The 72,089-nt window shown below is 48.2% G+C and overlaps 1 pseudogene; it reads right to left on the bottom strand.

Annotated features, from left to right (window-relative positions):
* Positions 1-36,046: 36,046 nt before the first annotated feature.
* LOC148139820 (uncharacterized) lies at positions 36,047-41,413 on the bottom strand (annotated as a pseudogene).
* Positions 41,414-72,089: the final 30,676 nt, after the last annotated feature.

Raw genomic sequence — 72,089 nt, 5'->3', positions numbered from 1 at the left:
TCAGGTAGTGAGGGAGCACTTTCTGAGGTACTGAGGGAGCACTATCGAAGTTATTGAGGGAGCACTTTCAGATGTACTGAGGAAGAATTATCTGAGGTATTGAGGGAGCACTTTCAGAGTTATTGAGGGAGAATTATCTGAGGTATTGAGGGAGAACTATCTGAGGTATTTAGGGCGCACTATCTGAGGTATTGAGGAAGAACATTCTGAGGTATTGAGGGAGCACTGAGTTACTGAGGGAGCACTTTCAGAGGTACAGAGGAAGAACTATCTGAGGTATTGAGGGAGCACTATCTGAGGTACTGAGGGAGAGCTATCTGAAAAATTGTGGGAGCACTTTCTGAGATATTGAGGGAGCACTTTCTGAGGTACTCAGGGAGCACTTTCTGAGGTATTGAGGGAGCACTTTCGGAGGTACTGAGGGAGCACTTTCTGAGGTATTGAGCGAGCACTGTCTGAGGTACTGAGAGATCACTTTCTGACATACTGAAGAAGCACTATCTGAGGTATTTAGGGAGCACTATCTGAGGTATTGACGCTGCACTTTCTTAGATATTGAGGGAGCCCTTCCTGAGGTACTGAGGGAGCATTATCTGAGGTACTGAGGGAGCAAATTCTGAGATATTGAGGGAGAACATTTTGAGGTACTGAGGAAGAACTATCTGAGTTATTTGGGAGCACTTCCTGAAGTATTGTGGGAGCACTTTCTGAAGTACTGAGGGAGCAATTTCTGTGGTATTGAGGTAGCACTAGCTGAGGTATTGAGGGAGAAATATCTGAAATATTGCGGGAGTAAATTTCTGAGGTATTGAGGGAGCACGTTCAGAGGCATTGGGGGAGCACATTCTGAGGTACTGAGGGAGCACTTACTGAGGTATTGAGGGAGCACTGTCTGAGGTACTTTGGGAGCACTTTCTGATGTACTGAGGGAAAGCTATCAGAGGTATTGAGGGAGCACTATCTGAGGTATTGAGGGAGAACTGTCTGAAATATTGAGGGAGCACTTTCTGAGGTATTGAGGGAGCAATATCTGAGGTTTAGAGGGAGCACTTTCTGAAATATTGAGGGAGCACTTTCTGAGGTACTGTGGGAGCACTTTATGATGTACTGAGGGAAAACCATCAGAGGTATTGAGGGAGCACTATCTGAGGTATTGAGGGAGAACTATCTGAAATATTGAGGGAGCACTTTCTGAGGTATTGAGGGAGCAATATCTGAGGTATAGAGGGAGCACTTTCTGAAATATTGAGGGAGCACTTTCTGAGGTCCTCTGGGAGCACTTTATGATGTACTGAGGAAGCATAATCTGAGGTACTGAGGGAAACATATCTGAGGTATTGAGGTAGCACATTCTGAGGTATTGAGTGAGCACTTTCTGAGGTATTGAGGGAGCACTTTCTCAGGTACTGAGGCAGCACTTTCTGAAGTATTGAGGTAGCACTGACTTAGGTATTGGGGGAGCATTTTCTGATGTACTCAGGGAGCACTTTCTGAGGTATTTAGGGAGCACTGTCTGAGGTACTGAGGGATCACTTTCTGACATACTGAAGAAGCACTATCTGAGGTATTGAGGGAGCACTATCTTAGATATTGAATGTGCCTTTTCTGAGGTACTGAGGGAGCACTTTATGAGATATTGAGGGAGACTTTCTGAGGTACTGAGGAAGAACTATCTGAGGTATTGAGGGAACACTTTCTGATATATTGAGGGAGCACTTTCTGATATACTGAGGGAGCACTTTCTGAGGTATTGGGGAGCACTATCTGAGGTATTGGGGAAGAACTATCAGAAATATTGAGGGAGCACTTTCTGAGGTATTGAAGGAGCAATATCTGAGGTTTTGAGGGAGCACTTTCTGAAGTATTTAGGGAGAACTATCTGAGGTATTGAGTGAGAAATATCTCAGGTAGTGAGGGAGCACTTTCTGAGATATTGAGGGAGCACTTTCAGAGGCATTGTGGGAGCACTTTCTGAGGTACTGAGGGAGCACTATCGAAGTTATTGAGGGAGCACTTTCAGAGGTACTGAGGAAGAACTATCTGAGGTATTGAGGAGCACTTTCAGAGGTATTGAGGGAGAACTATCTGAGGTATTGAGGGAGAAATATCTGAGGTATTTAGGGCACACTATCTGAGGTATTGAGGGAGAACATTCTGAGGTATTGAGGGAGCACTGAGTTACTGAGGGAGCACTTTCTGAGGTACTGAGGGAGAATTATCTGAGGTACTGATGGAGCACTTTCAGAGGTATTGAGGGATCACTTTCTGAGGTACTGGGGGAGAACTACCTGAGATATTGAGGGAGCACCTTTTGAGGTATTGAGGGAGCGCTTTCTGAGGTACTGAGGGAGCACTTTCTGAGGTACTGAGGGAGCACTTTCTGAGATATTGAGGGAGCACTTTCTGAGGTACTGAGGGAGAACTATCTGAGGTATTGAGGGTGCACTTTCTGATGTATTGAGGGAGTACTTTCTGAGGTACGGAGGGAGCACTTTCTGAGATATTGACGGAGCACTTTCAGAGGTATTGTGGGAGAACTGTCTGAGGTAGTGATGGAGAACTATCTGAAAAATTGCGGGAGCACTTTTTGAGGTATTGGGGAGCACTTTCTGATGAACTCAGGGAGCACTTTCTGAGGTATTGAGGGAGCACTTTCTGAGTTACTGAGGGAGCACTTTCTGAGGTATTGAGGGAGCACTCTCTGAGGAACTGATGTATCACTTTCTGACATAAGGAAGATGAACTATCGGAGGTATTGAGGGAGCACTTTCTTAGATATTTAGAGAGCCCTTTCTGAGTTACTGAGGGAGCATTATCTGATGAACTGAGGGAGCACTTTCTGAGATATGGAAGGAGAACTTTCAGAGGTACTGAGGAAGAACTATCTGAGGTATTGAGGGAGAACTTTCTGAGGTACTGAGGGACCACTTTCTGAGATATTGAGGGAGCATTTTCTGAGGTACTGAGGGAGAACTATCTGAGGCATTGAGGGAGGGATTTCTGAGGTACTGAGGGAGCACTTTCTGAGATATTGAGGGAGCACTTTCAGAGGTATTGAGGGAGCACTATCTGAGGGAGTGAGGGAGATCTATCTGAAAAATTGTGGGAGCACTATCTGAGGTATTGAGGGAGCACTTTCTGAGGTATTGGTGGAGAACTATCTGATGTATTGAGGGAGATATATCTCAGGTATTGAGGGAGCACTTTCTGAGGTATTGAGGGAGCACTTTCAGAGGCATTGAGGGAGTACTTTCTGAGGTAAAATAGGAGTACTTACTGAGGTATTGAGGGAGCACTGTCTGAGGTACTGAGGGAGCAGTTTCTGACGTACTGAGGAAGCACAATCTGAGGTACTGAGGGAGAACTATCTGAGGTATTGAGGTAGCACTTTCTGAGGTATTGAGGGAGCACTTTCTGAGGTATTGAGGGATCACTTTCGGAGGTACTGAGGGTGCACTTTCAGAGGTACTGTGGGAGAACTATCTGTGGTATTGAGGGCACACTATCTGAGGTATTGAGTGAGCACTTTCTGTAGTAATGAGGGAGCACGTTCTGAGGTATTGTGGGAGCACTGAGTTACTGAGGGAGCACTTTCTGAGGTACTGAGGGTGAACTATCTGACATACTGTTTTAAAAAATTCTCAAGGTCAGGTTCGTAGGAGAGTAGTCTGACACAGAACAAACGACCAAGAGGCGAGTCTGCTAGAATATGAGCATTTTATTCCCCGCAGCGTCGCCACAACCAGGTCTCATACTTACAACGGGTCTGGCTTATACTCGCTCTACATGTTACCGGAACTGGGAGCCCTCAGTTCTCGTAGAGCGGTTGCCGACAACCCACGCTCGGCGGTTAAACGTAACCCCGGAGCAGACTCACCGAACTGGAGACTTTTCCAGCTGATATACTCTTTTCCAGATATAAACATTCATGTGAACAGCAGAGCAAGGCTAAAAAACACATTCCATTCTGGTTACATACAGATAAGAAGATTCACACGGGGAGGTGTGTAATAAGATTCACACGGGACTAAGCAACACCTCCATTCCGGTTAGATTCACACATGTATTGGGACATAATTTTTTAACCGTTTCACCACATTCCACTGCTTGGCCCAATACATGTGTTACATTATGATTCACACATGTATTGGGACATAACTTTTAACCGTTTCACCACACATACTGAGGGAGCACTTTCTGAGATATTGAGGGAGCACTTTCTGAGGTACTGAGGGAGAACTACCTGTGGTACTGAGGGAGAACTTTCTGAGGTATTGAGGGAGCACTTTCTGAGGTATTCAGGGAGAACAATCTGATGTATTGAGGGAGGAATATCTCAGGTATTGAGAGAGCACTTTCAGAGGCATTGAGGGAGCACTATCTGAGGTAATGAGGGTGCACTTACTGAGATATTGAGAGAGCCTTGTCTGAGGTACTGAGGGAGCGCTTTCTGACTTACTGAGGACGCACAATCTGAGGTACTGAGGGAGAACTATCTGAGGTATTGAGGTAGCACTTTCTGAGGTATTGAGTGAGCACTTTCTGAGGTATTGAGGGAGCACTATCTGAGGTAGTGAGGCAGAACTATCTGAAACATTGTGGGAGCAATTTCTGAGGTATTGGGGGAGCACTTTCCGATGTAATTGTGGGAGCAATTTCTGAGGTATTGAGGGAGCACTTTCTGAGGTACTGAGGGAGCACTTTCTGAGGTATTGAGGGAGCACACTCTGAGGTATTGAGGGATCACTTTCTCACATAATGCAGATGCACTATCTGAGGTTTTGAGGGAGCACTATCGGAGGTATTAAGGGAGCACTTTCTTAGATATTGAGGGAGCCCTTTCTGAGGTACTGAGGGAGCTTTATCTGAGGTATTGAGGGTGCACTTCCTGAGATATTGAGGGAGATCTTTCTGAGGTACTGTGGAAGAACTATCTGAGGTATTGAGGGAGCACTTTCTGAGGTACTGAGGGAGCACTTTCTGAGGTATTGAGGGAGAACTATCTGATGTATTGAGGGAGAAATATCTCAGGTATTGAGGGAGCACTTTCTGAGGTATTGAGGGAGCACTTTCAGAGGTATTGAGGGAGCACTTTTTAAGGTATTGAGTGAGAACTATCTTAAATATTGAGGGAGCACTATCTGAGGTATTGAGGGAGAAATATCTCAGGTATTGAGGGAGCACTTTCTGGGGTATTGAGGGAGAACTATCTGATGTATTGAGGGATAAATATCTCAGGTATTGAGGGAGCACTTTCTGAGGTATTGAGGGAGAACTATCTTAAATATTGAGGGAGCACTTTCTGAGGTATTGAGGGAGCACTATCTGAGGTATTGAGTGAGAAATATCTCAGGTATTGAGGGAGCACTTTCTGAGGTATTGAGGGAGAACTATCTGATGTATTGAGGGAGAAATATCTCATGTATTGAGGGAGCACGTTCTGATGTATTGAGGGTGCACTTTCAGAGGCATTGAGGGAGCACTTTCTAAGGTACTGAGGGAGCACTCACTGAGGTATTGAGGGAGCACTGCCTGAGATACTGAGGGAGCACTTTCTGACGTACTGATGAAGCACAATCTGAGGTACTGAGGGAGAACTATCTGAGGTATTGAGGTAGCACTTTCTGAGGTATTGAGGGATCACTTTCTGAGGTATTGACTGAGCACTATCTGAGGTATTGAGGAAGCACTTTCAGAGGTACGGAGGGAGAGCTATCTGAGGTGTTGAGGGAGCACTGAGGTGTTGGTCAGGTGAATTGGCCAGGTCAGGTGAATTGGCCATGCTAAATTGCCCGTAGTGTTAGGTAAGGGGTAAATGTAGTGGTATGGGTGGGTTACGCTTCGGCGGGTCGGTGTGGACTTGTTGGGCCAAAGGGCCTGTTTTCACACTGTAAGTAATCTAATCTAATCTAATCTAATCACTCTCTGATGTATTGAGGGAGCACTTTCTGAGGTACTGAGGGAGCACTTTCTGAGGTATTGAGGGAGCACTGTCTGAGGTACTGAGGGAGTGCTTTCTGAGGTATTGTGGGAACATTATCTGAGGTACTGAGGGTGAACTATGTGAGCTATTGAGGGGGCGCTTTCTGAGGTATTGAGGGAGCACTTTCTGAGGTACTGAGGGAGCACTTTCTGAGATATTGAGGGAGCACTTTCAGAGGTATTGAGGGAGCACTATCTGAGGGAGTGAGGGAGAACTATCTGAAAAATTGTGGGAGCACTATCTGAGGTATTGAGGGAGCACTTTCTGAGGTATTGGTGGAGAACTATCTGATGTATTGAGGGAGATATATCTCAGGTATTGAGGGAGCACTTTCTGAGGTATTGAGGGAGCACTTTCAGAGGCATTGAGGGAGCACTTTCTGAGGTAAAATGGGAGTACTTACTGAGGTATTGAGGGAGCACTTTCTGAGGTATTGAGGGAGCAGTTTCTGACGTACTGAGGAAGCACAATCTGAAGTACTGAGGGAGAACTATCTGAGGTATTGAGGTAGCACTTTCTGAGGTATTGAGGGAGCACTTTCTGAGGTATTGAGGGATCACTTTCGGAGGTACTGGGGGTGCACTTTCAGAGGTACTGTGGGAGAACTATCTGTGGTATTTAGGGCACACTATCTGAGGTATTGAGTGAGCACTTTCTGTGGTAATGAGGGAGCACTTTCTGAGGTATTGTGGGAGCACTGGGTTACTGAGGGAGCACTTTCTGAGGTGCTGAGGGTGAACTATCTGACATACTGAGGGAGCACATTCTGAGATATTGAGGGAGCACTTTCTGAGGTACTGAGGGAGAACTACCTGTGGTACTGAGGGAGAACTTTCTGAGGTATTGAGGGAGCACTTTCTGAGGTATTCAGGGAGAACAATCTGATGTATTGAGGGAGGAATATCTCAGGTATTGAGAGAGCACTTTCAGAGGCATTGAGGGAGCACTATCTGAGGTAATGAGGGTGCACTTACTGAGATATTGAGGGAGCCTTGTCTGATGTACTGAGGGAGCGCTTTCTGACTTACTGAGGACGCACAATCTGAGGTACTGAGGGAGAACTATCTGAGGTATTGAGGTAGCACTTTCTGAGGTATTGAGTGAGCACTTTCTGAGGTACTGAGGGAGCACTTTCTGTGATATTGAGGTATCACATTCTGAGGTATTGAGGGAGCACTATCTGAGGTAGTGAGGCAGAACTATCTGAAACATTGTGGGAGCAATTTCTGAGGTATTGGGGGAGCACTTTCCGATGTACTCAGGGAGCACTTTCTGAGGTATTGAGGGAGCACTTTCTGAGGTACTGAGGGAGCACTTTCTGAGGTATTGAGGGAGCACACTTTGAGGTATTGAGGGATCACTTTCTGACATAATGCAGATGCACTATCTGAGGTTTTGAGGGAGCACTATCGGAGGTATTAAGGGAGCACTTTCTTAGATATTGAGGGAGCCCTTTCTGAGGTACTGAGGGAGCTTTATCAGAGGTATTGAGAGAGCACTTCCTGAGATATTGAGGGAGAACTTTCTGAGGTACTGTGGAAGAACTATCTGAGGTATTGAGGGAGCACTTTCTGAGGTACTGAGGGAGCACTTCCTGAGGTATTGAGGGAGAACTATCTGATGTATTGAGGGAGAAATATCTCAGGTATTGAGGGAGCACTTTCAGAGGTATTGAGGGAGCACTTTTTGAGGTATTGAGTGAGAACTATCTTAAATATTGAGGGAGCACTTTCTGAGGTATTGAGGGAGCACTATCTGAGGTATTGAGGGAGAAATATCTCAGGTATTGAGGGAGCACTTTCTGGGGTATTGAAGGAGAACTATCTGATGTATTGAGGGATAAATATCTCAGGTATTGAGGGAGCACTTTCTGAGGTATTGAGGGAGAACTATCTGAAATATTGAGGGAGCACTTTCTGAGGTATTGAGGGAGCACTATCTGAGGTATTGAGTGAGAAATATCTCAGGTATTGAGGGAGCACTTTCTGAGGTATTGAGGGAGAACTATCTGAAGTATTGAGGGAGAAATATCTCATGTATTGAGGGAGCACTATCTGATGTATTGAGGGTGCACTTTCAGAGGCATTGAGGGAGCACTTTCTAAGGTACTGAGGGAGCACTCACTGAGGTATTGAGGGAGCACTGCCTGAGGTACTGAGGGAGCACTTTCTGACGTACTGATGAAGCACAATCTGAGGTACTGAGGGAGAACTATCTGAGGTATTGAGGTAGCACTTTCTGAGGTATTGAGGGATCACTTTCTGAGGTATTGACTGAGCACTATCTGAGGTATTGAGGAAGCACTTTCAGAGGTACGGAGGGAGAGCTATCTGAGGTGTTGAGGGAGCACTGAGGTGTTGGTCAGGTGAATTGGCCAGGTCAGGTGAATTGGCCATGCTAAATTGCCCGTAGTGTTAGGTAAGGGGTAAATGTAGTGGTATGGGTGGGTTACGCTTCGGCGGGTCGGTGTGGACTTGTTGGGCCGAAGGGCCTGTTTTCACACTGTAAGTAATCTAATCTAATCTAATCTAATCACTATCTGATGTATTGAGGGAGCACTTTCTGAGGTACTGAGGGAGCACTTTCTGAGGTATTGAGGGAGCACTGTCTGAGGTACTGAGGGAGTGCTTTCTGAGGAATTGTGGGAACATTATCTGAGGTACTGAGGGTGAACTATGTGAGCTATTGAGGGGCGCTTTCTGAGGTATTGAGGGAGCACTTTCTGAGGTACTGAGGGAGCACTTTCTGAGATATTGAGGGAGCACTTTCTGAGGTACTGAGGGAGCACTTTCTGAGATATTGAGGGAGCACTTTCTGAGGTACTGAGGGAGAACTATCTGAGGTATTGAGGGTGCACTTTCTGATGTATTGAGGGAGTACTTTCTTAGGTACGGAGGGAGCACTTTCTGAGATATTGACGGAGCACTTTCAGAGGTATTGTGGGAGAACTGTCTGAGGTAGTGAGGGAGAACTATCTGAAAAATTGCGGGAGCACTTTTTGAGGTATTGGGGAGCACTTTCTGATGAACTCAGGGAGCACTTTCTGAGGTATTGAGGGAGCACTTTCTGAGTTACTGAGGGAGCACTTTCTGAGGTATTGAGGGAGCACTCTCTGAGGTACTGATGGATCACTTTCTGACATAAGGAAGATGAACTATCGGAGGTATTGAGGGAGCACTTTCTTAGATATTTAGAGAGCCCTTTCTGAGTTACTGAGGGAGCATTATCTGATGTACTGAGGGAGCACTTTCTGAGATATGGAAGGAGAACTTTCAGAAGTTCTGAGGAAGAACTATCTGAGGTATTGAGGGAGCACTTTCTGAGGTACTGAGGGACCACTTTCTGAGATATTGAGGGAGCACTTTCTGAGGTACTGAGGGAGAACTATCTGAGGTATTGAGGGAGGGCTTTCTGAGGTACTGAGGGAGCACTTTCTGAGATATTGAGGGAGCACTTTCAGAGGTATTGAGGGAGCACTATCTGAGGGAGTGAGGGAGAACTATCTGAAAAATTGTGGGAGCACTATCTGAGGTATTGAGGGAGCACTTTCTGAGGTATTGGTGGAGAACGATCTGATGTATTGAGGGAGATATATCTCAGGTATTGAGGGAGCACTTTCTGAGGTATTGAGGGAGCACTTTCAGAGGCATTGAGGGAGCACTTTCTGAGGTAAAATGGGAGTACTTACTGAGGTATTGAGGGAGCACTGTCTGAGGTACTGAGGGAGCACTTTCTGACGCACTGAGGAAGCACAATCTGAGGTACTGAGGGAGAACTATCTGAGGTATTGAGGTAGCACTTTCTGAGGTACTGAGGGAGCACTTTCTGAGGTATGGAGGGATCACTTTCGGAGGTACAGAGGGTGCACTTTCAGAGTACTGTGGGAGAACTATCTGTGGTATTGAGGGCACACTATCTGAGGTATTGAGTGAGCACTTTCTGTGGTAATGAGGGAGCACTTTCTGAGGTATTGTGGGAGCACTGAATTACTGAGGGAGCACTTTCTGAGGTACTGAGGGTGAACTATCTGACATACTGAGGGAGCACTTTCTGAGATATTGAGGGAGCACTTTCTGAGGTACTGAGGGAGAACTACCTGTGGTACTGAGGGAGAACTTTCTGAGGTATTGAGGGAGCACTTTCTGAGGTATTCAGGGAGAACAATCTGATGTATTGAGGGAGGAATATCTCAGGTATTGAGAGAGCACTTTCAGCGGCATTGAGGGAGCACTATCTGAGGTAATGAGGGTGCACTTACTGAGATATTGAGGGAGCCTTGTCTGAGGTACTGAGGGAGCGCTTTCTGACTTACTGAGGACGCACAATCTGAGGTACCGAGGGAGAAATATCTGAGGTATTGAGGTAGCACTTTCTGAGGTATTGAGTGAGCACTTTCTGAGGTACTGAGGGAGCACTTTCTGTGATATTGAGGGATCACATTCTGAGGTATTGAGGGAGCACTATCTGAGGTAGTGAGGCAGAACTATCTGAAAAATTGTGGGAGCAATTTCTGAGGTATTAGGGGAGCACTTTCCGATGTACTCAGGGAGCTCTTTCTGAGGTATTGAGGGAGCACTATTTGAGGTACTGAGGGAGCACCTTCTGAGGAATTGAGGGAGCACACTCTGAGGTATTGAGGGATCACTTTCTGACATAATGCAGATGCACTATCTGAGGTTTTGAGGGAGCACTATCGGAGGTATTAAGGGAGCACTTTCTTAGATATTGAGGGAGCCCTTTCTGAGGTACTGAGGGAGCTTTATCTGAGGTATTGAGGGAGCACTTCCTGAGATATTGAGGGAGAACTTTCTGAGGTACTGTGGAAGAACTATCTGAGGTATTGAGGGAGCACTTTCTGAGGTATTGAGGGAGAACTATCTGAAATATTGAGGGAGCACTTTCTGCGGTATTGAGGGAGCACTTTCTGAGGTATTGAGGGAGCACTGTCTGAGGTACTGAGGGAGTGCTTTCTGAGGAATTGTGGGTACATTATCTGAGGTACTGAGGGTGAACTATATGAGCTATTGAGGGGGCGCTTTCTGAGGTATTGAGGGAGCACTTTCTGAGATACAGAGGGAGCACTCTCTGAGGTATTGAGGAAGCACTTTCAGAGGTATTTAGGGAGCACTATCTGTGGTACTTACTGAGAACTATCTGAGGTACTGAGGGAGCACTATCCGAAGTATTGAGGGAGCACTTTCTGAGCTATTGAGGGACAACTATTTGAGACATTGTGGGAGAACTATCGGAGGTATTGAGGGGGCACTTTCTGAGGTATTGAGGGAGCACTATCTGAGGTACTGACGGAGCACTTTCTGAGTTACTGAGGGAGCATTTTCTGAGGTATTGAGGGAGTACTATCTGAGGTACTGAGGGAGAACTATCAGAGGTACTGAAGGAGCGCTTTCGGAGGAATTGTGGGAACATTATCTGAGGTACTGAGGGTGAACTGTGTGAGCTATTGAGGGGGCGCTTTCTGAGGTATTGAGGGAGAACTATCTGATGTATTGAGGGAGAAATATCTCAGGTATTGAGGGAGCACTTTCTGAGGTATTGAGGGAGCACTCTCTGAGGTATTGAGGAAGCACTTTCAGAGGCATTTAGGGAGCACTATCTGAGGTACTTACTGAGAACTATCTGAGGTACTGAGGGAGCACTATCCGAAGTATTGAGGGAGCACTTTCTGAGCTATTGAGGGACAACTATTTGAGACATTGTGGGAGAACTATCTGAGGTATTGAGGGGGCACCTTCTGAGGTACTGAAAGAACTCTATCTGAGGTATTGAGGGGGCACTTTCTGAGGTATTGAGGGAGCTCTATCTGAGGTACTGACGGAGCACTTTCTGAGTTACTGAGGAAACATTTTCTGAGGTATTGAGGGAGTACTATCTGAGGTACCGAGGGAGAACTATCAGAGGTACTGAGGGAGCACTTTCTGATGTATTGAGCGAGCACTATCTGAGATACTGAGGGAGATCTATTTGACGTATTGAGGGAGAACTATCTGGAGTATTCAGGGAGAACTGTCTGAGGTACTGAGGGAGCACTATCTGGTTGTACAGAGTGCAGAGGATAGAAAGGAACAGATGCAATTTCCTGATCATTTCGTCACGGTCCCCGATGCACTCTGGTGTCGTAATTTGAAATGGAAGCTACTCTCCATTTCAAAAGATTCAGATCATTTTAAACAATCAGTGAAAAATAACAGCAGCATGTGTCTGAAACATGGTTTGGGGGAAAACGTTCATCAATCTATTGTCACTTGTTGCTTGGAGACGTTTTAGAAAAGCAGGCACCCAAACAGACTAATGATGTCGATGCGTGTGTGTGTCTGTGTGTCTATGTGTGTATGTGTCTGTGTGTGTATGACAGTGTGTCTTATGTGAGAAATAGTGTGTCTGTGTGTGAGAGAGAGTGTGTGTGTCCGTGTGTGTGAGAGAGAGTCTGGGTGTCCGTGTGTGTGTGTGAGAGAGTGTGTCTGCATATTTGAGGGAGCGTGTGTCTGCGTGTGTATGTCTGTGAGAGAGAGAGTGTAACTGTGTGTTTATGTGTGTGTGAGAGAGAGCGTCTGTGTGTGAGAGAGTGTATGTCAGTGTGTGTGTGAGAGAGAGAGTGTGTGTCCATGTGTGTGTGAGAGAGAGTGTGTCTATGTGTGTTTGAGGGAGCGTGTGTCTGCATGTGTATGTGTGTGTGAGAGACAGTAACTATGCGTTTATGTGTGTGTGAGAGAGAGAATGTCTGTGTGTGAGAGACAGAGTGTGTGTGTGTGAGAGAGTGAGTGTCTGTGTGCGTGAAAATGAGTGGGTGTGTGAGAGAATGAGAGTGTGTGTGTGAGAGTGTGTGTATAAATGAGAGAGAGTGTGTGTATGTAGATGTGAGAGAGAGTGTGTCTGTGAGAGAGAGTGTGTGTCTGTGTGTGCGTGAGAGAGAGTGTCTGTGTGTGTGTGAGAGAGTGTGTCTGCGAGTATGTGTGAGAGAGTGTGTCCGTGTGTGTATTTGAGGGAGCGTGTGTCTGTGCGTGTATGTGTGTGAGAGATATAGTGTGTGCTTGTGTGTGAGAGTGTGGTCTGTGTTTGTGTTTGAGGGAGCGTGTGTCTGTGTGAGTGAGAGAGCCTGTGTGTGGCGGAGTCCTTTGTGTATGTGTGTGTGAGAGTGTGTATTTGATGGAGTGTGTGTGTGTGTGCATGTAAACTAGCCAATCTTATTGGGTGCTCATGAATATGAAATCCAGCTGCTATTTCAGGTGAAATGGTCCTCGTGTCTCCAAAGACACAAAAGCTGCAAGAGTGAATTAACTGGGGAAAAGAGAGTGCTGTTCATTCCCGTGGGGATTTATCCAGTAAACCTTCCCCACACATGAACATCCCTCTGGCAACGCAGTGACTAGCCCTGTACACCGTGCCCCAGGTACAAACAAATGTAATATCACAATAGTCTTACCAGAGCATGGGACAGCTCCTCATTAGGGAGCGGTGTCTGTTGGTGTTTTAATCAGAGGGTCACTATGGCCCGACTGAGGGGAGAGGTTGGGAAGGAGAGTCCTTCAGGGTCACCCCAGCTGGTGTGGGAATTGAACACACACTATTGGTTTTACTCTGCATTATAAACCAACTATCCAGCCAAATGAGCTAACTGAATTCACTCCAGGGGCATGCCCTGTATAACCCAATCATAGCCAGCCTGCACCTTATTAGGAGGCAGGAGCAAGGCCATTCGGCCCCACCCTAACCCAGAAGGGAGAGCACGGGAAGCTGATGAAGGAAACAAGCCCCTCCCATGAGGCCTTCTGAAATGGAGCTGGAGGACAGAGCACATCTGGCCTGCTGTTTGATTCCCCGAGACTGGCCTGCTCCACCTTACAGTGAGAGACTGAAGGGAACCTCAAGGAGATTTCACTTCTCACTGAGAGGCTGCAACTCCAATCCAAATCAGGCTGGTTCCCTCCGAGACTCACGGAAGAGGGCAGCACTCTACAGATCAGGCCCTTGTGTCGTCATAACCTCTAGTGTGGGGGCCAAGAGCGGGGAGGTAGTGTTAAGAACATAAGACCATCCGAAATAGGGACAGGAGGAGACCATTCAGTCCCTCGAGCCTGCTCTGCTATTCAACAGGATCGTGAATGATTTAGCATTTGATTTGGGAGCTGAAACCCAGACAGTACAGAAACAGAGAATCAAAATATTCTGCTGTACGGAATCATCAGACAGGAGCTGGAACCAGAGAGAGCAAACACACACACACACATTGTGGGATTCAGGCTGTCTGTGGGAATTTTACACTGAGCTCTACACTGAGGAGAGACAAAGGCGCAAAATGCTGGAGAGGGGGCAGCTGCACAGTCTGATCCCACGATCTCACTGCTTCCCACTCCCATGGGAGCTCTTGTGTATATTTCTGTGCTCCCAGCTGTCTCTCCCACATTTTTCCTTCAATCCCTATCTCACAACATCCTTCATATCTCTGCCCTGTTGACATTTCCCGGCAGATTCCCTTCCTACAACACTCTGCCCCTTTGTCACCCCATCATGTTTTTCAGGAATGCTTAATCATTCAATCTTCCACAAAACCAACACCTTCCTCATCTCTCTCTGCATCTTTCTCCCAGCTCTGTGGGACCTTGCTATTCTTGTCTGTAAATCATTCTTGTTGCATCGCAGCAGCACCCCCCGCCCCTCCCCAACTCTCTCAGCTCTATGCTGCTGCTGAAACTCCTCTCTCTCTCTCTCTGTCCTATATCTCTCCCTTGGTTTTCTCTCTTGCTGTCTATTTGACCTTCTCTCCCTGATTTTGCCTCCCTTTTTTCACCTTGTATCTGTCTGACATTGTATTTCTCTTCCTGGGGTTTTACTCTCTCTCTCTCTCTCCCTTTCTCTGTCTGCCTCTCTCCTGCTCTCTTTCAGTTCTTCTCACTTTCTCTCCCACCCTCTGCCTGCCTGTCTTTCTCGTGTTCTCTCCCTCCCTCTCACTGTCTGGCTATCCATCTCTCTTTCTTTCTTATAGTTTCTCTCCCTCTTTCTCCCTGGACCCCTCTACTCTGTCCCAGTGACTGGGGAAGGGACATGGGAAGAGTTTGTCTCTGTGTCGCTGGATGCTGTACAGTTAATGCAGGGGATCAACCTTTTCCTGGTCTCTCCCAAATGTTACCCCGACTGTGGGTTGGGGGTTAGTGTAAGGGACATAAAAACACTTTTCTCATTGAGTCTGAAATCAAGCAAAAGTGAAGGGGAGGGTGACAAAAAGAGAAAGAGAGACATGGAGAGAGTGGGGATGGAGAAATTGAGGAGAGAGAGAGATGGGCAGTGAGAAACAGGGAGAGGAAGAGGGACACATATGGAGGGAGAAGGACAGTGTGTGTGGCTGGGAAATGGTTGCAGAGTGGGATCTTTCTGTGCATGACAGCAGTCAGTCAAAAGGTGTGTTAGTCTCTGCACCATGTCCTCCAGCCGAAGAGCTGTGGGTCTACATGGGAAGGGGGAGATTGGGAGACAAGGGGGGAGTGGGACAGCCAGAGACGGGGGACTGTTTGATAGGGTTTTGGGGTTGGTGGAGAAAGGATGGGCTGCTGTGAGAGACAGAGAGAGGGAGGAACAGCATGTGATGCAAAGTCTGAGACAGGATGGAGAAGAGGTGTTCAAAGTTTGTGAGAAAATTTGTAGCTCGGGTGCTCGTTGTTGTGGTTCTGTTCGCCGAGCTGGGAATTTGTGTTACAGAGGTTTCGTCCCCTGTCTAGGTAAAATCCTCAGTGCTTGGGAGCCTCCTGTGAAGCGCTTCTGTGATGTTTCCTCCGACATTTATAGTGATTTGTATCTGCCGCTTCCAGTTGTCAGTTCCAGCTGCAGCGGGCAGGGGACGAAACGTCTGCAACACAAATTCCCAGCTCGGCGAACAGAACCACAACATGGAGAAGAGGTCTCCACAGAAAGGATAGTCAGTGAGGCCATTCAGGGGATAATCCTTAGGATCCTGAAAAGGAGCAGGATCATTTAATGGGGGAGGGGGGATGATGATCAGAAAGGACTCCATCTGTGATACAAGCCTTCTATAATTCTGGGACTGGGATCTTACTGTGCATTAAAACAGTTCCAGGCCAATCAGTCAACCCAGACTCGTTTACTGGTGTGAGAAAGTGAGGACTGCAGATGCTGGAAAGTCAGAGTTACAAAGTGTGGAGCTGGGGAAGCCCAGCGGGTCAGCCAGGAAAGTCGATGGTTCTGGCCTGACCTGCTGGGCTTTTCCAGCTCCACACTTTTCCACTCATTTCCCTCTGCCCCAGGGAGTGGGGCTCACAGCAACGTTGGGTGCAGCAACACATTTGAGGGGGGCTAATTTGGTGACACAATTATTTGCGAGGGAAGATATTTGGGAAAGGGGATAAATTTGGGAGGACAGTGAAAATGAAAGGCATAGTATTTTTGAGGATGTACAAAATTGGGTGAGATCTTTCAGGTCTGAAATAGCGAAAAACAGAAAGGGAGGGTGAGAAAAAGAGAGAGAGAGACAGATCGAGAGAGTGGGGATGGAGAAGGGGGATGGGAGAAAGATAGGCAGAGAGCGACAGGGAGAGGGAGAGAGTGAGAGAAAGAGTGTGTGTGAGAGAGAGACAGACAGAAGGACAGAGAGCGGGGACAGAGAGAGGGAGAGAAGGGGAAGTCAGACTAAGAATGAGGAGTTAAAACATGGACAGGCTGAAGGGGTGACACTTTTTATTCCAGTTGGTTCCAACTCTCTCTCTCAATGGATTTTCACATTCCCTCTCTCCCATGCCCGTGGGTTTTGCTTCAGCCTGTCTCTACTCTCTCTCTCTCTCGCTGGTTCTGCTTCTGGGTTTCCGAAACTGTTTTCTCTCGCCCTCTCTCTCTCTGGATGCTCAGATGGTATCTGTCTCTTGCCATGCTGGTCTCCTCAGAAGGCCTCCAGAGATTCAGGCAATTGGTCTGCAGATGAACCCTGTTTTTGTTCATTTCTGGGTAGTTTTCAGGAATTTTCTATCGTTCTGGCCAATTAGGAGAAACCGTTAATAGTTTGAAGCATTGCCAATCATTTGGATGGTTTGTTACTGTTAGTTTCTTTGTGCAGCAGGACCCGGTGCCTTCCTGTCTGGGCCCTCATTTGTTTGGTAGATACGTCAGTCCAGAATAACTGTTGCCTTATACATTATGCTGTGTTTGTGCTGTGCCTGGTGTGCAGCTTTTGTGATTTGGGAGATTTCCTTGGCCAATAAACCTTGGCTGTCTATCTGTGTTTCAGCCAGGAAGTTGTGACATTTCCCCCAACTCGTCCACTTGAATGGAAAGGAAAAAAGCTTATGCAATAAATTACAAACCTAATTTTAATAGCTGGTTATGCTTGTTGTCAGAGTAGCCAGATGTCTATGCAAAAGACATTGTGTACGTTTTCCAAACCGATGGTCTTATAGCTTCACTTGGAGGTCGCCATTGATGATGCTGCCCAGCCAGGTAACGAAACGTTTGGATATCAAACCTATCAGCGAGCAAACCTACACCCTAAGTCTTACAGCTGAGAAGTGATATAATAATATCTTCTCAGAACAGAATCAGACCGTTCGGCCCATTTAGTCCACAATGACCCTCTGAAGAGAATCCAACTCAGACCCACTCCCCCAATGATATCCCTGAAACTCTGCATTTCCTATGGCTATTCCAGCTAGCCCGAATATCCCTTGACACAATGGGCAATTTAACATGGCCAATCTGTCGTAATGGCAACTATGGGCAGGAAATCAATACTGGCCCAGCCAGGAACACTCAAACACTGCAAATGAATGAAACTAAGGTGATCACCCTGGGAGTTCCATCTACCTTCCAGCCCCTGGGAGTGTTTCCAGGCATGATTCACCATGATCGTACCCATCTGTTGCAACCTGCAATCCGAACCACCGGTATCCCGAGATATATCATGGTGAGTGTGGTTAGGACCACAGCCGATGTGAGAGGAGCCGAATTCTTGGATAACAGGCTATGGGAATGTCATGGTATGACCTATTCCTTCCCATTTACGTAAGTATGGTCTCTGTCAATGTTCCCTCTATCTCCAAAGTAAGTGGGAGGAAATCATGGTAGCCCATCCAAATACCTTTTTTATACAACTCCGATAATTTGAACTTCATCCTAACTTTGATCACTTGGGTTAACTGGAATCCCTAGCACCAAGCCCAGGTGTCCCACAGAGAGTGTCCTTACGGCTGTCATTAACCCAGCCCTTGGTGAGCTGCTGTCACACACAGTGAGAGATGTTCGTGTGGGTATTCTCCTGGAACAAATATTTATGCTGCTTGTCACTAACCCGGGATGGGACTTTCCCTTGGCTGGCATGCCTGAGCTCCTCCCTCACCTGTTCCATCATCCCGTTACTGCACAGGATGTGGTTTTACTGCTCACCACCATCTCTGCTTGGGTCGTGGATGATCTGGTTAATCGTGTTGGCGTGACCCTCCAGTCTGGTCATTAAGTGATGGTTAGCCTGATTCTCCACTAGTTGTCCCATTGGTCTCCTCTGGGTTTTCTGTATGCAGGTTTTCTCAGGCTCATTAGAGAGCTGTACGGTCAGGATCCGGAGTTTATTCTCCAAATTAGCCAACTCAGCGTACTGACCGGTAACACTCCTGCCCTGTATACCGTGGCTACATCATTAAGGAGTTCCCTTTTCTTTTGTCTGTTAATTACTTTTCTGGGTTCAGTGTTTTCCCTCAAAATTTCCTGTCCTTCGTCCCATTATCCTGTGGGTCAGTTGGGAACATGATTATTTTAATGGGGAAGGACACCACTCTGATGACTGTATCCCTGATACATTCATTCTGATTAGTGTCAGTTTGTGATAAATGTTCGTGAACGAGGAATTCCCTGTGAGTTTAATGACTAGTCCATTGTGAGAGCCTGGTATGTATGGGACAAGCTGGGGGAGGAGCCTTCCCTCCTGGTCACAGCCCGTTTTTAATTTTATTTCTGAGGAATTCTCCCTGGTGGGCTTCCTGGGATATCGCTGTCCGAAAATGACCCCTAGTCCAGGCAGGGTGCTTGGTATCCCAGTACCATGCACCCATTCTCGGGGAAACCCTACCAATCGCTTCTGATCCCTGAGCTCCTGTAACACAATGTGGAAATCCCTAAAGTCTATATCGTATTCAGCAACTAATTTGCAGAGAGCCCAAGTCTCATTACGGGTATGCCTGAGGGGTGGAATCCCAGGTGTCCCTCCTCCTTTCTGAGACATGGGAGACAAAGGGTCGGCCCAGTTTCTCATCGCTAAGAGAGGTGCAGGTCATAGCCCCAAAAATCCAGACAAATTGGACACAGAGTCTCCGAATGAAGCTGACGGGGGGAGGGGAGGGACATTCCCCTGGTTGTTGTTCTGCAGATATGTAGCGCCTCTGCAGGATATACCTTATCCTGCCCTCGAGCAGTGAGGATCGCTGACTTCATCACATCATGGATGCCCCTCCCTAGCTGTTGGCCCTCAGGGAGGGCTGAATGGCCTGCTGAACTAAGGCACATGGCAATTCATTAGGTTTGCTCCTCAGCATCCACTCTGTGTATGACAGACTGTCAGTCAATCTCATCCAAACATGGATCTGGGTCAGAGACGGGATCTTTTTGGTGCTGCCCACCAGCTGGGTGCCTGGACTGGCTGTTGTGTATGGAGTGAGACCATCAGCTGTCTGACACTGGGTAACCACAGGGTTCATGGAATCTGAGTTCGGCTGTGGCTCAGGGCTGAGGGCAAAAGGTGCAGTTACCTGGGAGCAAGGCAGTGGGAGTCCCCATCTGTGGGCGGGTGTGGATGCGTCAGTGTGGGGCCTGTCATTATCTCTCTGGGAAGGTAGAACACCCAAAGGCACACATTATCCCACTCTGGGAGGAGTCCTGGTTCCCTAGGGATTGTATTTGCTCCTGGCACCTTCTGCTAGGGCCTGATATGTGTTGCTCAGTGTTGTAGGTGTACAGGACCCATGCAGCTGCCTGGAGCTCCCTACACTGTCCGTCCAGATTGTCAATGTAACCTGAGGCTGCTTCTCTATCCCCAGAGACCCTCCTTTCACTGGATTGGACTCTTCCCAATTGTAACTGGAGAAGTCCCATGTGGGTGAGATTTTCCGGTAACGTTCTGTCCTGCTCATTGTGTCGGAGACCGAGCTTTGTCACAGCCTGGAGGTTTCCCTGGGGTGACCGGATCCCAGCTGTCTTATCCCAGCCGGGGGTCCTCCAGGCTATCAGCAGTGGAGTGAGCTTTCCAGCTTCCTTCCCCAGTTCTCTATGGGCTTCTCATCACAGCTCCTGTGCCAGGAATCATTCACTGCAAGGCCAGGCTGGCTTGCTGTCCAATTCTGCAGGACTGTTTCATATTTGTACCGGCTCGTGTTCCTATTGCTTTAGCTGCTTCTGTATTATGGGACACTTGGGTATGTTCAGAGAGTCCATAGAGTTGGACAGCATGGAGACAGGCTCTTTGGCCCAAACTGGTCCATCCACACTATCCCCGTTTCCCTGCACTTGGCCCATATCCTCCCATTATGTTCCTCTCCATGTATTTGTCCAAGTGCATTTTAAAAGTTATTAATTGTATCCTCCTCGACTACTTGCACTGGTAGTTCATTCCGTATGTGTACCACCCTCTGGGTAAAAACGTTGTCCCTCAGGTTCCCTTTTAATCTTTTCCCTTTCACCTTAAACTGATGCCCTTTCATCCTTGGTTCCCCAAGCCTTGGATAAAGACTGAGTGCATTCATCCTATCCATGCCTTCCATGATCTTATACACCTCTATAAGGACACCCCTCAGTCTCCTACACACGAAAGAAAATGTCCTTGTTTGTCCAACCTCTCTCTCTATATCTGTTTAGTTGAGTTCTGGCAACATCCTTGTAAATTTCTTCTGCACTCTTTCCAGTTTAATAACATCCTTCCTATAGCAAGGTGGGCAAAACTGAAAACAATATTCCAAGTGCGGCCTCACGAACATCCTGCACAACTACAACAGAACTGCCCAACTTCGATATTCCATGCCCTGACTGATGAAGGGACCAGTGTTCCAAAATCCTTCTTCACTGCCCTGTCTCCCTGAGTTCAAACAGCCGTGCTCCTGGAATCCAAGGTCCCTCTGTTCCACGACACTCCTTCAGGCCCTACCATTCACCATGAAACCTCTGTCTTGATGTGACTTTCCAAAATGCTAGATCTCGCCCTTGTCTGTATTAAACTCCATTTGCCATTTCTCAGCCCAATTCCCCAGCTGATCAAGACCCTGTTGCAATTGCTGAGAACCTTCCTCACTTATTTTAGGGTAATCTGCAAACTTACTAATCATGCCTTAAACATCCTCATCCTAATCATTGATCTAGATAACAAGCAGCAATGGGCCTAGCACTGACCAGCTCAGTGGCACAGTGGCTCAGTGGTTAGCACTGCTACCCCACAGCACCGTGGGTCTGGGTTCAATTCGAACCTCACAGGATGCTCTGTGTGGGTTAGATCCTGTTAGGGTTAGATTTCCTACAGTGTGGAAACAGGCCATTTGTTCCAACAAGTCCACACGGTTCTGCTGAAGAGTAACCCACCCAGAGCCATTCTCCCTACCCAACATTTACCTTTACGAATGCACCGAGCACTATGGGCAATTTAGCCTGGCCAATTCATCTGATCTGCGCATTTTTGGAATGAGGAGGAAACTGGAGCACCCGGAGGAAACCCACGTAGACACAGGGAGAATGTGCAAACTCCACACAGTCACCCCAGGCTGGGGTCGAACCCGGGTCCCTGGCGCTGTGAGGCAGCAGTGCCAACTACTGAGCCACCATGCCACACCAACTGAGTTTGTACGTTCTCCCTGTGTCTGCGGGGTTTCGTCTGGGTGCACCGGTTTCCTCCCACAATCCAAAGATCTGCAGGTCAAGTAAATTGGCAATGCTCAATTGCCGAGAATGTTCATGGATGTGTATGTAAGTTGCATTAGTCAGGGGTAAATGTAATAAAGTAGGGGAATGGGTTTGGGTGAAATAATCTTCAGAGGGCCAGTGGACTTGTTGGGCCGAAGGGCCTGTTTCCACAGAGGAGGGATTCTATGATTTTATGACCGCTGAGGCACACCACTAGTCACAGGCCTCCAGTCTGACTGTTATCCTCTGCTTCCGACCATCAAGCCAATTGTGTATACAGTTTTACAACGCCCCCTGGATTCCATGTGAACTAACATTCCAGAGCAAGGTACCATGTGGAACCTTATCAAAGGCCTTCCTGAAATCTGTAGAGTCTACATGTACCGGCCTGCTCTCGTCAAACTTCCTGATCACTTCAATAAAGAACGCTGACAAATTTGTGAGGCATGGTCTCCCATGCACAAGACTATGCTGACTACTCCCAATCAAATGTTGTATTTCCAAATGCATATCTATCTAACCTCTCAGCATCTTCTCAAGTAACTTACTTAACACAGATGTTAGGTTTACTGATCTATAGTTCCCAGGTTTACCTTTGCAGCCATTCTTGAATAAGGGCGCAACATATGCTGTCCTCCAGTCTTCCGGGACCTCACCCATGGCTAACGGTGAGGCAAAAAGAACAGCAGGGACCCCACAAGTACTTCCCTCGCCTCTTGAGGTACTGTTGGATATGTCTGGTCAGGTCCAGGAGATTTATCCACCTTCATACATTCTAATGCATTCAACACATCCTCTCCTGTGATATGGTCTGACCCCAAGAGATCAACACTAATTTTCCCAAGTTCCCAAGCCTTCATGTCCTTCTCCAAGGTCAACACAGAGGAGAAATAACTGTTGCGATTCTGCACACACATGTCCACATTGGTCCTTGAAGCGTCCTACTTTCTCTCCAGTTATTCTTTTTTACTTGGGAGGGGGAGGTTGCAGTGTTGGGTAGGGATCAGTCAGGAAGGGGATGATAGCAGTATTGGGTATGGATCAGTCAGGGAGGGGGTGAGTGCAGTGTTGGGTAGGGATCAGTCAGGGAGGGGGAGATTGCAGTGTTGTGTAAGGATCAGTCAGGGTGGGGTAGATTGCAGTGTTGGGTAGGGATCAGTCAGGGAGGGGGTGATTGCAGTGTTGGGTAGGGATCAGTCAGGAAGAGGGAGAATGCAGTGTTGCGTAGGAATCAGTCAGGGAGGGGGTGAGTGCAGTGTTGGGTAGGGATCAGTCAGGGAGGGGTAGATTGCAGTGTTGGGTAGGGATCAGTCAGGGAGGGGTGATTGCAGTGTTGGGTAGGGATCAGTCAGGAAGAGGGAGAATGCAGTGTTGCGTAGGAATCAGTCAGGGAGGGGGTGATTGCAGTGTTGTTGAGGAGTCAGTTAGGCAGGGGGATTTTGCAGTGTTGGGTAGGGATCAGTCAGGGAGGGGGTGATTGCAGTGTTGGGTAGGGATCAGTCACGGAGGGGGTGATTGCAGTGTTGTGTATGGATCAGTCAGGGAGGGGGAGATTGCAGTGTTGGGTCGGGATCAAACAGGAAGGGGTGAGTGCAGTCTTGTGTATGGATCAGTCAGGGAGGGGGACATTGCAGTGTTGGGTATGGATCATTCAGGGAGCGGGCCATTTTAGTGTTGGTTAGGGATCAGTCAGGGATGTGGAGATTGCAGTGTTGAGTAGGGATCAGTCAGAGAGGAGGTGAGTGCAGTGTTGGGTCTGGATCAATCAGAGACGGGTCGATTGCAGTGATGGGTAGGGATCAGGCGGGGAGGGGGAGATTGCAGTGTTAGGTAGGGATCAGTCAGGGAGGGGGAGCTTGCAGTGTTGGGTAGGGATCAGTCAGTGAGGGGGAGATTGCAGTGTTGGGTAAGGATCAGTCAGGGAGGGGTGAGTGCAGTGTTGGGTAGGGTCAGTTAGGGAGGGGAGATTGCAGTGTTGGGTAGGGATCAGTCAGGGAGGGGTGATTGCAGTGTTGGGTTGGGATCAGTCAGGGAGGGGTGAGTGCAGTGTTGGGTAGGGTCAGTCAGGAAGGGGAGATTGCAGTGTTGGGTAGAGATCAGTGAGGGGGAGGGGTGACTGCAGTGTCTGTGAATCTGTTTTTTTTTGGTGACAGTACAGATGGATGTACAGTCTGTATCTGGAACTGTAGCCAACGAATCCATATTGTTCCAAAGTCAACAGAGTGTATGTTGGCTGCAAGATAGAAAGTGCTTTAGAATTTAAAGCACAGCAACAGCTGCCAGCTGAGAGAGGACCTGTTCCAAAATAGATACATGTTCCAATTACCTGAGGTTTGGCTGCTGTTTTGACCACAATTCCAATTTACCCAATTAGTTTAAGTTGTGCCCAGGTTACCAGAAACCAATGGCATTGTTTGATTGTTTTGACGCCTTGAAACTGATTTTTAGAGTTTATTGAGTCGTGGGTGTTATATAAACCCGGTATTTTGAAAGTATGAGGGAGAGCAACTGCCATCGAATAGCGAGCAACTGCTGTAGAGCCCGAGAGCTAAATGCCCATCTCGCATCTTCCTCTCAAAGAAATTAGAAAACAATTTCAACCAAAGTACCTTTTCATGTAAAACCTTCTCACAGTGAAAAAAAGGAAACAAGACGGCCCAGCGAGATCAGCAGATAGAGGATTGAATTCAGAGGAACCTGTTTGGTCTTGAGATTAAGTTAATGCAATGCTTAATAAGTGTCCAGTTTAATAATTGGAACAGTGTACTTTTGTGGAGTTGGAGTCAGATACTAAGTAGGTAAAAGAAGGGGACTTGGATTTGTGAACAGTTGTTGTTTCGTGTTCACTATTAGAGCTAAGAAAATAATTATAATTTTCTTCATGTATTGGAATTTTAGAGTTCTCTGTCCCTATTACTTTAACAGATTACAGAGTGAACCAAGACTCTCTGGGTGTTTGGTTTAATTAACAGAGAGGTTCGACCTCTGCATCGTAATCAATGGCAGGGAATTTCTGATGAGACTGCAATGGATAAGCAGCCCAAAGAAACTGGAAGCTTGATGCTGAAAAATAGAGGTCAGCCATTTGTTTGGTGAGTGGGTTCTAATAATATCATGTAATCACCTGCCACGATTTCTCACTTCAAAATAGCTCATAGATAAGAACTCTCTGTCGGATGTGATGGAATATGCTCCACTTGCCTGTACGAATGCAGCTCCAATAAACACTCAAGAAACTTGACACCATCTAGGACAAAGCAACCTGCTTGATTGGCACCCCAACCACAAATATCCACTCCCTTCACCAAAGATGCTGAGTAGCAGCAGTGTGTACCACCTGCAAATGCAGTGCAGATATTCACCAAAGATCCTCAGACAGTACCTTACAAACCCACAGCCACTTCCATTTAGGACAATGGCAACAAATACATGGAAACACCACCTTATGCAAATTGCCTTCCAAGCTTCTCACCATCTTGAAGTGGAAATATATCCCTGTGTCAAATTCCTGGAATTCCTTCCCTAACAACGTTATGGGTTGACCTACATGGACAATAGCGGTTCAAGAAGGCAGTTCACCACCAACTTCTCAAGGGGCAACTCGGGATGTGTAATAAATGCTGGGCCTGGGCAGTGATGCCAACATCCCATGAATGAATTTGAAAAATTGTTTCATGTCTGGAACAACAGGACCCTCCTGTGGCGTCACTAAGGAGGTTTATTTATTCATTATGCAAGGAATTTGTGTAAGTCGTTACTTTGCTGTGTTAGTGATCTTCACTCTGAACAGAGATAATGTTGCTGCATAAATAAACTTGCTTGTTCACCAACTTAGGGTCTGCAGCATATAACCAAGTTTTGTGAAGTTATGCAGGAAAAGCGAGTAATCTTCAGGATGGACTCCTTGAATTACATAATGTAAGAAACTTAAAACATAGATGAACAACAGGACGATGAAGCTCCAAGAGATGGTGAGGAGCAAAATCACAGACTTCCTCCTGCTCTCCATCTCTGGGTCTCTGTGCTGTAGATACTGCACAGAATGCAGTTTTGTTGCCACCATCATTATTGCTGGGACAGCCTGTGCAGTATCTGGAGGAACAGGATGAGGGAGGAGTTCAGACAGGCCAGCCAAGGGAAAGCCCCGCAGCAAATTTGTGACAAACAGTGTAAACATTTGTTCCAAGAGAAGACACACCCCAATATCTCTCACTGTCAGTTTAAATTACATTCCCTACAATATGGAGACAGGCTGTTTAGCCCAACGAGTCCACACCGGCCCTTAGAAGAGGAACACACTCAGACCCATTTCCCTACCCTATATTTACCCCTGACAAAGCACCTATCACTGTGGGCAATATAGCATGGCCAATTCACCTAACCTGCACATCTTTGTCTGTGGGTGGAAACCAAGCGGACACGGGGAGAATGTGCAAACTCCACACAGACAGTCGCCCAATGTTGGAAATGAAGCCGTGTCCCTGGTGCTGTGAGGCAGCAATGCTGACCACTGAGCCACCATCCACCCCAATCACAGCAGCTCACTAAGGTCTGGTTTAATAGCAACTGCAAGGGCACTCTCAGTCCAAGGGGTTCCAATTATCCCAAGTGACGAAGTTAGGATGACGTCCAAATTAACAGAATTATATAGAAAAATGTATTTAGATGGCTTATCATATCTTCCTCCCACATAATGTGGAGGTAGAGGGGACATTGACAGGGACCACTCTTAAGTAAATGTGAAGGAACGGGCCATATGATCACATGCCCTCAGCCTGTCATCCATGAATTCGGCTTCTCTCCCATCAAGCTGTGGTCCTAACTGCACTCAAGGTGATATATCTCGGGATAATGGTGGTTACGATTGCAGTTTGGAAAAGGCACATTTCCCCACACATGGGTATGATCCTGATGAATACAGACCAGGGGCTATAAAGTAGATGGAACATCCAGGGTTATCACTTTATTCTTATCCATTGATGGGATGTGGGCATCACTGGCTGGGTCAGTGTTTATTACTCGTCCCTAGTTGCCCTTTGGGAAGGATGGAGAATGACAATAAGAGTGACATCAGTGATACCTCCATTGTTGGAAGCCCATCTTGTTCACTCAATCCCCTTCCTCCAGGAAAGCCCTTCATGTGCCTCTGGAACCTGGGCCATTAGGGATGGGGAATAAATGCTGACCTCAGCATTAATGCATACATTTAGTGTGTAAGAAGAATCACATTTCAATCAGTGAGTGAAATGCTCTTGTTTAAAGAGGGCAGCTCCTACTCTAGAGAACAGAAGACCAGCTCTGAGATATATTTTCACACATGGAATAAACTGGCTCGATGCTGCATTGGTTGAAATTATTTGTGATCTCGTGATGGGGCTCATGGTATTTGTGTGGGCAGCATTATTGCTGAGAGATCCCAGGTTCTGTTTTTTTGTTATTTCACTATGATATATTAAACAGCAATGCTCCTTCATAATTGGGATTAAACTTGCTATTGTAATTAGTTTGTTCATTGTCAGAGTTTTGACACAAAGCTGAGCAATGCTGTCGTGTCAGTCTCCCAAAGGAGCTTTCAGACAGTATAAGGCAGCATCTCTGGGAATGCATCAGCCCAGAGTTTCAAACAAGGAGCTTGCCAGCTGCATGAAGGGACAGATCACCTCAAATGGAAAAATGCATCAACCAGCTCAGCAGGTGGAGAAGGTGTTCTACACCATCCTTGCTTTTATTGGTGTTCCTGGTGTGGCATAAAGACATTTTAGACTTACTTTAATCTGCTGCTGATATGCTCTCTGGTTTTACATTTTGAACAACAACGTCGCCATCTCATTGACTGGTCAGCCATATCCAGATCCCAGAACAGTGATAACAATCCAGTGAGCAGCATTCATGGTACAATTTTCCATTGACAGAAACTCCCAAAGTCACTGCTGCTGCAGAATTTCCTGACTTTAGTATTCTGTCATCTATTCTGGTTTCATATGTTCTGAAGGTATGAAGGGAGATCATGCAACTTAGTTCTGAAGAAGGGTCTCCGGACTTGAAACACTAACGCCGCTTCTCTCTCACAGATGCTTGCGAGACCTGCTGAACAATTTCTGTTTTCTTATATACAAATGAAGCCTGTGTTCGCAAGAATCTTGAAGGTTAAGGGCTGATCTGAGTGAAGTCCTCCAAGACATTAACAGAAAAAGATAAATGATTTCCATTGGCTGGCACTTCTCTCACGAGGGGCACAGTCTGAGAATGAGAGCCAGAGCGTTCAGGAGAAATGTTAGGATGCACTTCTACACACTAAGGATGGGAGAGGTTTGGAACTCTCTTCCACAAACGACAGTGGATACTGGAACTGTTAGTCAGTTTAAATGAGGAAGTTTTTTTTTAAACAAAAACTGAAGGATACATGTGTTTTGATTTGTGAAGCTACATCCATCTGTCATGCCCCCCAGAAATGTTCTCGTTCTCACAGTCTCTGTTTAGAGAATTCAAGTCTTGACAAATTGCCCTCCTGGTCTCTGGAGTTTGAGGTGTTTATCATGTACAGATGTGTAGATTTACAGTGCAAATATCACCACAGTGCAAACACTCACTTGTTGTCACGAAGGGAGCCCTGAATGCTCTGTTATAATGCACTTAGTCATAGAGATGTACAACATTGAAACAAACCCTTCGGTCCAACTCATTCATGCCAACCAGATATCCTAACCTAATCTAGTCTCTTTTGCCAGCACCTGGCCTGTATCCCTCTAAACTTTACTATTCATATACCCGTCCAGATGTCTTTTAAATGCTGTAATTGTACCAATCTCCACTACTTCCTCTGGTAGCTCATTCCATACACACACCATCCTCTATGTGAAAAAGTTGTCTCCTTAGGTCCATTTTATATATTTCCCTCTTACTCTAAGCCTATGCCCTCCAATTTGGGACTCTCTCACCCCAGGGAAAAGACTTCGATCCGATCCATGCCCCTCGTGATTTTATGAAACTTGAGAAGCTTGTGGGCAGCACGGTGGCACAGTAGTTAGCATTGCTGCCTCACAGCGCCAGAGACCCTGGTTCAATTCCCGCCTCAGGCGACTGACTGTGTGAGTTTGCACATTCTCCCCGTGTCTGCGTGGGTTTCCTCCGGGTGCTCCGGTTTCCTCCCACAGTCCAAAGATGTGCAGATCAGGTGAATTGGCCATGCTAAATTGTCCGTAGTGTTAGGTAAGGGGTAAATGTAGAGTTATGGGTGGGTTGCACTTCGACGGGTCGGTGTGGACTTGTTGGGCTGAAGGGCCTGTTTCCACACTGTAAAGTAATCTAATCTAAGTAATCCAGGGAAAACAGCCCCACCCTATTTCAGCCTCTCACTAGAGCTCAAATCCTCCACACTGACAATATCTTTGTAAATATTTTCTGAAACCTTTCAATATTCACAGCATTCTTCGTTTGGAAGGAGACCAGAATTGCACGTGGCCTAACCAATGTCCTGTCCAGCCACAACATGACCTCCTAATTCTGATACTCAATCATCTGACCAATAAAGGAAAGCATGCCAAATGCCTTCTTCGCTATCCTATCTGCCTGCAACTCTACTTACAAAGAACTATGAACCTGCACTCCAATATCTCTTTGTTCAGCAACACACCCTTACCATTAAGTGGCTATGTCCTGCTCTGATTTGCTTTTCCAAAATGCAGCACCTCGCATTTATCTAAATTAAACTCCAACTGCCACTTCTCAGCCCATTCACCCATCTGATCAAGATCCCATTGTACTCTGAGGTAAACTTCTTCACTGTCCACTGCACCTCTAATGTTGTTGCCACTTGCAAACTTACTAACTATACCTCCTACGTTTGCATCCAAATCATTTATATAAATGATGAAAAGCAGTGGACTCAACACCGATCCTTGGAGCACATCACTGAGCATAGACCTCCAGTCTGAAAAGCAACATTACACCACCTCTTGCCTTTGAGCCAATTCAAATGGCTAATTCTCCCTGTATTCCATATGATCTCAGCTTGCTAACCAGAATCCCATGTGGAACCTTGTCAAACACCGTATGGAAATCCATACAGATCCCGTTCACCGCTCTGCCCTCATCAATCCTCTTTGTTACTTCTTCAAAAAAATCAGTCAAGTTCGTGTGACATGATTTTCCACACACAAAACCATTGCTACTTTAAAATTAATCAAACTTTGGTCACTGGCCCCAAAGTGTTCCCCCACTGACACCTCAGTAACCCGTCCTCAGTCTGTTACCATTGGGATAGGCTGCTTCATTGCTGTGAATTTGAATTAAAATGAGAAAAACCTGGACTGACTGGACGCTGTTCCTCCATCAGGTAGCTAGTGGGGCAGGATCACAGGACACCGAATTTATTGTAAATTCTGTGTTCCATGACCTTGCCCCACTAACTACCCAATGAAGCTCTCGGAAGCTAGTGTACTTCCAAATAAACCAGTTGGACTATAACCATGTGTTGTGTGATTTTTAAATTTGGCCAGTCCAACACTGACACATCTATGTCCTCATATAATCCCTACAGTGCGGAAACAGGCCATTCGGCCCAATAAGTACACACCAAATGAATTTGATTGATTCACTCATTGATTAGAGTGAAGGGATATTTCAGCACCTTCTTCAGTTGCTGCCTGAAATTTGTCAGGGTAAAGGCAAAAAATACCATGCAGCAACTGAGAAACTGCATCATGAATCCCAATTCCAGCACAATTCATGTTGATACGTAGACCAATGGCCCATCACAAACATTTGGCTCCATATTTAATACATTGTTAACACTAACAGTAACAAGGTGGATTTACTTCAGCTTTGCATTTCGGTGTCCCTGTGAGACTCTCCACTGGTCTCCTGCGGACTCTGCTGGTCATTAACATGTGTCTGATGATGAAAACATTGAGCTGCAGAATCAGGGGAAATTGGAAAGTCAGGGTTAGAATGTGGTGGAGGAACCCAATTATGATCCAGACTCAAGAGTAATAAACACCGATTGTTATATCACAAAGCCAGGGGGCATTATCCAGCCAATACCGAGCTGGGATAATGAAATACCAGAAGACGTTCTTTAAACAGCTCAGCACAGTCGGTGTTCCCAGAGCAGTTTTCTCACTGCAATATTTAATTTTCAGCTTCTGGCAACAAATGGCCACAAACCAATCGAAGGTGAAAGTGATGACAAACTAGACAGGACCGTCCGCCCGATATAAAGCAGTACGGCAATTATATTATATTTGGGGATGCCCCACAGGAAACTGTAGTGTTCTCAATAATCAATCAGAATGTGTCTCAATATCAGGTTGAGAATAACGACCATAGACCTGTCACTGCCATGGCCACCAGGTAACGGGTATCACATGGAGACAATCCATAATCTTTATCAAGCAGCATGAAGGTCATCACTGCATTAACTGTGAGGAAGGCAAGCAAACAAATTATACATTAATTTGGAGGTAAGGTTACAGTACCTTAATGGTTAGTACTGCTGCCTCACAGCACCAGGGACATGGGCTTAATTCCAGTCTGGGTCAACAGTCTGTGTGGAATGCACATTTTCCCGGTGTCTGCATGAGTTTCTACTCTGTAGTCTAGTCCAAAAATGTGCAGGTTAGATGATTGGCCATGGTACATTTGCCCCAGAGTGACCAGGATCGTGCACTTTATTTGGATTAATTTTGGGAAATGCAGGGATAAGGTGGGGGTACTAGGCCTAGGGTCAGTGCAGACTTGAGCGGCAACATGGAATCTTGTGCACTGTAAGGATTCTATTCTGTAATTCTATGTCTCATAGCACTCTGGGAAAAGGAGAAAAATCTCTTCATCGATGTAACCAATCAAAGTTGCCTTATTTAAGACTTAAAAAATCAAGTGTCCTCTAGCTCTTTTCTCAATTTTAATGTTTCTTGCAAGCAGTCAACCATGAAGGAAGCGTTGCTGCAACTGTTCCCAGTTTTACTGAGATCACAGCTGGAGGACTGCATGAGGCTTTTTTTAATCTCCTTATCTTAGAAAGAATGTAATTACATGAGAAGTAGTATGGACACAAGTCACTCAGTTGATTCCTGGGATGACGAGTTCATCCCATGTGGGAATGTAGCGCAGTTTGAATGGATAACCTTTGAAGTTCAGCAGAAACAGACATGATCATTTTGAGACATAACTGACCCTGAGGGGAATTGACAGGGTGGATGCTGAGAGGATGGCTCTCCACGTGCGGGTGTGTCGAACTAGGGGAACTGTAGAATGCTTGAAAATATGGCCTCTTCCATTTCAGACTGAGATAAGGATGTATCTGATAATGTGTTGCCCAGAGAGAAGTGAAGGCTGAATTTGATAGATATTTGATCAACTTCTTATCCAGTGCTTATGTGGGTCAGGTTTGAGGGGGTTGAATGGTCTACGTCTGTTCTTATTTTTTGTGCATCATTCCATAAGTAGGAGGTGATTTGGTGCAAGGACAATCACTTTAAATGTAAGGGTGCTCCCATTTCAGATTGAGGTGTGGATGCTCCTTTGTCCTGAGGGATGTGCTAACTGTGGCATTCTCATCTGCAGGGAGCAGTGAAGGTAGGGAGTTCAGCCACAGTCAGATCAGTTCTGACCTGTCTGAATGGTGTATCAGAGACTGAATGGCCAACTGGTGCTCCGACCTCCCGTGTAATGTCACATAACACGTCTCTGACAGAATTCCTCAAGGCTATTACTGAGGCACAGGAATAAACCATTCAGCCCCTCTAAAGAGTTGCATAGGAACTTGCATTCAGCACTTAGAACGTACTGCACATTGTGATGCAACTCTTTTAAACAACTCCTCCTCATCTGAACAGATTCTGTGTATGCGTAGGGCTTGTCCATAGGGGCTGGCTGTTTTAATGTGTTTTGGGTGGAAGTTGGAGAAGTGTAGCATTGTGAGGTTATCTGTGGGTTTGCGGTAGAGTGAGGTGCCCATCCTTGATGGAGATACATGTGTCCAAGAATGAAGCAGTAGAGAGTAGTCCATTTTGAGTTTGATGGTAGGATAAAACTTGTTGATATCACTGTGTAGTTTTATCAGTGACTCCTCGCCATGGGTCTAGAGGAAGAAAATGTCGTTGATGTACCTGGTGTACAGTGTTGGTTGGAGGTCCTGCCTAGAGAAGAAATCTTGTTCAGACATGTGCCTAAAGATGTTGGCATTTTGCGGTGCAAATTTGGTCCCCGTGGTTGAACCATGTGTCTGGTTGAAGAACCTGGTGTCAAAGGTGAAGACATTGTAATTGAGGATAAAGCGGATGAGTTGTAGGACGGTGCTCGGAAATCGTTGCTCGTCTTTAAAGAACTACCAAACCTCAAATAGGTGAAGGGGTAAATGTAGGGGAATGGGTCGGTGTGGACTTGTTGGGCCGAAGGGCCTGTTTCCACACTGTAAGTAATCTAATCTAATCTAAACTATAGAGGAAACAGAGAGTAATGAATAAAGAACAGCACAGCACAGGAACAGGCCCTTCGGTCCACGAAGACTGTGCTCACACTTGATACCTTTCCAAATGAAAAACCTTTTATCTTTTCATGGTCCATATCCTTTGATTCCCTACCTATTCAAGAAATTGCTATTGTATCAACCTCCACCATTACCTTTCAGAAGTACATTTCGGGTACTTATCACCATCGGTGTAAAAAAGCTGTCTCAATCTCCTTTAAACTTACCCTTATTACCTTAAAACTATGTCCCCTTGTAATTGAGATTAGTATCCTGGTAAAAAGGCTCTGACTATCCACAGTAATAGCCTGGGGCTCTGATTGCAAGTCTAGTGATATTATCACAAACCCACTGACTCTCCTGAAGTCAGCACCTTTCATGGAGAACACCCAACATTTCTGCTCAGAGTTTGGGAGAAGATTTGTAGCTCGGGTGCTCGTTGTTGTGGTTCTGTTCGCTGAGCTAGGAATTTGTGTTACAGAGGTTTCGTCCCCTGTCTAGGTGACATCCTCAGTGCTTCGGAGCCTCCTGTGAAGCGCTTCTGTGATGTTTCCTCCGGCATTTATTGTGGTTTGAATCTGCCGCTTCCGGTTGTCAGTATAACTATTATTATAGGATAAGCCAAACAGAGAACAGCCAGGGAATTCCTAGAGGCATGGCCCTCATCCACAGATTCAATCAATAAGCACATCGACCTGGACCCAATATACCGGCCACTACAGCGGACAGCTGGAACTGACAACCGGAAGCGGCAGAGACAAACCACTACAAATGCCGGAGGAAACATCACAGAAGCGCTTCACAGGAGGCTCCCAAGCACTGAGGATGTCACCCAGACAGGGGAAGAAACGTTTGCAACACAAATTCCAAGCTTGGCGAGCAGAACCATTTCTGGTCAAATTATTTGTGGCAGGAAGGGAATAGGAACAGTTGAATCTGGATATAACAAAGTTGCAGATGATGGTTTATTCAGCAGTTAGACTGAGACAAAATGGTAGACCTGAGATATTGTGGAGTTGATAGTAAACAGGATTGGTGCTGGAGAGAATATGGAAATAGATATCAGCTTAGAGCCGAAGTACATGTTGGAGTTATACGCAGTTTGATTCCACTTCAGATATTGGCATTAAAATTGCTTGGTTAGGAATGGAGTTTGTGGACAGAAGTCATGGCAACAGCTTCCTTTTTTCAGTATTTAAATTATGGGGACAGTAAGTTAGTTCAACAAAGTTTATTGTATTCATAGTCAGATAGAAAGACTTACCAGGAATAATAGTGAGGAGAGGATAGCAATCAGCTTGAATCAGCCAAAGCACTCTTAAGGTCCACCCAATCTTGAGGAAGATTGTGAAGACCCAAATGTAAACCCCTGGTCAGGATTGGAACATTCCAGTCTATTGGTGTCATATTCTGGTCCATTGTTGGAACACTCTCGTGCAATGTTCTCAGACTCTGATCACTGCTCTCCCTCACTCTTGAACTGTTGTTCCTGGGTAGTGCTGCAAGTGAAGTTCCTACTGATACTGTGTGATAATATTGTAAGAGCCCCTTATTAATAGGAAGTAAACCTTTTAGTGAAATAATTTTATGCATGGAGACTGACATTAACTACAATCACTGAACGAGCAGGTTCACTTCACCCCATTCAATCCAATTTGTTTATACCATGGTAAATTAATACATTCGCTCAGTCTGGATGGGATGTCTGAGTGTTTCTGAGGAATGGACACAACAGCAAAGTGATTGATCTTAACTATTTAATGCTACATAGATATATAAGTGTGGCCAGAGGACTGAAGAGTTTTCAATTACCATCTCTTTTCATAAAAGAAGAGACAAACCCTGTAATAAAGAATAGCCAATATAATATAATTAAAATATTGAGGATACTTCCAGAGTCTACCATTTGGGGAGAATAATCTGTTCCTCAGAAACATTGGATTTACAAGAAGCAACTAGAATAGAGATGCAAATGGAAAACACGTGTATCAACAAGAAAGGTCCGTTTATTAAGCTAATATCAGAGCAGATCAATGAAGATGGTCCTGTAGATTTTCTCAACTAAAATACAATCAAGGGTCATTGTCGTGGAAATTAAATCTACTCAACTATTAGCAGGAGCAAAGAAAGGATCTTTATTTTGAATACTGCAGGATTGACTCACTGCGCTACGCCAGATGCCTTAATGCAAAGAGCACTGAAACATTGTACAGATGCTTGCCTTATAGTGTTCCTTATCACACTCTCAAGGGCAATTCCCTGGTCTTGCAGACATAATGGTTCTTCAGCCTTCGCTGAGTTCGACTATCGCAAGGTCAAGTAGAATCTATACAGAATTCATACAGTGTTAAACTGACGGCAACCCTTCATCAAAGCATCGTTTACAAAGCTCAGTACAGCATTGAATTAAAGAAAAACATTCTCTTTAAATTTCACAGTAAATGGATAATTTCCCATTTCATTTTCCCCCTTTTTGTCATTTTCTGACATCAAGCCCAACTACAACAACAACTACAAAGAAATACAGAGCCGTAATAGCTATACATCAAAAAATGTTTAGGAAACACCAGGCCTTTCCTCAGATAGCACCTACCCGAAACACAGCCTTGTAATGGTATCTTCACTTGCTCTGGTGTGCCCTGTACACAGCCCATGTGTGAGCTGCGGCAGCCCCATAATCGTATGAGGCTTCTAATCACTACTTGCACTTAATTGGTTCTGGTGCTGTCCGATATCTCCTCGGGCCCAGCTACACGCTTGTAGTGGCTGGTGTGTATCCATGTGGCTCTTTCTGGGATCTTAACTGCTGTCTGTGTTGTGATGTGCACTTGAAACGGCCCCAGCCACCTCTTCGCCTTCCAGATGTTCCTCCGGAATTCTTTCCCCACTATCCAGTCACCAGCTTCTAGATCATGCAGCTTCCCTCCTGCTGGTTGGGGTAGTGCTATTTTCACTTGATTCTGTATTTGAGACAAAAGTGCAGAGAGTTTTATACAGTAACACAACATCTTATCCTCACAGCGGCCTGTTATCTGTGTTACCTTAGGTCTTGGGCCCATTCCTGTGTTGGGCGGTCTACCAAACAAAATCTCAAACGGACTAGGATTAACTCTTCCTCTCCTCCTCGATCTCATATACACTAGATCGGAAGTGTCTTTGTTATGTCACCCCTAGTTCCTCACAACATTTTGTCAATTTATTTTTTTAGGGTAGCATTCCACTGCCTCACTACTCACTGGGTGGTAGGCACAGGGTTGTCTCATATGTTTTACCAAATAATCACTGATCTTCTGTAAGGCATTATTGGCAAATGGTGTCCCATTGTCACTATTGATCCTTTTCAGGGATGCACCATCTCGGAATTATCTCAGTTAGCAAAGCCTTGGCTACTGCACTGGCATCCTGTTTAGACGTGGGGAACGCTTCCACCCATTTGGAAAACATATCAACTATTACCAGACAATGCCTTTTCCCTTCACTGGGCGTTAGCTCAATTAAATCCATCTGCAAATGTTCAAAAGACTTTTGGGGTTGGGGGTGTGCTGCCTGACTCAGCTGTATTCACCTCCCCACATTATTAGTGACACAGATAAAACAATATTTCTGGGATTAATGAGGAAATCCCTTAGTGTACCAGTGTCCCAAAATACTGTCTTACGCCCACCCTTTTGACACATGGTCCTTACCGTGTGTCAGTTTGGCATATAATGGAAATAATGATGGTGGTAGACAGGGTTTCCCACACCATACTCCTTCCCTCACACTGCATCCTGCTCTCGTCCACTCACGATTTTCTTCTGGTGTGGCCTGTGACTGTAACTCCCGTACATCTGCTGTTGGAGTACAAATGTTTATCATACACATGTCAATCTGCTCAGTTGGCAGCTGCTGGGCTACCGGTCTTGCTGCTGAGCCTGCCCTTGCATTGCCTTGGGAAATAAGATCATTATTTTTTGTGTGAGCTTCACACTTACACACAGCGATTGATTTAGGCAACAGGGCCGCTTCCAGGAGGTCGGAAATCAGGTCGCGGTGTGTGATGGGCTTTCCGGTGGAGGTCAAGAAGCTCCTGTGTTTCCACAGGGTTCCAAAATCATGTACAACTCCGAATGCATATCTGCTATCGGTGTAAATATTCACTGTCCTTCCCACAGCCAACTTACAGGCCTCAGTCAAGGCAATCAGCTCCGCTGCTGGCGCTGACAAATGAGAAGGGAGTGATCCCACTTTGACTACCTCGTAGATAGTCACTGCATCATACCCAACACAATTCTGGCCTGTCCCCTTGCTCCTGAATGCTGACCCATCCACAAAAAAACTCCATGTCTGGATTCTGACATGGTGAATCCTGCAAATCTGGTCTGGGGCTGCAAATTTCATTCGTTACAGCAACACAGTCGTGTGGGTCTCTGTCTCCTTCTGTAGGGAGAAGGCTAGCAAGGTTAAGGGTGTTGCATCGCTTTATTGTAACGTTAGGCGTTTCTGATAACACAGTATTGTATCGGAACCAACGTGCTGCTGACGTGTGCGGTCGTTTGCTCGGAAAGCAGTCAGGATACTGCATGTGGGACCAGAAGGGTTAAATCATCATCGCCGACTACATCCCTGGATGCTACAACAACCTTTTCAGCTGCAGCCACAGCTCACAGGCATTGAGGCAATCCTGCCACTGCGGGGTCAAGTTTAGCTGAAAAATATTTCCATCGGCCTCAATCTTCCCCAATGATCCTGGAACAGCACAGATGTCATGCAGCCACGCTAATCATCTACCGTTTGTACAAAAGGCTGGTTTGGGTTCAGAATCCCCAGTATAGGTGTAGTTCGGAGCGCCCCTTTTTAATTCAACAAAGGCACTCTCGGCCTCTGAGGTCCACTATAATGGACTCTGGTTCTGCCACCCCATGGGCTATGTCACTTAGGGGAGCCTCAAGGGTTGTGTAATGTGCTTTAAACATCCTACAGTAGGAGCACATGCCCAAAAAGGAGAGCAATTGTCTCTTCGTATGAGGCTTTGGAATTTGCTGGATTGCTTGAACTCTGTCCTGACCAATAGCCTTCCCTTATTCAGATATTAGGTGACCTAATAACTTCACCCGTTGTTGCACAAATTGTAACTTTGTGAGACTGGCTTTGTGCCCTTCCAACGCTAGATGGCAGAGCAACGCAAAGGTCTCCTTCCGCGTTGTTCCTTTGTTGGTGCCGCAGTCAAGCAATCATCTACATACTGCACAAGCACTGACCTCGGGGTTTGAACAAGAGTCTCCCGACTCTTGCCCAGAGCCACATTATATATGGTGGGGGACTCACAATAGCCTCGCGTGAAGGTATATGATTTCCTTTTGAATGAAAAAGTGAACCGGAATTGACTATCTGGGTGTACCAGTACACTAAAGAAGGCATTTGCTAAATCCACAACAGGGAACCATTTCCTGTCCGGTGGAATTTGAACCAAAATAGTATAGGGATTGGGAACATTTGGGGCACATGGAACAACAGCGTCATTGACAGCCTGCAGGTCTTGAACAAATCTCCATTCTTCCAGTTCACCGGGAATGTTTGTCTTTTTGAATGGATAAATGGGGGTTCTCAATGGTGAGTTTTGATAGGGGATTATCACTCCAGCCTTTAGGAGGATTCAAAGATTGCAGTAATTCCTTCTATGGCTTCGAGTTTTAACAGCTATTGTGCTCTGCAAGGACGTTACTCAGACTTCGGGGTTATCCTTATGGGCTCATAGCCCCATATGAGCCCCACATCATGGTTGCCCTTTGCCCAAAACTCAGTAGGGACCATTTTTAATCTTGGGTTTGAGACTTCTATCTTAGGGAAACGCCAGGCTATCCCCCTCGGCATTTCAGGGCTAGCGGGCGTTACCTGGACTGTCCTATCTGATTGAGTTAGCCATTTTAATTTCTTCTTATATGTCCGCATATCTGCATTTAACCAGATACCCACATCGTCCCCGAAGACCCAACCTTTCATTCTTTGTGCCTTTAGCACCCATTCTCCTAAATCCTACCACCTGTCACTAGAAGCCTTCACCAGGTGACACGTGAGAGCAGAACCATCCACATCAACAAAAAAGGGTCTACTTGCCGTCACAGATACTTTAGATAAGTTCGCACTGTCTGCACATCTGTGATAACTCCAATAAAATTCACACAATAATAACTGATCTGGTTTAACCAATCTCCTGAACCAATCCTTCTCATATGGTTCGTTAGGGCCAACGCGATGTGTGTGTGCTGTGCAGTGCAGCATGTCTCCAGCAAGAAGATTGGTGTTAGTAGGATTAACATGGTTACTTGCTTCCAGGGTGAGTGAATTGCTCACTGAACTTATCGCTCTCTGGATTAATAGCCACTCATAGACTCAAAGAAACGACTCATCAGGGGTCGTAGGTCATATTTTAAGCCTGCACTGGTAAATCGTTTCTTTGAATTATCTGCAAGCTCGTCAGAGTACTGACCAAATCCAACCCCAGTCTCCGTATGAGATCCCGGCCCATCAAATTTAAAGGACAAAATTCCGATAACAAGAAGGAGAATTGGAATGTTTCTCTTTTACTAGTTTTGCTTCGTAGAGGTGCAGAAAATCTCTCCCGCATCATGACTCCTGATGCACCCATTGTGTTCAGGAACCTTTCACTCATCTTTATTTGTGTCGATTGTCTAAACTGGCCTAATTTAAGGACTGAGTATGTTGCCCCTGTATCTACCAAAAAGGTAACTGATATACTTTCACATATAACATAGAGGTGGGCATCGACTTATATACATTATTGTGATATTGGACATACCATCCACACTTTGCAATCTCAGTGCTAAACATTGAGGTGGGATATGTCTCAGTGCGCGAAAGGTTAGTAGAAGAGATTAGCATAAGCAAGTCTTCGTTGCCAAGCATAAAGGAAAGATGCTTACCTGTACCTTGTGGGCTGCCCAACTCCACCTCAGCCTTCCCCTGTCAGTCATCCTGCTGTCCCACGTCCAGGACCGAGTGAGGCTGTCTGTGTGGGCAACGTCTCACCCAGTGGTCCATTGCTCTGCAAACAAAGCACCCGCCAGATTTACCTCTATCAGTGCCTCTTTTGCGACCTCTTCCTCTTCCACGACCTCCCCCTCTGCCTCTCTCTCTTCCTGTAGCACCTCCCTCCAACAGCTGGGTGACCATTTGCATCAGAGTAAGCTGAGCTTTATATGTTTGCTGTTCCATCTTTAGTTTCCGCTTATCCTTCTCTTGGGTAAGCAATATTTCAGCACGTATTGCATGCTGTTCTATCAAATTCATCTTTCCCGTTTCCCAGATAATACATGTGTCATTTACCTTTTTCGCTATTTCTTCCTTCATTCCATTGATGAAGCTGTTCCTCAGGTGTGCCTCATACAGTGTGATGTCTGCTGCCGTTATGTCCTGATGTCGTCTCAGTGCACTGTGGGTGTTATGGACTTCAGTGAGGTATGTAAGGTACTGGGACACTGTCTCACCTTCCCATTGTTTTCACATTGCTGTTTTGGTCATGTCCATTCACATTGGGAATGCCTTCCTACAGGCGGTTTCCAGCTCTGCAACAAAAGCATTAAAGTCTCCCTTCTCTTCCACTTGCGGGTTGGCTGCTCTGGCACGGACGTTTGCAGCTGGCCAGGTATACTTGTGTTTGGTGACATTGGCACCTAGTTTTCATCCCAGGAGACGTCTCATCTCTTGTGACGTGGGACGGAACTCAGTACAGAACTTTGTCACTTCTTATTAGCTCCAACCTCGTGTGGGTCAGGCAACTGCCCACAGGCACTTTCCAGATCCCTCATGGTCCATGGCTGGTGGGCCAACACTGGGCGCCCTTCTGGACCTGCAACTTCAACCATTGGGGCTTGCAGAACGACCTGGTTAGATGATCGTAAGCCAGTAGCCTCACTGTCTGACTCATCATCCGTCGGGGGGTGATCATGGACAGGCCTTGGATGCCTTTCCAAGTGGTCTTGCTTCGGTCTGTTGCTGGTATGGTGTGCTATCGGTGATCCAGCAGGCCCTGGGGCGGTGGCCGCTGACATGGAACTTTCACCAGGCGGGTCCATGGGGTGGGGGGGGGGGGGTGCAGGTCTCGGAAGGAAGTCATCAAGGTCAGGTTCTGAAACAGACTTAAGACACTGTACAGCTTCGTTAGGTTGTTTCCCGCATGTGCACTGGTGTTTGTACGTGTATTTGGTCCGTCCTTCACTAGAGATTTCCTTTCTCTGATATCAGCCTCAGCCTTCCACAGACAAGAAGCACTCCAAATCATAGGTTCGATCTTTCCGTCAATTTTCTCCTTCTCTCTCTCCTCCTACCTCAACCTTAACATTTCCAGCTGTCTTTTACTAAAACTTCCTCCCTTCGGAAAACCACATTCCTTAATCCACAATTCTAACTGCTTTACACATTCTGGGCCATAATTATTTAGCATGTATTGTATTTTTGGTTGGCCATTCCAAATTTTGTGTGGACTCTCCCTTTGTTTGCTCTTGCCAGAACCCATTTTTAGTGTAACTGGAAAAGTGTTCAGCTCCCTCTCTCTCTCTCTCTCTCTCTGTCTCTCGCTCTCGTGGTACAGTTAGCTATTCCCTTTTGACATGCTTTTACCTCCGGAGGTCCCCTCTCACATTGGGTGCGTCCGCCTCAAGGCCTTGGTCTTCGTAAACCAACAAACCATGTACCTGGTACGTCTTAGGCGAGTCCAACTCAGCCAGTGGTGGTTCCAAGTCTAAAACCACCCTTAGCCTTGCTGTCTCTTAAACACTCTTGAGACAGCAATCCCCTTCCATAGGGGTTTTACTCTAATACCACGTGAGAGTTCACTGAACGCTTTTCCTGCTGTATTTATTCTCTTAAATTGACTCTCTATGTAGGATTACGTAAACCACGACTATTAGCCAACCTTAATTGATTTGAAATCCCGGCGCTAGGGCAATCCACAGATTTCCAGTCCTCTCACGCAAAAGGTCCAATTCAGCGCTCGAGATGAAATGAAAGACCTTCAAGGTGCTGGCACCTGCGATTCCTGGGAATCTTCAGAATCTCATCCAGTCGCGGGGTCCCGGGACGAGCCCCCAAGTTTACTGCCATGGAAATTAAATTGACTTGACTCAATAATTAGCAAGAGCAAAGCAAGGGTCTTTATTAAAATTTTTACAAGATCGACCCATTACACTAAGTCAGATGCCTCAATGCAATGAGTACCCGAACATTTACACAGACACCTGCCTTATAGCGTTCCTTATCACACTCTCAGAGACTGGGGAAACTCAAGTTGTTATCCTCTCATCCCCTGGTGCTGGACATAACAGTTATTCAGCTTTTGCTGAGTTCGACTATCGCAAGGTCGAGTTTAATGCTTACAGAAATCAAACAGAGATAAGCTAACTGCAACTCTTCATCAAAGCATCGTTTACAAAGATCAGCACACCATTGATTTAAACAAAGCATTCTCTTTAAACTTTATAGTAAATGGATAATTAATTTCACAGTATATGGATAATTAATTTCACAGTAAATGGATAATTTTCTATTATAGTCACAGTATGTTCAGAGAGTCAGAGGGTGTCACAATGTGTCTCAGAGAGAGTCACAGTGAGTCAGAGTGTCATAATGCGTCTCAGGGTGTGTCGTGGAGAGGGTCTCAGTGTGTCCCATTGTGTCTCAGAGAGCGTCACAGTGTACCAGAGAGAGGCAGGGAATGTCATAGCGTGTCAGAGAGTGTCGCAGTGTGTCAGAGAATGTCACAGTGTGTCTCAAAGACAATCAGAGAGTGTCAAAGTGTATCAGAGAGTGGCACAGTATGTCCCAGACAGTGTCAGAGAGAGTCAGAGAGTGTCACAGTGTGTTACAGGGAGTGTCACAGTGGGACTCAGAGAGAGTCAGAGAGTGTCACAGTGTGTTACAGAGAGTGTCAAAGAGGGTCAGACAGTGTAACAGTGTGTCTCAGAGAGTGATGGAAATGTGTTGCTGGAAAAGCGCAGCAGGTCTCTCCTGTCTCAGAGAGTGTCACAGTGTGTCTCAGGGAGTGTCGGAGAGAGTCAGGGAGTGTCACAGTGTGTCACAGTCTGTTAGAGAGTGTCGCAGTATGTCTCAGAGAGCATCAGATATTATCACAGTTCTTAGAGAGGGATACAGCGTGTCTCTGAGAGTGTCAGAAAGTGTCACAGTGTCTTAGAGAGTGTCACAGTATGTCAGAGATTGTCATAGTGTGTCAGATAGAGTCAGAGAGTGTCACAGTGTGTCAGAGAGTGTCACAGTGTGTCTCACAGAGTGTCAGAAAGTGTCACAGTGTCTCAGTGGGTGTCAGAGTGTGTCAGGGATTGTCACAGTGTGTCAGAGAGAGAGTCAGAGAGTGCTTCATACAGGGTCAAACAGTATCACAGTGTGTCCCAGTCTGTCAGAGAATGTCACAGTGTTTCTCAGAGCGTCAGAGAGTGGCACAGTGTGTTTCAGAGAGTGTCAGAGAGTCAGAGAGAGTCACAACGTGTCACAGTGTGTCACAGGCTGTCAGAGAGTGTCACAGTACGTTTCAGAGAGTGTCAGAGAGAGTCTGAGAGTGCCACAGTGTGTTTCAGAGAGTGTCAGAGAGAGTCAAAACGTGTCACAGTGTGTCACAGTCTATCAGAGAGTGTCACAGTACGTTTCAGAGGGTGTCAGAGAGAGCCACAGTGTGTTTCAGAGAGTGTCACAGTGTGTCTCAGAGAGTGTCACAGTGTGTCACAGTCTGTCAGAGAGTGTCACAGTGTGTGTTCAAAGAGTGTCAGAAAGTGTCACAGTCGGTCTCAGAGAGGGTCACAGTGTGTCACAGCCTGTCAAAGTGTGTCACAGTCTGCCTCAGAGATGTCAGAGAAAGAGAGAGTGCCACAGTTTGTCACAGTCTGTCAGAGAGTGTCACAGTGTGTTACAGAGTGTGTCAGAGAGTGTCAGAGAGTGTCACAGTCAGTCTCAAAGTGGGTCAGAGTGTGTCAAAGTGTGTTACAGAGTGTATCAGAGAGTGTCATAGTATGTCTCAGAGAGTGTCAGAGAGAGTCAGAGAGTGTTACAGTGTGTCTCAGAGAGTGTCGCAGTGTATTTCAGAGAATCAGAGAGTCAGAAATTGTCACAGTTTGTCTCAGAGTTTCACAGTTTGCCACAGTGTGTCAGAGAAGGTTTCAGTGTATTTCAGAGTGTCTCAGAGTGTGTCAGAGAATATCACAGTGTGTCATACTGTGTCTCAGAGAGTGTCAGTGTTTGTCTCAGAGAATGTCACAGTCTGTCAGAGAGTGTTGCAGAGTGTCTCAGAGGGTGCCAGAGAGGGTCAGCAATTGTCTCAGGGAGGGGCGAAGTCTGTCAGAGAGTGTTACAGTGTGTCTCAGAGAGTGATAGAGTGATTCAGAGAGTATCATAGTGTGACTCAGAGAGTGTCAGAGAGTGACAGTATCTCTGAGAATGTCACCGTGTGACAGAGAGTGTCGTAGTGTGTCACAGTGTGTTTCAGAGTGTGTCAAGGAGAGTCTAGAGAATGTCATAGTGTGTCATACTATATCTCAGAGAGTGTCAGAGAGAGTCAGAGAGTGTCTCAGTCTGTATCAGAGAGTGTCAGAGAGAGTCACAAAGTGTCACAATGTGTCTCAGAGAGTGTCACAGTGTCACACAGAATGTCACAGTGTGTCAGAAAGTATCACAGTGTGTCTCAGAGTGAGTCAGAGAGTGTCACAGTGTGTCACAATCTGTCAGAGAGAGTTACAGTGTGTGTCAGAGAGTGTGAGATTGAGTCAGAAAATGTCACAGTGTGTCACACTATGTCTCAGAGAGTTACCGAGTGTCTCAGGGAGAGAGGCAGGGAGTGTCACAGTGTGTCTCAGAGAGTGTCATAGTGTGTCTCTGAGGGTCAAAGAGAGAGACAGAATGTGTCACAGGGTGTCTCAGAGAGTGTTGAAGCGACTCCAAGTGTGTCACAGTGTGTCTCAGATAGTGTCAGAGAGAGTCAGAGAGTGTCACAGTGTGTGTCAGACAGTGTCAGTGAGATTGAGAAAGTGTCACAGTCTGCCAGAGAGTGTCACTGTGTGTCTCGAAGATTTTTAGAGAGTGTCTCAGTATGTCACAGTCTGTCAGAGAGAGTCAGAGAGTGTCATGGTGTGTATCAGAGAGTGACAGAGAGCGTCGCAGTGTGTCAGAGAGAGTCACAGTGTGTCTCAGAGAGTCAGAGAGTGTCACAGTGTGTCTCAGAGAGTGTCAAAGCGTGTCACAGTGAGTCTCAGAGAGTGTCACAGTGTGTCTCAGAGAATGTCTCAGTGTATTTCAGAGAATCAGAGAGAGTCAGAAAGTGTCACAGTCTGTCTCAGAGAGTTTCACACTGTGCCACAGTCTGTCAGAGAAGGATACAGTGTATTTCAGAGTGTCTCAGAGAGTGTCAGAGAGTGTCAGTGTTTGTCTCAGAGAATGTCACAGTCTGTCAGAGAGTGTTACAGTGTGTCTCAGAGAGTGACAGAGAGATTCCGAGAGTGTCATAGTGCGACTCAGAGAGTGTCAGAGAGGGTCAGAGAGTGACACAGTGTCTCTGAGAATGTCACCGTGTGTCAGAGAGTATCGTAGTGTGTCACAGTGTGTTTCAGAGTGTGTCAGGGAGAGTCTGAGAATGTCATAGTGTGTCATATTATATCTCAGAGAGTGTCAGAGAGAGTCAGAGAGTGTCTCAGTCTGTATCAGAATGGCAGAGAGAGTCAGAAAGTATCATAGTGTGTGTCAGAGAGTGTCACAGTGTCCCACAGAATGTCACAGTGTGTGAGAAAGTGTCACAGTGTGTCATAATCTGTCAGAGAGAGTTACAGTGTGTGTCAGAGAGTGTGAGAGAGAGTCAGAAAATGTCACAGTGTGTCATACTGTGTCTCAGAGAGTGACCAAGTGTCTCAGAGAGAGGCAGGGAGTGTCACAGTGTGTCTCAGAGAGTGTCACAGTGTGTCTCTGAGGGTCAGAGAGAGAGAGAGACAGAATGTCTCACAGTACGTCTCAGAGAGGGTCACAGTGTCTCAGAGAATGTCACCGTGTGTCAGAGAGTGCCACAGTCGTTCAGAGAGTGTCACAGTGTGTCTCAGAGAGTGTCACACTGTGTTTCAGAGAGTGTCAGAGAGAGTCAGAGAGTGTCACAGTGTGTCTCAGAAAGTGTCGAAGTGAGTCAAACAGTGTCATAGTGTGTCTCAGAGTGTCAGAGAGAGTCAGAGACTGTCACAGTGTGTCTCAGAGAATCAGAGAGTGTCGCAGTCTGTCACAGTCTGTCAAGGATTGTCACAGTGTGCCTCAGAGCGTGTCAGAGAAAGTCAGAGAATGTCACAGTGTGTCATAGACTGTCAGAAAGTGTCACAGTTTGTCTCAGAGCTTCGGAGAGAGTCAGAAAGTGTCGCAGTGTGTCTCAGCGAGTGTCACAGTATGTCACAGTCTGTCAGAGAAGGTTACAGTGTATTTCAGAGTGTATCAGAGAGAGTCAGAAAGTGTCACAGTGTGTCATACTGTGTCTCAGAGACTGTCAGAGAGTGTCAGCATTTGGCTCAGAGAGTGTCACAGTCCGTGAGAGAGTGTTACAGTGTGTCTCAGGGATTGACAGAAAAAGTCAGAGTGTCACATTGTGCTTCAGTGTCAGAGACCGTCACAGTCTGTCTCAGAGAGTGTCAGAGAGAGACAGAAAGAGTCACAGTGTGTCTCAGAGAGTGTCACAGTGTCTCACAGAATGTCACAGTGTGTCAGATAGCATCGCAGTCGGGCAGAGAGTGTCACAGTCTGTCAGAGAGTGTGACAGTGTGTTTCAGAGAGTGTCAGGGAGAGTCAGAAAGTGTCACAGTGTGTCTAAGTGAGAGTCAGAGTATGTCGCAGTACGTCACAGTCTATCAGAGATTGTCACAGTGTGTTTCAGAGAGAGTCGGAGAATGTTACACTGTATCTCAGAGAGGGTCAGAGAGGGCCAGAGAGTGTCACAGTGTGTCTCAGAGAGTGTCACAGTGTGTCTCTGAGGGTCAGAGAGAGAGAGAGACAGAATGTCTCACAGTACGTCTCAGAGAGGGTCACAGTGTCTCAGAGAATGTCACCGTGTGTCAGAGAGTGCCACAGTCGTTCAGAGAGTGTCACAGTGTGTCTCAGAGAGTGTCACACTGTGTTTCAGAGAGTGTCAGAGAGAGTCAGAGAGTGTCACAGTGTGTCTCAGAAAGTGTCGAAGTGAGTCAAACAGTGTCATAGTGTGTCTCAGAGTGTCAGAGAGAGTCAGAGACTGTCACAGTGTGTCTCAGAGAATCAGAGTGTGTCGCAGTCTGTCACAGTCTGTCAAGGATTGTCACAGTGTGCCTCAGAGCGTGTCAGAGAAAGTCAGAGAATGTCACAGTGTGTCATAGACTGTCAGAAAGTGTCACAGTTTGTCTCAGAGCTTCGGAGAGAGTCAGAAAGTGTCGCAGTGTGTCTCAGCGAGTGTCACAGTATGTCACAGTCTGTCAGAGAAGGTTACAGTGTATTTCAGAGTGTATCAGAGAGAGTCAGAAAGTGTCACAGTGTGTCATACTGTGTCTCAGAGACTGTCAGAGAGTGTCAGCATTTGGCTCAGAGAGTGTCACAGTCCGTGAGAGAGTGTTACAGTGTGTCTCAGGGATTGACAGAAAAAGTCAGAGTGTCACATTGTGCTTCAGTGTCAGAGACCGTCACAGTCTGTCTCAGAGAGTGTCAGGGAGAGTCAGAAAGTGTCACAGTGTGTCTAAGTGAGAGTCAGAGTATGTCGCAGTACGTCACAGTCTATCAGAGATTGTCACAGTGTGTTTCAGAGAGAGTCGGAGAATGTTACACTGTATCTCAGAGAGGGTCAGAGAGGGCCAGAGAGTGTCACTGTGTGTCTCAGAGAGTGTCACATTGTGTCTCAGAGGGTCAGAGAAGGTTACAGTATATTTCAGTGTGAGTCAGAGAGTGTCAGAGAGTGTCAGCATTTGTCTCAGAGAGGGTCACAGTCTGTCAGAGGGTGTTACTGTGTGTCTCAGAGAGAGTCAAAAGTGTCACAGTGTGTCTCCGAGAGTGTCACAGTGTCTCAGAGAATGTCACCGTGTGTCAGAGAGTGTCAGAGAGTGTCACAGTCTGTGTCAGAGAGTCCACAGTGTGTCTCGGAGAGTGTCACAGTGTGTCAACGAGTGTCACAGTGTGTCTCAGAGTGAGTCAGGGAGTGTCACAGTGTGCCTCAGAGAGAGTCAGATAGAGTCAGAGTGCCTCACAGTGTGTCACAGTGTGTCAGAGAGTGTCACAGGGTGTCTCAGTGTGTCAGAGAGAGGCACAGAGTGTCACAGCATGTCTAAGAGAGTGTCACAGAGCGTCAGAGAGTGTCACAGTCTGTCTCAAAGAGGGTCAGAGTGTGTCACAGTCTGTCAGAGAGTGTCGCAGTATTCCTCAGAGAATGTCAGAGAAAGTCAGAGAATGTCACAATGTGTCATAGTCTGTCAGAGAAAGTCAGAGAGTGTCACAGTGTGTCACAGTGTGTTAGAGAAGGTTATAGTGTATTTCCAAGTGTGTCAGAGAGAGTCTGAGACTGTCACAGTGAGTCATACTGTGGCTCAGAGACTGCCAGAGAGTGTCAGCATTTGTCTCAGAGAATGTCACAGTCTGTGAGAGAGTGCTACAGTCTGTCGCAGAGAGGATCAGAGTGTGTCACAGAGAGTGACAGAATGAGTCAGAAAGTGTCACAGTGTGTCTCAGAGAGTGTCACCGTGTGTCACAATCTGTAAGAGAAGGTTACAGTGTATTTCCGAGGTGATCAGAGAGAGTCAGACATTGTCACATTGTCTCAGAGAGTTTCAGAGACGGTCAGCATTTGTCTCCGAAAGGGTCACCGTCTGTGAGAGAGTGTCACAGTGTGTCTCAGAGAGTGACAGAAATGGTCAGAGAGTGTCACAGTGTGTCTAAGAGAGTGTCAGAGAAAGTCAGATTTGTCACAGTTTGTCACAGTCTGTCAGAGTATCATAGTGTGCCTCAGAGATTGTCAGAGAGAGTCAGAGATTGACTCAGTGTGTCACAGCCTGTCAGAAATTGTTACAGTGTGTTTCAGAGAGTGTCGGAGAGTGTCAGAGAGCATCACAGTGCATCGTACTGTGCCTCAGAGGAAGTCAGAGAGAGTCAGAGAGTGTCACAGTCTGTCTCAGAGAGTGTCAGAGATTGTCTCGGAGAGAGTCACAGTCTGTCAGAGAGTTTTACACTGTGTCTCAGAGAGAGACAAAAAGAGTGACAGAGTGTCACAGACTGCCTCAGAGAGTGTCAGAGAGAGTCGGAGAGTGTCACAGTCTGTTTCAGAGAGTGTCAGAGACTGTCACACTGTCACAGAGTATGTCACAGAGTGTCGGAGTGAGTCAATGTGTGTCTCAGAGTCAGTCAGAGTGTGCCACAGTGCATCTCAGAGCGAGTCAGAGAGAATTAGAGAGTGTCACAGTGTGTCACAGTCTGTCAGAGAGTGTCACAGTGTATCTCAGAGAGTGTCATTGAGAATCAGAGAGTATCACAGTGTGTTGCAGTCTGTCAGGGAGTGTCACAGTGCATCTCAGAGAGGGTCATTGAGAATTAGAGAGTGTCACAGTGTGTTACGATCTGTCAGAGAGCGTCGGTGTGTGTCTCAGAGAATGGCAGAGAGTGTCAGATAGAGTCACAGTTTGTAACAGAGAGTGCCACAGTGTGTCATATTGTGTCTCAGAGAGAGTCAGAGAGTGTCACTGTGTGTCATACTGTGTCTCAGTGCGTTTCAGAGTGTGTCACAGTTTGTCTCAGAGAGTTTCAGAGAGGGTCCGAGTGTGTGACATGTGTCACAAAGTGTCCGAGAGATTCAGAGAGTGTTACAATGTGTCTCAGAGAGAGTTAGAGTGTTTCACAGTGTGTGTCAGAGAGTGTCAGAAAGTGTCACAGTTTCTCAGAGAGTGTCACAGTGTGTCTCATACAGTGTCAGAGAGGGTCAGAGGTTGTCTCAGAGAGAGTCAGTGAGTGTTACAGCGTGTCTCAGAGAGTGTCAGAGAGAGTCAGAGAATCTCATTGTGTTTCTCAGAGAGCTCAGAGAGTCTTGCAGTGTGTTTCAGCGAGTGTCAGGGAGAGTCAGAGAGTGCCACAATCTGTCTCAGAGAGTGTCATAGTGTTTCTCTGAGAGTTTTACAGTGTGTCTCAGAGAGGATCAGAGTGAGTTAGAGAGTGTCATATTGGACCCCAGAGAGTATCAGAGAGAGTGTGAAAGTGTCACAGTGTGTCTCAGAGAGTGTCAGAGAGTGTCCTAGTGTGTCTCAGTGAGTGTCAGAGCGATTCAGAGAGTGTTACAGAGTGTCTCAGAGAGGGTCAGAGACTGTCACAGAGTGTCAGAGTATGTCTCAGAGTGCCAGAGATAGTCAAAGTGTGTCACAGTGTGCCTAGGAGACTGTCACATTGTGTGACAGTCTGTCAGAGAGTGTTATAGTGTGCCTCAGAGAGAGTCAGAGAATGTCACAGAGTTTCATAGTCTGTCAGAGAATGTCATACTGTGTTATAGTGTGTCTCAGAGAGTGTCACAGAGTCTTACAGTGCGTCTCAGAGAGTGTCAGAGAGTGTCAGACAGTGTCACAGTCTGTCAGAAAGTGTTGCAGTGTGTCACAGAAAATGTCACAGTCTATCACAGTCGGTCAGAGAGTGTCACTGTGTGTCAGAGAGTGTCACAGTGTGTCTCAGAGAGTGTCAAAGGGTCTCAGAGAATGTCACCATGTGTGAGAGAGTGTCACAGTCTGTCAGACAGTGTCACAGTGTGTCTCAGAGAGTGTCAGAGAGGGTCACAGTGTGTCTCAGATAGACAGAGATAGTCAGACAGTGTCACAGTGTGTCTCTGAGAACGTCACAGTGTGTTGAAATCTGTAAGAGAAGGTTACAGTATATTACAGAGTATATCAGAAAGAGTCAGAGAGAGTGACAGTGTGTCCATACTCTGTCTCAGAGAGTGTCAGGCAGGGTCAGCATTTGTCTCAGAGAATGTCACAGTCTGTGAGAAAGTGTCACAGAGTGTCAGAGCGAGAGTAAGAGAATGTCACAGTGTGTCTCAGAGATTGTGAGAGAGATTCAAAAAATGTCACAGTGTGTCTCAGAGTGTCAGAGATAGTCAGAGAATGTCACAGTGTGTCTAGGAGAGTGTCACAGTGTGTCACAGTCTATCAGAGAGTGTCAGAGTGTGCCTCAAAGAGAGTGAGAGAAAGTAAGAGAATGTCATAGTGTGTCTCAGAGAGTGCCAGAGAGTGTCATAGAGTGTTACAATGTGTCTCAGAGCGTGTCCGAGAGTGTGTCACAGAAAATGTCATAGTCGGTCGAATAGTGTCACAGTGTGTCAGAGATTATCACAGTGTGTCAGGGAGTGTCACAGTGTGTAACAGATAATGCCACAGTCTATCACAGTCGGTCAGAGAGTGTCACAGTGTCTCAGAAAATGTTACCTTGAGTGAGAGAGTGTCACAGTTGGTCAGAGAGTGTCACAGCGTGTCAGAGAGTATCACAGTGTATCACAGAGAATGTCACAGTCTGTCAAAGAGTGTCACAGTGTGTCTGAGAGAGTCAGAGAATGTCACAGTGTGTCACAGTCTGTCAGAGAGTGTCGCACGATGTTTCAGAGAGTGTCAGAGAGTGCGACAGTGTGTCTTAGAGAGTGTCAGAAAGGATCGGAGATTGTCACAGTGCGTCTCAAAGTGTCAGAGAGGGTCAGAGAGTGTCACAATGTGTCTAAGATAGTTTCAGAGAGAGCCAGAGAGTGTCACAGGGTGCCACAGTCGGTCAGACAGTGTCACAGTGTGTCTCAAAGAGAGTCAGAGAGTGTCACATCGTGTCTACGAGAGTGTCAGAGAGAGTCAAAGAGTGTCACAGTCTGTCCGAAGAGTCTCACAGTGTGTCTAAGAGTGTCTCAGAGAGAGTCAGAGAGTGTCACAGTCTGTCCGAGAGTCTCACAGTGTGTCTCAGAGTCAGAGAGAGTCAGAAAGTGTCACAGGCAGTCTTAGAGAGTGTTTCAGTGTGTCACAGTCTGTCAGAGTGTCACAGTGTGTCTAAGAGAGTGTCACAGTGAGTCTGAGAGAGTCAGAGAGAGTCGGAAAGTGTCACAGTTTGTCTCAGAGAGAGTCACAGTGTGATACAGTCAGTCAGAGAATGTTACAGTGTATTTCAGAGAGAGTCAGAAAGTGTCACAGTGTGTCATACTGTGTCTCAGAGAGTGTCAGTGAGGGTAAGCATTTGACTCAGAGAAGGTCCCAGTCTGTGAGAGAGTGTCACAGTGTGTCTCAGAGAGTATCAGAGTGAGTCAGAGAGTGTCACAGTATGTCATACTGTGCCTCAGAAAGCGTCAGAGAGTCAGACAGCATCACAGTGTGTCTCAGAGAATGTCACAGTCTGTCTCAGAGAGTGTCAGAGCGGGTCAGAGAGTGTCACAGTGTTTCTCCGGGAGTGTCACAAAAAATGTCACCGTGTATCAGAGAGTGTCACAGTGTGTCAGGGAGTATCACTGTGTCTCAGAGAATGTTACAGTGTATCAGAGAGTCTCAAGTGTGTCTCAGAGAGTGTCAGAGAGTGTCACAGTTTGTCTCAGAGTGTGTCCGAGAGGGACAGAGAGTGTCACAGTGTGTTCCAGAGTGTCAGAGAGAGTCAGAGAGTATCGCAGTGTGTCTCAGAGTATGTCAGAGAGTGTCATAGTGTGTGTCTGTGAGTGTCAGAGCGATTCAGAGAGTGTTACAATGTGCCTCAGAGATGGACAGAGAGTGTCACAATGTGTTTCAGAGTGTCAGAGAGAGTCACAGAGAGTCACAGTGTGTCTCAGCATGTCAGAGAAAGTCATAGAGTGTCACAGTGTGTCTCAGAGAGTGTCATAGTGTGTCTCAGAGTGTCAGAGATAGTCAGAGATTGTCAGTCTGTCACAGTCTGTCAGAGAGTGTCAGAATGTGCCTCAGAGAGAGTCAAAGAAAGTCAGACAATGTCACAGTGTTTCTGACAGGGAATACTTGCGGACACAGAGAGGGGTTCAAGTGCGTATACTTCAACGCAAGGAGTATCAGAAATAAGGTCGGTGAACTTAAGGCGTGGATAGGTACCTGGGACTACGATGTTGTGGCCATCATGGAAACGTGGATAGAAGAGGGACAGGAATGGTTGTTGGAGGTTCCTGGTTACAGATGTTTCAGTAGGATTAGGGAGGGTGGTAAAAAAGGAGGGAGGGTGGCGTTGCTAATTAGAAATGGTGTAACGGCTGCAGAAAGGCAGTTCGAGGGGGATCTGTCTTTAGAGGTAGTATGGGCTGAAGTCAGAAATAGGAAAGGAGCAGTCACCTTGTTGGGTGTTTACTATAGGTCCCCCAATAGCAGCAGAGATGTGGAGAAACAGATTGGGAAATAGATTTTGGAAAGGTGCAGAAGCCACAGGGTAGTAGTCATGGGCAATTTCAACTTCCCAAATATTGATTGGAAGCTCTTTAGATCAAGTAGATTGGATGGGGCGGTGTTTGTGCAGTGTGTCCAGGAAGCTTTTCTAACTCAGTATGTAGATTGCCCGACCAGAGGGCTGGCCATATTGGATTTGGTACTTGGTAACGAACCGGGACAAGTGGTGGGCTTGTTAGTGGGTGTACATTTTGGTGATGGTGACCACAATTCTGTGACTTTCACCTTGGTTATGGAGAGAGATAGGTGCGTGCAACTGGGTAGGTTTTACAATTGGGGGAAGGGTAATTACGATGCTGTAAGACAGGATCTGAGGAGCATAAGTTGGGAGCATAGGCTTTCGGTGAAGGATGTCGTGTAAATGTGGAACTTTTTCAAGGAACAGATACGACGTGTCCTTGATATGCATGTACCGGTCAGGCAGGAAAGAAATGGTCGTGTGAGGGAACCTTGGTTGACGAGGGAGGTTGAATGTCTTGTAAAGAGGAAGAAGGAGGCTTACATAAGGTTGAGGAAACAGGGTTCAGACAGAGCAGTGGAGGGATACAGGATAGCCAGAAGGGACCTGAAGAAAGGGATTAGGAGAGCTAAGAGAGGGCATGATAATCTTTGGTGGATAGGATCAAGGATAACCCAAAGGCATTTTATGCGTATGTGAGAAACATGAGAATGACGAGAACGAGGGTAGGTCCAATCAAGGACAGTAGTGGGAGACTGTGTATTGAGTCGGAAGAGATAGGAGAGGTCTTGAATGAGTACTTTTCTTCAGTATTTACGAATGAGAGGAACCGTATTGTTGAAGAGGAGAGTGTGAAATGGACTGGTAAGCCAGAGGAGATACATGTTAGGAAGGAAGATGTGTTGGCTATTTTGATCAACTTGAAGATAGACAAGTCCCCCGGGCCTGATGGGATATATCCTAGGATTATGTGGGAAGCAAGAGAGGAAATTGCAGTACCGTTGGCAATGATCTTTTCATCTTCACTGTCAACGGAGGTGGTACCAGGGGACTGGAGAGTGGTGAATGTTGTGCCCCTGTTCAAAAAAGGGAATAGGGATAACCCCGGGAATTACAGGCCAGTTAGTCTTACTTCTGTGGTAGGCAAAGTAACGGAAAGTGTACTGAGGGATAGGATTTATGAGTATCTGGAAAGACACTGCTTGATTAGGGACAGTCAGCACGGATTTGTGAGGGGTAGGTCTTGCCTTACAAGTCTGATTGAATTCTTTGAGGAAGTGACCAAGCATGTGGATGAGGGTAGAGCAATGGATGTAGTATACATGGATTTTAGTGAGGCATTTGATAAGGTTCCCCATGGTAGGCTTACACGGAAAGTCAGGAGGCATGGGATAGAGGGAAATTTGGCCAATTGGATAGAAAACTGGCTAACCGGTCGAAGTCAGAGAGTGGTGGTAGATGGTAAATATTCAGTCTGGAGCCCAGTTACAAGTGGAGTTCCGCAGGGATCAGTTCTGGGTCCTCTGCTGTTCGTAATTTTCATTAATGACTTGCATGAGGGAATCGAAGGGTGGGTCAGTAAATTTGCAGATGATACGAAGATTGGTGGAGTTGTGGATAGTGAGGAGGGCTCTTGTCAGCTGCAAAGGGACTTGGATATGATGCAGAGCTGGGCTGAGGAGTGGCAGATGGAGTTCAACCCTGCCAAGTGTGAGGTTGTCCATTTTGGAAAGACAAATAAGAATGCGGAATACAGGGTTAACGGTAGGGTTCTTAGTGAGGTGGAGGAACAGAAGGATCTTGGGGTCTATGTTCATAGGTCTTTGAATGTTGCCACTCAGGTGGATAGAGCTTGTAAGAAGGCCTATGGTGTATTAGCGTTCATTAGCAGAGGGATTGAATTCAAGAGTCGTGAAGTGATGTTGCAACTGTACAGGACTTTGGTTAGGCCACATTTGGAGTACTGTGTGCCGTTCTGTTCGCCTCACTTTAGGAAAGATGTGGAAGCTTTGGAGAGGGTGCAGAGAAGATGTACCAGGATGTTGCCTGGAATGGAGAATAGGTCGTACGAGGATAGGTTGAGAGTGCTAGGCCTTTTCTCATTGGAACGGCGAAGGATGAGGGGTGACTTGATAGAGGTTTATAAGATGATCAGAGGAATAGATAGAGTAGACAGTCAGAAACTTTTTCCCCGGGTACAACAGAGTGTTACAAGGGGACATAAATTTAAGGTGAAGGGTGGAAGGTATAGGGGAGATGTCAGGGGTGGGTTCTTTACCCAGAGAGTGGTGGGGGCATGGAATGCGCTGCCTGTGGGAGTGGTAGAGTCAGAATCTTTGGTGACCTTTAAGCGGCAATTGGATAGGTACATGGATGGGTGCTTAAGCTAGGACAAATGTTCGGCACAACATCGTAGGCCGAAGGGCCTGTTCTGTGCTGTATTGTTCTATGTTCTATGTTCTATAATCTGTCAGAGAGTGTCAGAGTGTGTCATAGTGTGTCTCAGAGAGTGTCATAGAGTGTTACAGTGTGTCCCAGAGAGTGTCAGTCAGTGTCACAGTCTGTCAGAGAGTGTCACAGTGTGTCAGAGAGTCTCACAGTGTGTCTCAGAGAGTGTCAGAGTGTGTCACAGTGAGTGTCACAGTGTGTCTCAGAGAGTGTCATAGTGTGTCAGAGAATGTCACCATGTGTGAGAGAGTGTCACAGTGTGTCACAGAAAGTATCACAGTCTGTCACAGTCGGACAGAGAGTGTCACAGTGTGTCAGAGAGTGTCACAGTGTGTCTCAGAGAATGTCACAGTGTATCAGAGAGTCTCACGTGTGTCTCAGAGAGTGTCAAAGAGTGTCACAGTATGTCTCAGAGAGTGTCACAGTGTGTCCCAGAGAGTGTCAGAAAAAGTCAGAGAATGTCACAGTGTGACATAGTTTGTCAGAGAGTGTCATAGTGTGTCTCAGAGAGTGTCAGAGAGAGTCAGATTGTGTCACAGTCTGACTCAGAGAGTGTCAGACCGGGTCAGAGAGTGTCACAGTGTATCTCAGGGATGGTCACAGTGTGTCAAAAACTGTTATCGTGTATCAGAGAGTGTCACACTCTGTCAGAGAGTGTCATGGTGTTTCTCAGAGAGCGTCAGAGAGTCTCATAGTGTGTCTCAAAGTGTCAGAGAGAGTCAGAGAGTGTCTCAGTCTGTTACAGTGTGTCAGAGTGTCACAATGTGCCTCAGAGAGAGTCAGAGAATGTCAGACAATGTCACAGTGTTTCATAATCTGTCAGAGAGTGTCATAGTGTGTCATAGTGTGTCTCAGAGAGTGTCATAGAGTGTTACAGAGAATCTTACAGTGTATTTCAGAGTTTGTCAGACGGAGTCAGAGAGTGTCACAGTGAGTCATACTGTGTCTGAGAGAGTGTCAGACAGGGTCAACGTTTTTCTCAGACAGGGTCACAGTCTGTCAGAGAGTATTACAGTGTGTCTCTGAGAGTGACAGAAAGAGTCAGAAAGTGTCACAGTGTGTCTCAGTGAGTGTCAGAGAGAGTCAGAGAGTGTCACAGTCTATCACAGAGAGAGTCAGAGAGTGTCCCACTGAGGCTCAGGGAGTGTCAGAGAAAGACAGAGTGTCATAGTGTGTCTAAGACAGTGTCAGAGAGAGTCAGAGAGTGTCACAGTGTGTTTTTGAGAGTGTCACTGTGTGTCACAGAGAGTGTCAGAGAGTCCCATAATGTGTATCAGAGAGTGTCACAGTGTGTCTCAGAGAATATCACAGTTTGTCTAAGAGAGAGTCAGAGTGTTTCACAGTGTGTCGCATTGTGTCTCAGAGAGTGTCAGAGATGGTCAGAGTTTGTCTCAGAGAGAGTCACAATCTGTCAGAAAGTGTCCCAGTGTGTCTCAGAGAGTGTCACAATGTCTCAGAAAAAGTCATCGTGTGTGGGAGAATGTCACAGTCGTTCAGAGAGTGTCAACGTGTGTCAAAGAGTGTCACAGTCTGTCACAGAGAGTGTCAGAGAGTCCCAAAATGTGTCTCAGAAAGACAGAGAGAGGCAGAGAATGAGACAGTGTTTCTCAAAGAGTGTCAGAGAGGTTCAGAGAGTTCCACAGTGTGTCTCAGAAACACAGTGTGTCTAAGCGAGTGTCACAGTCTGTGAGACAGTGTCATAGTGAGCCAGAGAGTGTCACAGTATTTTTACGATAGTGTCAGAGAGGGTCAGAGAGTGTCACAGTGTGTCACAGTCTGTCAGAGAGTGTCACAGTGTGTCTCAGAGAGTCAGAAAATGTCAGTGTGTCTCAGGGAGTGTCACAGTGTGTCAGAGAAGGTTACAGTGTATTTCAGAGTAAGACAGAGGGAGTCAGAACGTGTCACAGTCTGTCTTTGAGAGTTTCACTGTGTGTCTAAGAGAGTGTCAGAGAATCCCATAATGTGTCTCAGAGCGTGTCACAGTGTGTCTCAGAGAGTATCACAGTGTGTCTAAGAGAGTGTCAGAGAGAGTCAGAGAGTTCACAGCGTGTCACAGTCTGTCAGACAGTGTCACAGAGAGTCAAAAATGTCACCGTGTGTCTAAGAGAGTCTCAGAGTGTCACAGTGTTTCAGACAGTCAGAGAATGTCACAGTGTGTCTCAGAGAGTCAGAGAGAGTCAGAAAGTGTCACAGTGTGTCTCAGAGAGAGTCAGAGCGTGTCGCAGTCTGTCAGAGAGTGTCACAGTGTGTCTAAGAGAGTCTCAGTGTGTCACAGTGTTCACAGCCAGTCAGAGTATCACAGAGTGTCTCGGAGAGTGTCAGAGAGTGTCAGAGAGTTCACAGCATGTCACAGTCTGTCAGAGAGTGTCACAGAGAGTCAGAGAGTGGCACAGTGTGTCTAAGAGAGTCTCAGAGCGTCACAATGTTTCACAGTCAGTCAGAGAGTGTCATAGTGTGTCTCAGAGAGTCAGAGAGATTCATAAAGTGTCACAGTGTGTCTCAGAGAGAGTCAGAAAGTGTCACAGTCTGTCTCAGAGAGAGTCAGAGAGTGTCACCGTCTGTCAGAGAGTGTCACAGTGTGACTCAGAGAGTGTCATAGTGTGTCTCAGAGAGTCAGAAAGTGTCACAGTCTGTCTCAGAGAATGTCACAGTGTGTCACAGTCTGTCAGAGAAGATTACAGTGTATTTCAGAGTGAGTCAGAGAGTCAGAAAGTGTCACAGTCTGCCGTTGAGAGTGTTGCAGTGTGTCACAGTCTATCTGAGAGGTCACTGTGTGCCTCAGAGAGTGTCAGAGAGTGTCAAAGTTTCACAGTGTGTCACAGTCTGTCATTGAGTGTCACAGTGTGTCTCAGAGAGTGTCAGAGCGGGTCAGAAAGTGTCACGGTCTGTCACAGAGTGTGTCACAGTGTGTCACAGTCTGTCAGAGAGCGTCACAGTGTGTCATACTGTGTCTCAAAGAGTGTCAGAGAGGGTCAGCGTTTGTCTCAGTGTCACAGTCTGTCACAGTCTGTCAGTGAATGTCACAGTGTGCATCAGAGAGGGTCAGAGAGTGTCACAGTGTGTCTCAGAGAATGTGAGAGAGTCAAAAAATGTCACAGTGTTTCACAGTGTGCTTCAGAGAGTGAACCAGTGTCTCAGAGAGAGGCAGAGAGTGTCACAGTGTGTCTTAGAGAGTGTCACAGTGTGTTTCAGAGAGTGTCATAGTGTCTCAGAGAATACCACCATGTTTCAGAGAGTGTCACAGTCGGTTAGAGAGTGTCACAGTGTGTCACAGAGAGTAACAAAGTGAGTTTCAGAGAGAGTCAGAGAGTATCACAGTTGTTGTGGTTCTGTTCACCGAGCTGGGAATTTATGTTGCAAACGTTTCGTCCCCTGTCGAGGTGACAACCTCAGTGCTTGGGAGCCTCCTGTGAAGCGCTTCTGTGATGTTTCCTCCAGCATTTATATTGGCCTGTCTTTGCCGCTTCCGGTTGTCAGTTCGAACTGTCCGCTGTAGTCGCCGGTATATTTTGTCCAGGTCGATGTGTTTGTTGATAGAGTCTGTGGATGAGTGCCATGTCTCTAGGAATTCCCTGGCTGTTCTTTGTTGGCTTGCCCTATAATGGTAGTGTTGTCCCAGTCGAATTCATGTTGCTTGTCATCTGCGTGTGTGGCTACGAAAGATAGCTGGTCGTGTCTTTTCGTGGCTAGTTGGTGTTCATGGATACGGATCGTTAGCTGTCTTCCTATTTGTCCTATGTAGTGTTTTGTGCAGTCCTTGCATGGGATTTTGTACACTACATTAGTTTTGATCATTTTGGGTATCGGGTCCTTCGTCCTGGTGAGTTGTTGTCTGAGAGTGGCTGTTGGTTTGTGTGCCGTTATGAGTCCTAGGGGTCGCAGTAGTCTGGCTGTCAGTTCTGAGATGCTCCTGATGTCTGGTAGTGTGGCTAATCCTTTGGGTTGCGGCATGTCCTCGTTCCGTTATCTTTCTCTTAGGCATCTGTTGATGAAGTTGCGCGGGTATCCGTTTTTGGCGAATACCTTGTATAGGTGTTCCTCTTCCTCTTTTTGCAGTTCTGGAGTGCTGCAGTGTGTTGTGGCCCTTTTGAATTGTGTCCTGATGCAGCTTCGTTTGTGGATGTTGGGGTGGTTACTTTCATAGTTCAGGACTTGGTCTGTGTCTGTGGCTTTCGTGTGTAACTTTGTAGTGAATTCTCCGTTCGGTGTTCTCTGTACCATCACGTCTAGGAATGGGAGTTGGTTGTCCTTTTCTTCTTCTCTCGTGAATTGGATTCCTGTAAGTGTGGCGTTGATGATCCGGTGTGTTTTCTCTATTTCTGTGTTTTTAATGATTACAAAGGTATCATCCACATATCTGACCCAGAGTTTGGGTTGAATTTGTGGTAAGACTGTTTGTTCTAACTTTTGCATTACTGCTTCTGCTCTGAGTCCCGAGATCGGTGAGCCCATGGGTGTTCCGTTGATTTGTTCGTGTATCTGGTTGTTGAATGTGAAGTGTGTTGTGAGGCACAAGTCCAGTAGTTTAAGTATGCCGTCTTTGTTAATAGGTTCAACGTCCTGTTGTCTGTTATGTCTGTTCAGCAGGTTAGCTATTGTTTCTCTAGCTAGGGTTTTGTCGATACAGGTGAACAGTGCCGTTACGTCGAATGAGCCCATAGTTTCTTCCTTGTCTATGTTTATATTTCTGATGATGTCCAAGAATTCCTGTGTTGATTGTATCGATTTTCTGGATCCGCTGATCAGGTGTTTCAGTTTCTGCTATAGTTCTTTAACCAGTTTGTGTGATGGTGTCCCTGGTAGTGATACTATGGGTCTGAGTGGGATGTCTGGTTTGTGCACTTTAGGTAGTCCATGGAATCTGGGGGTGTTGTTGCTTTTTGGTTTCATTCTCTGTAGGTCAAACCTGGTTATCTGTCCTTTTCTTTATAGATTCCTCAGTGTGTTGTTTATTCTATTGCTGAGCAGTGGGGAGGGGTCAAACTCCCTCTTTTGGTAGGTGTTGGTATCTGCAAGTAGTTGTGCTTTTTGGATGTACTCTGCTTTGTCCAGGATGACCGTAATTCTGCCTCTGTCTGCTGGTAGTATGATTATGTTCTTATCGTTTCTTAGTGATTTTAGTGCTTACCTCTCCTTTGTGTTGAGGTTATGTCAGAGAGCGTCAGAGAGCATCAGAGAGTGTCACAGTTTATCTCCGAGAGGGTAAGAGTGTGTCACAGTGTGTCACAGTCTTTTTCTTGTTATCAGAGGTACGATACTTTGTCTCACTGCTTGTTGTGTCTCTTCTGTCAGTCCATTGTTCCTGAGTGTGCAGTCTAGTGCTGCTAGGAATTTTGCTGTCTTGGCGTCTCTGTGGTTGTAGTTGAGTCCCTTGGCAAAACTAATGTAGTGTACAAAATCCCATGCAAGGACTGCACACAACACTATATAGGACAAACAGGAAGACAGCTAACGATCCGTATCCATGAACACCAACTAGCCATGAAACGTCACGACCAGCTGTCCTTAGTAGCCACACATGCAGATGACAAGCAACATGAATTCGACTGGAACAACACTACCATTATAGGGCAAGCCAAACAGAGAACAGCCAGGGAATTCCTAGAGGCATGGCACTCATCCACAGACTCTATCAACAAACACATCGACCTGGACCGAATATACCAGCCGCTACAGTGGACAGCTAGAACTGATAACCGGAAGCGGCAGTGACAGGCCACTATAAATGCTGGAGGAAACATCACAGAAGCGCTTCACAGGAGGCTCCCAAGCACTGAGGATGTCACCTAGACAGGGGACGAAACGTTTGCAACACAAATTCCCAGCTCGGTGAACAGAACCACAACAACGAGCACCCGAGCTACAAATCTTCTCTCATACTTTGAATATCACAGCGTGTCTCAGAGAGGGTCATCGAGTGTCACAGTGTGTCTCAGAGTGTCAGAGAGAGTCAGCGAGTGTCACCGTGTGTCTAAGAGATTGTCAGAGAACGTCAGAGAGTGTCACAGTTTGTCTCTGAGAGGGTAAGAGTGTGTCACAGTGTGTCACAGTCTGTCAGAGAGTGCCACATTGTGTTTCAGAGAGTGACAGAGAGAGTCACAGAGTGTCATAGTGCATCTCAAAGAGTGTCAGAGAGAGGCACAGAGTGTCACAGCTTGTCTCAGAGTGTCAGAGAGAGACACAGAGTATCACAGTGTGTCTCAGAGAGTGTCACAGTGTCACAGAGAATTTCACCATGTGTCAGAGTGTGTCACAGTTGGTCAGAGAGTGTTACAGTGTGTGAGGGAGTGTCACAGTCTGTCATAATCTGTCAGAGAGTGTCACCTTGTGTTTCGGAGAGTGTCAGAGAAAGAGTCAGAGTCACAGTGTGTCACAGAGTGTCTCAGCGTGTCAGAGAGAGAGGCTGAGAGTGTCACAGTCTGTTAGAGAGTGTCACAGTGCGTCTCCGAGAGTGTCACAGTGTGTCCCAGAGAGTCAGAGAGAGCCAGAAAGTGTCACAGTGTGTCTCAGAGAGTGTCACAATGTCTCAGAGAATGTCATCGTGTGTCAGGGAGTGTCACAGTCAGTCAGTGTCACGGTGTGTCAGAGAGTGTCAAAATGAGTCTCAGGGAATCAGAGAGAGATGGAATGTGTCAGAGTGTGTCACAGAGAGCATCAGAGTATCTCAGAATATGTCACAGTGTGTCAGAGAGTGTCACAGTGTGTCTCAGAGAGTGTCAGAGAGAGTCATAGAGTGTGACAGTGTGTCTCAGAGAAGGTCAGAGTGCGTCACAGTGTGTAACAGTCTGTCAGAGAGTGTCACAGTTTGCCTCAGAGTGTGTCAGAGAAAGACAGAGAATGTTAGAGAGGATCATAGTGTGACTCAGAGATAGAGACAGTCAGAGATTGTCACAGTGCATCTCAAAGTGTCAGAGAGAATCACATAGTGTCACAGTGTGTCTCAAAGTGTCAGAGATAATCAGATAGTGTCACAGTGTGCCTAATAGAGTGTCATAGTGTGTCACAGTCTGTCAGAGAGTTTCACAGTGTGTCTCAGAGAGTGTCTGAGGGGGTCAGAGAGTGCCGCAGTGTGTCTCCGAGAGTCTCACACTGTGTAACAGAGAGTGCCACAGTGTGTCACAGTCTGTCAGAGAAGGTTACAGTGTATTTCAGGGAGTGTCAGAGAAAGTCAGAGAGTGTCACAGTGAATCATACTGTGTCTCAGAGAGTGTCAGTGTTTGCCTCAGAGAGGGTCACAGTCTGTCAGAGAGTGTTACAGTGTGTCTCAGAGAGTGACAGAAAGTCACAAAGTGTCACAGTGTTTCTCAGAGACTGTCAGAGAGAGAGTCACAGAGTGTCATAGTGTGTCTCAGAGAGGTAGAGAGAGTCACAGAGAGTCACAGTGTGTCTCAGAGAGTCAAAGATTCACAGAGTGTCACATTGTGTTTCGGAGAGTGTCAGAGAGAGAGTCAGAGAGTGTCACTGTGTGTCTTAGAGAGTGTCAGAGAGTGTCGCCGTGTGTCTAAGAGAGTGTCAGAGAGCATCAGAGAGTGTCACAGTATGCCTCAGAGAGTGTCAGAGAAAGTCAGAGTATGTCATAGTGTGTCATAGACTGTTAGAGAAAATCATAGTGTGACTCAGAGATAGTCAGAGAGTGTCACAGTGTGTCTTAAAGAGTGTCACAGTGTCACAGTGAATTTCACCATGTGTCAGAGTGTGTCACAGTCGTCAGAGAGTGTTATAGTGTGTCAGGGAGTGCCACAGTCTGTCAGAGAGTGTCACATTGTGTTATGGGGGAGTGTCAGAGAAAGTCAGAGAGTGCCACAGTGTGTCTCAAAGAGTGTCAGTGAGGGTCTGCGAATGTCACAGTGTGTATCAGAGTCTCAGAGATAGTTACAGAGTATCACAGTGTATCTCAGAGTGTCAGAGAGAGACAGAGAGTGTCACAGTATGCCTAAGAGAGTGTCACAGTGCATCTGAGAGCGGGTCAGAGTATGTCACAGTCTGTCAGAGAATGTCACAGTGTGTCATCGCCGGCCACACACCGGCGCCTGCCTGACCCTCACTGCCATCCACACACGAAACACAGCCGGACACTCACTGACATCTACACACTGCCCCCGGCCTAACCCTCACTGCCATACGCACACCGCTCCCAGCCTGACCCTCACAGCCATCCACAAACCGTTCCCAACCTGACTCTCAACGCCATCCCGCACCCCCCCAGCTTGACTCTCACCGCCGTACACACACCGCCACCAGCCTGTCCCTCACCACCATCCTGCACCACCCCAGCCTGACCCACATCACCGTCCACCAACCCCCCCAGCCTGACTCCACCGCTGTCCACCAACCGCCTCCAGCCTGACCCCCACCACTGTACAACACTGGCACAGCCTGACCCTCACGACCGTCCACACACCGCCACCAGCCTGACCCTCACAATCACCCATACACCATCTCCAGCATGACCCAAATTTCCGCCCGCACACCACCCCTAGCCTGAATCCTACTGCCTTCCACACACCGCACCAAGCCTCACCCTCACCGCTGTCTACACACCACCCCCAGCCTGGCACTCTCCACCATCCACACACCATCCCCACCCTGAACGCCACTGCTGTCCACCCATCGCACCCAGACTCACCCTCACCGCTGTCTACACACCGCCCCCAGCCTGGCACTCTGCACAGTCCACACACCGCCACCAGCCTGACCCTCATCACCACCCACACACTGACCCCAGCCGGACCCTCAACATCGCCCACACACCATCCCCAGACTGACCCTCATTGACGTCAAATACAGCGCCATCAGCCTGACCCTCACACCATCCACACTGCCCACAGCCTGAACCTCATCACCGAACACACACCGCCCCCAGCCTGACCCGCACCGTCGTACACAAACCGCCCCCCAGCCTGACCCGCACCGTTGTACACACACCGCCCCACAGCCTGAGCCTCACCACCGTCCACTCACTGCCCACAGACTGACCCTCACCGTCGTTTACACGCCGACACCAGCCTGATCCTCCCCTCCGAACACACACCAACCCCTGCCTGCCACCCAACAACCCCCCCAGCCTGAACTTCACAGCCACCCACACACCACCCCCAGCCTGACTCTTACCGTCGTTCACACGCCGACACCAGCCTGATCCTCCCCTCCGAACACACACCAACCCCTGCCTGCCACCCAACAACCCCTCCCAGCCTGAAACTCACAGCCATCCACACACCGCTCCCAGCCTGACCCTCACCGCAGACCACACAACGCCCCCAGCCTGACGCTCACCACCGTCTACATACTGCCTGCAGCCTGACCTTCATCGCCATCCACTAACCGTCCCCAACCTGATTCTCACCGCTGTCCCGCACCACTCCAGGCTGACCCACACCACCATCCACCAACCACACCCAACCTGACCCTCACTGCCATCCACACACCATCCCCAGCCTGACTCTCACCGCCGTACAGGCACCGCCAACAGCCTGATCCTCACCGCCGTCCCGCACCATTCCAGTCTGACCCACATCACCATTCACCAACCACACCCAACCTGACCCACACACCATCGCCAGCCTGACCATCACCGCCCTCCATACACCATCCCCAGCCTGACTCTCACCGTCATCCACACTCCATCCCCAGCCTGACCCTCACCGCCATCTACACACCGCCCCCAGCCAGACCCTCACCGCCATCCACCCACCATCCCCTGCCTGACCCTCACCGCCATCTACACGCCATCCCCAGCCTGACTCTTACCGCCATCCACAGCCTGATCTCACCGCCATCCACACACCATCCCCAGCCTGAGCCTCACTGCTGTCCACACAGCATCGCCAGCCTGACTCTCACCGCCATCCACACACCATCCACAGCCTGACTCTCACCGCCATCCACACACCATCCCCAGTCTGACCCACACTGCCATCCACAGAGCATCGCCAGCCTGACACTCACCGCCATCCAAACTCCATCCGCAGGCTGACCATCATTGGCGTCAAACACACTGCCCCCAGCCTGACCCACACCACCTCCCACACGCCGACCCCAAATTGACCCTTACCACCATCTAACACTGCTCCTAGCCTGACCCTCACCGCCGTCCAAACACCGCCCCCAGCCTGAACCTCACTACCATCCACAGACCACCTCCAGCCTGACCCTCACTGCCGCCTCCAGCCTGAACCTCACCATCGCCCACACACCGACCATAAATTGACCCTTACCGCCATTCAACACCGCCTCCAGCCTGACCCTCACCACCATACTCACACCACCCCCAGCCTGAACCTCAGCGCCATCCACACACCATCCCCAGCCTGACACTCACCGCCATCCATACACCATCCACAGCCTGACTCTCACCGCCATTCACGCACCGCCCCCAGCCATACCCTCACCGCCATCCACCCACCATCCCCTGCCTGAACCTCACTGCCATCCACACACCGCCCCAACCTGACCCGCACCGTCATGCACACGCCTAAACCACCTGATCCTCCACTCTGAACACACACCAACCCCAGCCTGACACCCACCGCCACCCAACACTGCCCCCAGCCTGAACCTCAACATCGCCCAGACACCATCCCCAGGCTGACCCTCATTGACTTCGAACACTCTGGCCCCAGCCTGACCCTCACTGCCGTCCAAAGGCCGCCCCAGCCTGACCCTCACCACCTCCCACACACCAACCCCAAATTGACACTCACCAGCACCCAACACCACTCCCAGCCTGACCCTCACCGCCGTCCACAGACCCACCCCCAGCCTGACGCTCACTGCCGCCTCCATGCCTGACCCTCATCATCGCCCACACACCGACCCTAAATTGGCCCTCACCGCCATCCAACACCGCCCCCAGTCTGATTCTCACCGCCATCCTCACACTACACCCAGCTTGAACCTCATCACCATGCACACACCGCCCCCAGCCTGACCACAACTGCTGTCCACTCTCTGCACCCAACCTGATCCCCACCGATGTCTATCAACCGCCCCCAGACTGACCCTCACTGTTGTCCACACACCACCCCCAGCCTAACACTCACCGCCATTTACACACCACGCCCAGCCTGACCCTCACCGCTGTCTACATACTGTCCCCAGCCGGACTCTCACTGCAGACCACACATCGCACCCAGCCTGTCCCTCACTGCCGTCCACGCGACACTCCCACCCTGTCTCTCACCGCCGTCAAACACCGTCACCCGCCTCACCCTCACCACCGTCCACAGACCGTCCCCAGCCTGACCCTCACAGCCATCCACACACCACCCCCAGCCTGACTCTCATCGCCATCCACACACAGCCCCCAGCCTGTCCCTCACCGCCATCCACACACCGACCCAGCCTGGCCCTCCGTGCAGTGCACACACCGTACCCAGCCTGACCCTCATCACCGCCCACACACCGCCACCAGCCTGACCCACAACATCGCCCACACACCATCCTCAGGCTGACCCTCATTGACGTCCAAACGCCGCCCCCACCTCCCACACGCCGACCCCAAATTGACCCTTACCATCATTCAACACTGCTCCCAGCCTGACCCTCACCGCCGTCCAAACACCGCCGCCAGCCTGAACTTCACTACCATCTACAGACCACCCCCAGCTTGACCCTCATGCCGCCTCCAACCTGACCCTCACCATCGCCCACACACCGACCATAAATTGACCCTCAGCGCCATCCACACACCATCTCCAGCCTGACACTCACCACCATCCTCACACCTTTCCCAGCCTGACTCTCACCGCCATCCACACACCACCCCCAGCCAGACCCTCACTGCCATCCACCCACCATCCCCCGCCTGAACCTCACTGCCATCCACACACCGCCCCCAACCTGACCCGCACAGTCGTACACACGCCTAAACCACCTAATCCTCCACTCTGAACACACACCAACCCCAGCCTGACACCCACCGCCACCCAACACTGTCCCCAGCCTGAACCTCAACATCGCCCAGACACCATCCCCAGGCTGACCCTCATGGACTTCGAACACTCTGGCCCCAGCCTGACCCTCACTGCCGTCCAAAGGCCGCCCCAGCCTGACCCTCACCACCTCCCACACACCGACCCCAAATTGATACTCACCACCACCCAACACCGCTCCCAGCCTGACCCTCACCGCCTTCCACAGACCACCCCCAGCCTGACGCTCACTGCCGCCTCCATGCCTGACCCTCATCATCGCCCACACACCGACCCCAAATTGGCCCTCCCTGCCATCCAACACCGCCCCCAGTCTTACCCTCACCGCCATCCTCACACTACACCCAGCTTGAACCTCATCACCATGCACACACCGCCCCCAGCCTGACCACCACTGCTGTCCACTCTCTGCACCCAACCTGATCCGCACCAATGTCCACCAACCGCCCCCAGACTGACCCTCACTGTTGTCCACACACCACCCCCAGCCTAACACTCACCGCTATTCACACACCACCCCCAGTCTGACCCTCACCGCTGTCTATATACTGCCCTCAGCCTCACCCTCACCACGGTCTACACACCGTCCCCAGCCTGTCCCTCACCGCCATCCACACACCGACCCAGCCTGGCCCTCCCTGCAGTGCACACACCATCCCCAGGCTGACTCTCATTGACATCCAAACACCGCCCCAGCCTAGCCCACACCACCTCCCACACACCGACCCCAAATTGGCCCTTACCACCATCCAACACTGCTCCTATCCTGACCCTCACCGCCGTCCAAACACCGCCCCCAGCCTGAACCTCACTACCATCCACAGACCACCCCCAGCCTGACCCTCACATACATCTCCAGCCTGACCCTCACTATCGCCCACACACCGACCCTAAATTGACCCTCACCGCCATCCAACACCACCTCCAGCCTGACCCTCACCGCCATCCTCAGACCACACCCAGCCTCAACCTCACCACCATCCACACACCGCCCCAAGCCTGACCACCACAGCCGTCCACTGTCTGCGCCCAACCTGATCCCCACCGATGTTCCCACACTGCACCCAGCCTGACCCTCACTGCCATCTCCACACCACCTCCAGCCTGACCCTCACCGCTGTCTACGTACTGCCCCCAGCCTGACCTGCACCGTCGTACACACACCGCCCCAGCTCGACCCTCACCGCCGTCCACACACCACCACCGGACTGCAACATCCATGCACTGCCCCCAGCCTGACACGCACTGCCATCCAAAGGCCGCCCCAGCCTGACCCTCACCACCTCCCACACACCGACCCCAAATTGACCCTCACCACAATCCAACACTGCTCCCAGCCTGACCCTCACCGCCATCCACGGACCACCCCCAGCCTGACGCTCACTGCCGCCTCCAGCCTGACCCTCACCATCGCCCACACACCAACCCCAAATTGGCCCTCACTGCCATCCAACACGACCCCCAACCTGACCCTCACGGCCATCCACACACCATCCACAGCCTGACTCTCACCGCCATCCACACACCACCCCCAGCCAGACCCTCACCGTCATCCACCCACCATCCCCCGCCTGAACCTCCCTGCCATCCACACACCGCCCCCAGCCTGACCCGCGCCGTCGTACACACCCCTAAACCACCTGACCCTCCATTCCGAACACACACCAACCCCAGCCTGATACCCACTGCCACCCAACACTGACGCCAGCCTGAACCTTAACATCGCTCAGACACCATCCCCAGGCTGACCCTCATTGACTTCGAACACTCTGGCCCCAGCCTGACCCTCACTGTCGTCCAAAGGCCGCCCCAGCCTGACCCTCACCACCTCACACACACCGACCGCAAATTGACACTCACCAGCACCCAACACTGCTCCCAGCCTGACCCTCACCGCCGTCCACAGACAACACCAGCCTGACCCTCACCACCATCCACCCACCATTCCCCGCCTTAACCTCACTGCCATCCACACACCGCCCCCAACCTGACCCGCACCGTCATGCACACGCATAAAACACCTGATCCTCCATTACGAACACACACCAACCCCAGCCTGACACCCACCGCCACCCAACACTGCCCCCAGCCTGAACCTCAACATCGCCCAGACACCATCCCCAGGTTGACCCTCATTGACTTCGAACACTCTGGCCCCAGCCTGACCCTCACTGCCGTCCAAAGGCCGCCCCAGCCTGACCCTCACCAACTCCCACACACCGACCCCATATTGACACTCACCAGCACCCAACACCGCTCCCAGCCTGACTCTCACCGCCGTCCACAGACCACCCCCAGCCTGACGCTCACTGCCACCTCCATGCCTGACCCTCATCATCGCCCACACACCGACCCCAAATTGGCCCTCCCTGCCATCCAACACCGCCCCCAGTCTTACCCTCACCGCCATCCTCACACTACACCCAGCTTGAACCTCATCACCATGCACACACCGCCCCCAGCCTGACCACCACTGCTGTCCACTCTCTGCACCCAACCTGATCCCCACCGATGTCCACCAACCGCCCCCAGACTGACCCTCACTGTTGCCCACACACCACCACCAGCCTAACACTCACCGCCATTTACACTTTACCCCCAGCCTGACCCTCACCGCTGTCTTTATACTGCCCCCAGCCTCACCCTCACCACCGTCAACACACCATCCCCAGCCTGACCCTCACAGCCGTCCACACACCACCCCCAGCCTGACCCTCATCGCCATCCACACACAGCGCCCAGCCTGTCCCTCACCGCCATCCACACACCGACCCAGCCTGGCCCTCCCTGCAGTGCACACACCGTACCCAGCCTGACCCACAATGTCATGCACACACTGCACCCAGCCTGACCATCATCACCGCCCACACACCGCCACCAGCCTGACCCTCAACATCGCCCACACATCATCCCCAGGCTGACCCTCATTGATGTCCAAACGCCGCCCCCAGCCTGATCCACACCACCTCCCACACACCGACCCAAAATTGACCCTTACCACCATCCAACACTGCTCCCAGCCTGACCCTCACCGCCGTCCAAACACCGCCCCCAGGCTGAACCTCACTGCCATCCACAGACCACCCCCAGCTTGACCCCCACCGCCATCACCAACCTCCCCCAGCCTGACCCGCACCACCGTCCAACACTACAATAAGCCTGACCCTCACCGCCATCCATTTCACCCATCCTGATCCTCACCACTGCCCACACACCGCCCCATCCTGACCCTCACCACCGCCTCCAGCCTGACAGTCACTCTCACTCACACACCGTCCCCAGACTGACCCTCACCGCCGTCCACACACCACTCCCAGCCTGACCGTCATTGACGTCAAACACACTTCCCACAGCCTGACTCTCACTGCCGTCCACCAACCGCGCCTAGCCGCACCCCAACTGCCGTCCACCAACCAGTCCGGCCTGAACCCCACCGCCATCCAACACTGCCACAACGCTAACCCTTACCACCGCCCAATACCGTCCCAGCCTGACCCTCACTGCCACCCACGTACCGTCACCAGGCTGACGCTCACTGCCATCCACAGGCCACCCACAGCCTGACCCTCACTGCCATCCGCAAACCGACCCCATCCTGACTGTCACTGCCATCCACATGCCGCCCCAAGACTGACTCTCACCGCCGTCCAGCACCGCCCCAGCCTGACCCTCACTGCTGTCCACACACTGACACCAGCCTGTCCCTCACTGCTGTCCACACACACCGCACCCAGCCTGTCCCTCACCACCGTCCACACACTGCCTCCAGCCTGATCCTCACTGCCCTCTACACGCCGCCCCCTGCCTGTCCCTCAATGCCATCTGCACACTGCCTTCAGCCTGACCCTCACTACCGTCCACACACCGTCCCCAGGCTGACTCTCACTACCGTCCACACATCGTCACCAGTCTGTCCTCACCGCCGTCCAACACCTTCCCAGCCTGACCCACACCGCCGCCCACACACCGCCCCTAGCCTTATCCTCACCGCCATCCA

This window comes from Chiloscyllium plagiosum, unplaced genomic scaffold, assembly GCF_037043375.1.
Source record: "Chiloscyllium plagiosum isolate Xiang-an unplaced genomic scaffold, Cpla_swu_hap1 HiC_scaffold_37, whole genome shotgun sequence".
NCBI classification, from domain to species: domain Eukaryota; kingdom Metazoa; phylum Chordata; class Chondrichthyes; order Orectolobiformes; family Hemiscylliidae; genus Chiloscyllium; species Chiloscyllium plagiosum.
The sequence above is the reverse complement of the archived record's forward strand: the minus strand, read 5'-3'. Positions and strand labels throughout refer to the sequence as shown.